A 72,089-nucleotide genomic window follows, 5' to 3' on the forward strand; every position below is an offset into this window, starting at 1 on the left:
CCATGCTTTGGATGAAAAGTCATATTTTTTTTCTCCTACTCTTCTTGCATTTTCTTCAGTGATGCATGTTTTTTTTTGAGGGGATATATATATATATATATATATATAGTCGTTTTTAACTAGTCCTCAGCCTTGTTTATAGAGAATGAATGTAGAACTAAGTTGTGTTTGCTGCAGTGCAATTCCATGCAGGATATATTAATCTACATTTCATATGCAGCCTGGATATTCACAGCTTTCACATTCTTAGACAAGCTTATGGATATACTGTATCTACATCCTGATTTCCTCTAATATTTTCTCTTCAATTCCCCTTGGTAACTCTTTGAGTTAGAGGATGTTATTATATTGTTGATCTCAGTTTGGTTGAATTTCTATCCAATTTAAATCGGGATCAAATGCAGTGTTTGAAGAGTAAGCAGAGTATGTGAACACAGAAAGCACTCTCTCTGGCACTGTCATATTGTGTGTAGATGAGCGTGCCTTCATTTAATTAAATGATCTTTTTTTTTATAAACAGAAACATTTATTTATGGCAGTGCCCTGTCTGCAAATGACACAATCTGCCGCTCTTGTTTCCCCACCATAATCATGAAATGCCAACCTTTGAGTCACATTAGCCTTGGGCATCCAATATAGGTGATCTTTTCAAAAAGCCAGGGCTTTCTTTCCTGTTTTCAAAGTCTTGTCTGGATGATTGCGTCTGTGTGTGTGCACACGGACAGGAAGGGTTAGTGTCAAAAGAAATGGGGGCTCTGAGAAACTAGATTAAGCATTTTTCATAATAGAACTCTCCTGTCTGGTGCTCAGTTTATTGCTTTCTTGATTGCTGGGCATTGTTTGGCAAAGGATGGGTCAGGAGAGTTGCTGGGCTTGTCTTTTCCACCAGGGAATCTTAAATAACAGCCCGAATTTCTCAGTGATGGGAGTGAATTAAAAGGTTATGCCACTCCTTCAGGCCACCTTCTGACCATGTAAGCACTGGACAACATTTCCAACAAGTGAAATTTTAGAACAAAAACAGATCGTCTCCTAAGGCACATATACTTGGATTTTAAAGAAAGATGCCGTGGTATTTTCTATCAAGAAGGTTAAACTCATAGGATTATATGAAAACACTCGTTTTACCCCTGCTAACCTGTTAAAGATTTCATTTTGCTTCATTTATCTTCTCTCTTACCCTATGCTAAACCATCCCTGGCTTCGATGAAAGAATCATGTCTCCATTCATTTCCTATCTTGCTGAATTGCCTTCACATTTCCTATCATCTGCACATAATCCTATTCTCTCCATTATTGTCTTAATACCAAGAACAGCACAAGATAATGGATAGGCACTGTAATAACAGCGTGGCCTGTAGGAGCCCCTCGAGGGAAATATCTTTGATGCTGGTGGAATATTAATGCATTCTAGGTCCCTGATCTTCCTCTTTCACTTCATCTTCTGTTTTCTAAACTACATAATGACTTTCATATACATGACAAAAGCATTCGAACAGAAAAAGCCTCATTGATGAGCAGCAGGGCTGTATGATATTAAGGAGTCCTATTCTTACTTCTTTGTACAATTTCTGACCACCATCTGAGACTGTATGTGCAGGTAATTTCCAATTTGAATAGATACTAGTGTAAAGAAGCATAATCATATTGTGTTAATGCAAATGCCCATCAAAAGCACTGCAGGAAAATAAATTAAAATATAATTCTTCAATAATGCATTTGTCCATAGGATGAATTTGGACAGATTAAAAACAAACACCTTGATATCACTTAGACAAGGGAGTGGATTGTTTCCAGAGAGGCTAATCATCAGCAGATTATGAATGGGAGAGTAAATCAAAGCTGTCTACATTACACTTTGTAGATTGAGTTATAGTTACAATTTGTTGTACATAATTTTTCAATAAAAGGGAAAGAATTGATTTTTTTCTAAGCATAAATACTGCAGCTTAGGAATATTCAGTAGCAAATAATAAAAATAGAATGTTAAGGGGAAATGACTCGGTAGCGTAGTGACCATAGCGTTTGATTGCTTTGGGTGAGGTAAGCATCCTCCCAAACCTGCAAGAAACACAACTTTGGAAACTCCACCTTTTCTTCTTTTCCATTTTGTTTATGCTTTTCCTTTTGTGCTAGTGGTCCTTACATTATCTGCAAAAATGTTTATGAGTAAGTTGAGATGCTCTTACAAAGGATGTGCATCAAAGCTATCTTGAAAAAGGATAAATAGAAAATGCCCCAGACATTTCCTTCAGCCTTCAAAAGACAGATCACAATGTTTAGATTTCTGTATGAAGCAAACTAAGAAAGTTGTTTGTGAAGGCCATTTCTTTTGTAGATGATTTTCCTTCTACTTAAATGACATCATAAGGGCTGATATCTGAACTTGTCTGTTGAATATACTATTTTTAGTAACTCTATAAAAAGTCCACTGGGTAGGGTTGTAAGGTTTTTTTGTTTTTTGTTTTTTGAGTCAGCAAACATTTATTAAGCATTTTTCTGTTCCAGGCACAATGTTAGGCAGCTGGTTGAAAAGATGATCTGTAAAGACATGTTTCTTCTGCTCTCAGGGAGCTCGCACTCTATTACATAATGAACAAGAGCTGCATTCATTTATTTATTGGGCAGAAAATACATTATGTGACAGGAACTACATCAGACACAGTGAAAGACAAGTTAAGCAAGACATTGTTCCTGCTCCCCAAGGCATTTTCAGTTGGTAAAAAAGGCACATACGTCCCCTATAGTCTTTTTTTTTTTTTTTTTTTTTTTTTTTGTTGAGACAGAGTCTCACTTTGTTGCCCAGGCTGGAGTGAGTGCCGTGGCGTCAGCTTAGCTCACAGCAACCTCAGGCTCCTCGGCTTAAGCGATCCTACTGCCTCAGCCTCCCGAGTAGCTGGGACTACAGGCATGCGCCACCATGCCCGGCTAATTTTTTCTATATAGATTTTTAGTTGTCCATATAATGTCTTTCTATTTTTAGTAGAGACGGGGTCTCGCTCAGGCTGGTCTCGAACTCCTGACCTTGAGCGATCCACCCGCCTCGGCCTCCCAGAGTGCTAGGATTACAGGCGTGAGCCACCACGCCCGGCCCCCTATAGTCTTTATATGAGTTTAAACATAAAATGTGTTATAAAGAGAGGTACAAAGAAAATTCTAGGAGTCCTGAAGATGGAAAGAATAACTTCAGCCTTGAGGAATTAATGGCAAAGAAAGGTTTGTTAAAAATATGACATTAGAAGGTTCTACAGAATTTAAACCAAAGACAAAATTGAAGGGGAAGTAGAAGATTTAGGTGAAGAATACAACAGGAATAAAAACATGAAATTCATGTTTCAGAAATTGATCTAAATGGATAAGGAAGTAGAATATAGTGGAGGATATAATTGTTTGATGCCAGATGGTAGAACATTAAAGATTTGGTATATTTTCAGCCAGTAAAGGGGAATCGTTGAAGGATTCTGTCCACGGGAGTGTGATTAGCAGATGATTGATCTGGCAGTGCAGTGTAGCTTGCAGAGAATGAAGGAGAGAGCCGAGCTGGGGTAACGGTTAGGAAGATTCCAAAACAAGGCAGGTGAGAAACCTAAAAACCTCAAACACAGTGATCTAGTAGAAGAGTTAAATGCAACAATGCCAAAATAACATCAATCAAATAAGATGCTTCACTATTTTATAATGAAAAAAGTGAATAAAAGAAAGGTCAACCAGGACCCTAGGAAAATGATATTAAAAATAATGGTTCTGGAATTTCCGTGTAAGTTTCTCTTGAAAGTATGAAAATCAGCATTGGGATGGATGGGGTTTAAGCCTTCAGAGAGCACTATGGCATATTTTCTCATGAGTAAGTTGTAAATATCTTGGCAAAAGGGACAAACATTCTTTGTTTCTTTTCCCAGGAGTGTTGGTTCTCAAAAAACTGTGTATTCATTCAGTTGACAAGGTTTCATCAAAACCTGGCTTGGCAGCCATGAAAGGGGCCCTATCTGCAGGGAGTAGACCACAGTTAATCTAAAATTTTCAGCTCCACGTAGAAAACTAGTGCCTATGTAAACCTATAGATTTATGGTCAGATACCTTTCTAACCATTTCAAATTCATGTAACAATAGTGTAGTAATTGCTATTAGTACCTTTAGGAGTGTGGAAGAGGTTAATGATAGATTGAGATAGTGAGACTTCTTTAAAACCCATCTTAAAGAAGAAAAATTATTTAACATGCAACTTCAAGTAACTGAACCCTCGAAATTGGAGTTCATCACTTTAAAATCCATTAGGGACAATATTATTGCATTTACTTGATATTTTTCCCTTTACACGTCCTGTCTTATGACCTAGATAGACATAATTTGTAATGTGAGTGATAATGGAACTAAATGCTTAAGACTATGCATCATATTTTTCAACCTGGCTTGATGGCAAAATGTTCAAAAAATATTTCATTTTCAATGCTAAATGCTTTAATTTTTAGATAATTTTGTCTCTCCCACTTCCACAGTGTCAGAGTGATAAGGAGGCCTGGCTGCTCCCTCTTGAGGTGAGAGGACACTCCATTCTCCTTGTTCCTTTCTCTTTCTCTGTTTCCGCTCCAGCCTGGAGAAGTAAAGCATGGCCTGATCCCACACCCTGTGAGAAAAGTTCTCTTTTTTTCCTCTTTCTCTTCCTCTCTCTCTTTTTGTGAGGCACAGCTTTCCCAGGGCAGCTGGCTTTGAAGGGCTCACTGTCCAAAGTTCATATGTTAAGCCTTGATTCTCATAATAATCCTGTGAAGCAGATACTATTATCATTATCCTCATTTTAAAGATGAAGAACCTGAGGTAAGTAGAGGTAAAGTCACTTGCCCAAGATTATACATTAATAACATTATGTTTGAAATAATTAATAAGCGACTGAACTTACATGATCCGATGGCTGTGGTCCTAGCTACAACACTATACTACTTCCTCTCACTGAGCCAAGGTATTTAGTTCATGACCCACCCTAAGGTCACAACCTGAAAGATGGTGAACAAGACTATATCCAGGGAGGATGACAGAGTTGATAAATGAGGTAATTTGAATCCATGTCATTTGGAAAGTGACTAAAGGAACTGATAGTATATACTCAGAAATGATTTGCACTTTGCTTCAAGTATTTGAAGTTTTTTTTTCTTTTTAGGTCAGGGGGTGAGAAGATACCTAGGCTTGTTTTTCATAACTTAGAAGGTAAGGCCAATTCTATATTCAAGAAAAGTCCATAGAAGGCAGCAAGTATTTATTTAGTATAACAAAGAATTTTATAATCATTAAACCTGTCTAAAAGGATAAGAAGTTCACTCATGAGGTAGTGAGTTTTCTTTTCATTCAATCAGTAATTACTTAGCATCAATCCAGATGTAAGGGACTTTTCTAGGATACATTCATGTGTGAGCAGAGCAGGAAAATCCTAGGCCCTCATGGAATCTCCATTCTAGCTGAATGAAACAGATAATAAATACAACTGAGTGTGTGTGTATAATGTAATGTAAACATAAATAAATAATGTTGCTACACTGTGATAAACACTATGAAGAAAAATAAAGAAACAGAAGGTGATATTGATTCAGGGGGACTGCTAATATATGGAGGGTTTAATGAAAACTTTTTGATAAGGTGACATTTGGGCAGAATCCTTTAAAAAGTGAGGGACAGAGGCTTGTGTTATTATGGAAGAAAATATTTCAGGCTACTGGAACAGCAAATACAAAGGCCATGGGGTGTATGTGCATGGTGGCTTTGAGGAATATCAAGTGGCGAGTAGCTGCATTTGAGTAGTCAAGAGGGAAAGTGGTAGAAAATGAGAAGTGAGAAGGGTGAGAAAGGAAGAAGTTTGAGCCGAGGAATGACTCGGTTTAACTTAACTCTTAAAAGAACCACGCTGCCTATTGTATAGAAAATTGTAGTGGCAGACTAATGAGGACTTTATTGTGCCACCAGAGGTGTGCAAAATAGCTTTGGATCATCATTTTTTAGGGACATGATCAAAAAGATTCATTGCCTCATGTCTTACAAATTAGAGCATTTCTAAGGTCTCTTCGGACTTTGCGATTTGGGATCCTATATTTCATTTCACATTTCAAATTCTTTCCAGTGCTAAAAGGTCATGTACATAATTTCTGATGGTGTCAGAGAAATAAACATAGCCTTAATGGCAGCTGAACAAAAGGAAGACTCTTAAAGATAAATTTTGTACATTGTAATCCAATGTATGTAAATTGACTTGAAATAATTGCTCACTAATATGTAATTCAAGAGTGATCAGATCTCTGGAAGCATTTGGATCCATCTCTTTAGTCATTATGACTAAGGCTGTGCCCCTACTCTCTACTGAATAAGAAAAAAAGCTATACTCTTTCAAGATTTTGTGTGAATTAAAAGTACATTTTAACTGAAAGTATTTTTTAGAGTTATCAGTAAAATGCATCAAACAAATTATATAAACTCTGATTTGGTCATTTTTAAATTTTATGTCTTCAAGTCCTTGTTCTTTAATTTCATATCTACACATCTATACCTAATTGCAGGTATTCAATAAATTTTATATAAATGTGACATGATGCCAGAAATTATTTGCAAATGTGTAGAGTTTGTAATTTTATGTTTTCAATTATTTTCATGTCCATTTGATCTTCAGAGTAATACTATACATTAGATATGGCAGCTAACAATACTCCCATTTTTTAGAAGGGGTTTTAGAAATTCCATCTTAAAATGATTTTTATGTTTTTAAATTTTTCCCATTATGAATATGTGAGCTATTTAAGATCAAGGGCCATATCTAGGTATTTCTAGCCTTCTCAGAGGTAGAGAACACGTATTAGAGATTAAATATTAAGTCTGTTTGATAGATGCCTAGGAAGTCTGAGTTTCTTTCCTGGTGCCAGCCTGTTTTCCCACGATATTAGAAACTCACTACCCACACTTGTTACTTCATGGTTTCCTGGCTGGGTCTCCTAGGACTCAGTAATAAATACACAAAGAAGAAAGAACAGTGAGTCTTTTCCTATCTGAGAAAGGGAAGATGGGTTAGCTTATAGGAGGAAATCTCTCAGGTCAGGAAGGAGTTTATTATAATAAAGGGTAGTTTGCTTATTCTAACAGTTGTGTAAACTCAATTGGGCATCCAAAGGCCACTGGTAAATTCAAATCATTTGCTGCTTCTGCTTCTTTCTTCTTTCTTTCTTCCTTCCTTCCTTCCTTCCTTCCCTCCTTCCCTCCTTCCCTCCTTCTCTTCTCTTTCTCCTTCTCCTTCTCCTTCTTTTTTTTTCTGTGTACAATGTTTAGGCAACACCAAAAGAGTACATGATATCATTTCTTCCTACAAAAGCTAACATTCAAATTAGGGAAAATAATCTGAGCCCATGAAAAGTGTGAATGCAATTTCAATAGAGTGGAGACAAAGAAGACAGAGTAGGCATGAGCTGTGTAAAGGTTGATAACTTATTCAAAATCTATTAAAAGGAAACAAATGACTAAGAAGCCTTCAGGATTAAGTACAGGCCTCTCAAAAATGAAAGTTGTCTGTGCATTTTGAAAGCAGAAGGAAATGAATAGGGAGACACTGAAGAAGAATATGAATATAGGAGCAAAAGAATTCCAAAACTGAAAAGGGGTTGGATCTAAATGACATCTTGCAGAAAAGGAGGGGTATGTTTTCCACTGAGAAGAGAAAGTAGACTACAAAGAAAGACATATATCTTACTTTTCCCAAATGACAATTGTCCCCTACCCCTTCAAAACACTTAAGGTGATCCTATGACATCATAACATAGTCATTCATTGCTGAAAGACTGGGAAACTTTCTGAGAAATGCATCATTAGGCAATTTTGTAGTTGTGTGAATATCATAGAATGTACCTACACAAACCTAGATGAGATAGCCTACAACACACCTGTTACTGTACTGAATACTGTAGGCAATTATAACACAATGGTGAGTATCTGTGTATCCAAACATATCTAAACATACAAAAGGTACAGTAAAAAGGTGGTATTATAATCCTGTGCAATCCGTCATTGACCAAAATGTTATTACGCAGTGCATGACTTTATATGAAATTACTCATTCCTTTGTCATGTGTATTCTCTTATGACTTTAAAGCACTTTCTAATTTTACAGGAAAACAATTCTATTCACAACCCATATTTCTCATGTGCATTATTGTACACACCCACAAATCTATATTAATGGGTGAATCTCTGCCATTTTACGATTTAGTGCAGTATATTCTGTTGAAATTTTTTTCAAGAGATATAACCTTATTTACTGAACTGAATAAATGTAACCTCTGTAGATAGCTCCAGCACATCCAAGTGTGACTTGGTTGAGGCAGACGATGAGAGGGAAAAGACCCACTAGATAAAAGCTTACTTCCCACTCATATTTTGCCTTCATCATTTTTCTTTCCTTAATGAATCTATGGAAACCCTGCTACATTCAGGAAAACTTTAAAAATACAGTATGTTTCTGGTAACCTTACTAAACTTGATAGTACTTTTAGCATATTTTCCTTTTAACTATTGCTGTAACACCTGAAGTTCATTGATATGCTATCTAGCTGACGGTTTTTGTGTCTGTATCACGATCACAACATCACAGCTCACACTTAATGAAGAACCTTATGAAAAAACAAAAGTTTAGATTATGGAATCCTTTTATCAGAGCCAGGAAAGAAGCTAATTGTGGATTATACTTTTTTCCTCCTAATATATACATAATATTGCTCAAATTAACAAGAAGACATGATGTTATATATATGCCAGCTAAATAGGAATGTGGTTTTGAAAGTTTGCCACCTTTCTCAGGCTGTCTTAAAATGACTTTCTGCTATTTCTGTAGGTAGGTCACACATTAACTCATTTTACTTTCAGATGCATAAAAAATTATGCATGAACAAATCTTCTAGGTTATAGATAATGTAACATAACAATTGAAAGATAGTGTATTTTAAATTGATAATGAAAAGTCTTTCTTTTCAACAAACTCTTCAACTGTCCTGTTTCACAATGCCGATAGAGGACAGTTCTAGACTAGAGAATATTCAGGTAAGTGAGTAAGTCTTTTTTGGCCTCCTATATTTTTCCAGTTAATATTCAGTCCATCAAGAAGTGTTTTTAAAACAGCTAGTTATCACCCACTACTGTGCTAGGTAATGGGAAATATATCTAGGGCACGTAGAATCTAGCTGAGAAGACTACTGAATAATTCAAAATGGTATATAACCAAATAGTTGGCAAGTGACACAAAAATCATGGATTTTCTAGAGTTGAGCAATTTTCTATTCCCTCTTCCCCATTAGGAGGGAGAAAAAACTGAAGTTCCTTCCATGAGCTGTGATGACCTTCCCAAAGTCACACCTAATCAGGGGTAGGTGTAGAACTAGAATCCATTGATTTGTTTAACCCATTGTAAAATGTTTATCTCCAAAATTCAAAGAAAGGACAAATAGGTGTTATCTGAGTTAGTTGGAAATAGAGATATAAGGGAGCAGAAAACTGAAATCAAGTACTTGTATTAAATGCTCCAAACTAGAAATGGTATTTATTCATGAATACCCTCCAAGTTTTTGTGATTATATGATGCATTGTATTTGACAATTAATATATTTATTATATATGCTGTATTCACAGTTGGAGTAGAAATGCACTTGTTGGTTTTCATCTGAATTTCTATGAAAATGAGTAAGAAAACAACTGTGTTGTTTTAGAGTGCTTTCACTTCTCATCTTATAAATTTACCTCTGTGTTTCTGTTTCTCTTAACTTTTGGAAAAATAATCTTTCATATCCGTTATCTATATTCTAAGGAAATTTATTCTCCTTCATTATGTCCTTTTATTTCTGTGTGTCATATTCAACTTTGGAATGATCAGATAGTCCTCTAATAATATTTTTATAATTTCTTATGCTTAACTTTAAATTTTCATATGGTACTATAATCCCAAAATTATTTTAATCTAAAATGCTCTTCATTGACATGTTTAATTTAATAACTACATGTTGATGCAGGCTTAACATGTTAATTGTTACATATTTAATTTAACAACCACCTTTAAATAAAAAAATAATTTCTACTACATGTTGTTTATCCTTTTCCAGCCACATGTGCATAACATTCTTAGTTCACTTTAAATCATAACTATCAGATTGGGATTTATTTAGCATAATACATACATATTCAAACTTATTATTGTCTACTTTGTCAAAATATATTTAAAGATCTCCCTATAAACTCTTTCATGTTCAGTTTTATAATATGATATTGTGATTAATAAAAAACTATAAATTTAGACAAACGCATAAACATATAACATTTGCTGATGTCTACTTTACATAGGAGTTTTCCATGAGCATTTTCACATGTAACGCTTTATAGACCCATGACTTCATTTAAATGGCTCCAGAAATATTTCTTCATGAATTAGCTAATCTGCTGATATCCATTGACGTATAATTTTTAGCTTTTCCTCAGATGTCATGCACACATACAGTTTTAAAGTCTCTGAGGTTAATTTGAAAACCAGGGTGCAGAACTAGTATTAGGAGGAGATGTCTGATCTTTAATGGCTGCTGTAAGCCATTCCCTTGCTGTTGCTCCATCCAGCCCAAGTGGACCCTCAATGCTGGTGCATTGGACTTGGTCTTGGACCTGAACCACTTTTCCAAAACCCTTGGGTGACACTTCCCTGTTCCTCTAGGTTCTAACCCTTAAATTTACCCTTTAAGATATTTTGCCTCTCTGAATCTTTGTTTGTTTCTCTAAGTATGCTTTAAATTCTCCCTTGAAGATCTCATCCAATTTAATTAGGTATTGTTTATTCTGGGTGGTATTCCACCAGAGTTTACCCCACACCCAGAGAGGAAGAGAATGGGATTCATCCAATATAAAGTTTAAAACCTGGAGTGTGATTGTGGTATCATTTTAGTGCCACTGAATGAGAAATTGGTATTGTCCTTTCCTTTTGCCTCTGTTTTGTTTACCTCACATAGAAAAAAAAAAAAAAAATCCAGTCCTGCAATATGTTACATGTAATAGCGACATTACACTCCGGGAGGAACTGGGAATTTGGAGTCAGGCGTTTCCATGCATAGGTCTTGCCTGAGTTCCCTGAAGGCCATGAATTATGAAGGTCATGAACTATTTTCTGGTTCTATCATCCCGAGCAAAGTAATTGATAAATAAAAAGTGCTCTGTAACAATTATTGTTCTTACTTGTTTACACAGCCAGATGCAAAAGAGAGAAAATCATTTTGCAAATAGTTCTGACACTCTCTTGCAACAGTAGCTAGAAAATGAGGTTATACAAATGCCAAAATAATGCACAAAAATCTGAATTTAGCTGAAGAACATAGTCCAACTAAAGAACATACTCAGTAGCCATTGTATCTGGTCTCTCTTCTCCCAAAATGTTACACATCTACACTAACTACTCTCAGACTTCACTGGGAATATTAACATCCAGTTTAAAATGTTTCTAAACTTTACATGATTGGATAACCCTTTTGGTAATTATGGTCAATTTAAAAAAAAATTATCCAGTGAGTCATGTTGATGTGTTATGATCTCAAATTTACTTCTTTTGTGAAGGTTCTTTCAGTGACTCAGATTCTATGAAATTATATGGGAAGAAACCACCATGTTGATAAAACTAAAAAAAAAAAAATTAAATGCTGTTTAAGTTTGTGCCTCAATTAAATAGTTTCATTTATTTTTGAGGGGAAAAAATACAAGTCTAACCAAAATATTACTATTTAGAAACAGCCACTAAAATTCAGTGCTTCATTAACATTTAGAAAGAAAACTGGAATTCTAAAAATTTTCAGGCAGGCAAAAGTGGGAAAGTTGTTTTCTAAAAAGCTAAATATTGTGTACTACACACTCTTCTTAAGAACCCAAACTTTTATCTTTCTATTTGGTGCCCTGCTGTTAGAGGTTTTAGATCCTCTTGTAAACAGGCACTTGTGTGTTTTGCCCTCAAACTCTTCAATTCTCGTTACTATTCTCTGCTTACACAAACCTGCAGTCTAACTTTTCTCCTGTTTCCTTCATGATGTCTTCTTACCAAAAAATGAACTTTTCCCCCCATCAGATAAGTACCAGCACTGAGACGGATTCAATTGTTTTATATTTGCCACTGTGTTCTGCCAAAATCTTCCTCACTTTACCATAAATTTCTCTGTTAGTTTTCAGAATAAAACACAGGAGTGGCGCACTCATCAATGACCTAGGCAGATAGTAGTTACAATATTATCATTTTTAAAGATAAAGATAATGACATAAAGTTGATCTGATATGTTGGTTTAAAATAATAGGAAATAACTTGAATTCACACATGATTTATTCCATATTACATGTTTCAAATTTCTCCCATTTGAGCACTAGTTGAGCCCCCATTTTATTTTGATCTTATTAATTTTTAGCAGGTATTGGCTGAATGAAACAATAATTTTTAAGCTCTAAGAAGAACACTCCTCCAGCAGTTAGGTTTCATGATGCATTCCTAAATTGCCCAATTGTAAAAGCAGATTGACAAAAAGAATATTACGTTGGAAGACAGAAAACAAACCTGCAGACCTACGAAGCGAATTACAAGACAAGCTTTCTGCATTCCCAAAGGCGAATGATGCCGGGGAATTTTTCTCAGATGAAAATTACCCTTAAATAATTCACATTACCTGCTTTTAAAGGACTGCAGCGTGGGTATAAAATAATAATTTTTGATGCTTCAAATTGTATTTTTATGTGTTATATTGTGACATAAAATGTTGTTTTCTAGCATATGGGATGGATTCATACTGTTTTTAAATATTAGCTTGAATGGAGAAATTTCTTTACTGATTTCTCACTTTATAATAATAAAACAGAAATTCTTCATAGCCAATGAAAGATGTTTGTCCTGATAATTTGTGTTATCATCACAAAATACATGACTTTCAAAATACTTATTTATGCCCTCATCTATTTATAAATAGATAGTGACATTTATCACTTTCTTTTAAGAATCAGTTTAAGAGCCAGCATAGCAATATACAAAAATCATTGAATGAGGCATCAGAAAATTGAGTTTCTACCCTAGATTCTTTGATTCATTAGAGAAACCAAAAGCAAGCTATTTAACATATTTCTTTCTCTGCTTTATCATCTGACATAGGAAATTGGATCAGATATTCCTAAATATTGTTTCAAATTTTAAAATAACGTGGCTCAAAGAGTATTCACCATCTCTCTATACATAAAAATAAATTGAATAATCTCAATTAGCTTTTCTATCATTTTATCTATCACCCCTTCTATCTCCCTAACCTCCAGATCCTATAATATTTTCCTAAGCATTGTATCTCAAACATTGCCCACTCCCAAATTTCTTTTGCCAGATTTTTCTTCCTGTGAAAAATGCCTTTTCAATTATTTCAAAAGGCAGAGGGTTGTATTTTGGACCAAATATCCAAGGAAATGTGATTAATTTCAATTTTGTGATTAATCCAAACATGCATCTTATGCAAACCATCTAATGCAATGAAGCAAGGATTTCTTGAGCTCTTTCCTTGAATCTCAAACTATACCTTACATTTTACACAAACCTCTACTTTAAAATACCATTACATGCATTTTATTGTATTCAAATATCTACTTTGACTTTTCTGCATAATGAAATTTCACAAATCCAGATGGCTTGAACTTTGAATGGTGATATAGATCCTTTAAATCTAGAAAATTCTAAATTGTAGAATACTATCATTTTCTAGTAGTTGTAGAATGATGAAAACAGTACTGGGCAGTTGGCTATTTTCTGAGCAATCAGGAGGAATATGTCAGTGGCATTGAGAAGAAAACTCATAAGCTACAAGAGCATTCTCCTCCATTCTACAGACTGAGAAATTGCTTCTGGTAACTAAGGAAGAGGCCCACTTAGCCCACTCAGCCCACTCACAAACTGTTTTCTTTTAATCAACTTTATTGAGGTATTATTTTACAACAATAAAATGTACTCATAATTTTGCAGTTTGATGAGTTTTGATGAAAATATATTCCCATGTATCTACTATCACAATCAAGACAAAGAATATTTCCATTGCCCCCAAATGCTCACTTATGCCTCTACCCAGTCAGTCTCTTCTTCCTATCCCTGACCCAGGCAGCCAGTGAGCTACTTTCCATATAACAGTTTAAATTTGTCTTTCCTAAAGTTTTGCATAAACAGAAAGAATCATAAAATATGTTCTTTTTGTGTCTCTAGAATCTTTTGGTCACCATAATGTTTTTGAGATTCATATGCTATTGTATATATTAGTAGTTCCTTCCTTTTAATGCTGTGTATAGATGTACCATTGTACAGATGTACTACAATTTGTTTATCCATTCAACTGATGGACATGTGAGTTGTTTCCAATGTTTACACTATAGTAAATAAAGCACCTATGAACATTCATATACAAATCTTTGTCTGAACATGTTTTCATTTCTCTTGGGTAAATACCTATGGGTAGAATTCCTTGTTCATATGATAAGTGCATTTTGAACTTTATAAGAGACTGAAGAACTATTTTCCAAAACAGAGTAGTGCCACTGTATTCCTACCAGCAGTAAATGAAAGTTACAATTGTTCCCTATCCTCACCGAGATTTGGTTTTATCCATTTTTTTCATGCAGTTATTCTGAGGGATGCAATTTTAATTTGCATTTCTCAAGACAGAGGATGTTGAGCATCTTATCATGTACTTACTGGCTCTTTGAACATCTTCCTTCGTAAATTGTTCAAATATTTTGTCCAGTTTTCGTTAGGATGTTTCCCCTCTTATCATTGAATTATAAGAATTCTCTGTATAGTCTGTACATAGACAACAGAAACTTAGTTAATATAAAAGCCTTCTTCCTTAAATAGCAAAAAAAAAAAAAAATATATGTATATATAGTACAAATATTCTACTTAGGTTTTTCTGAAAATGAGAAATATCAAATAGGAAGAATATTATTTTATTATCAAAATAATTCAGAGACATTTATGACCTCAGTTTTTCTTGAGTCATTTATAGTTCATGACGAAAAGTTACCATAACATTCTGTCTATAAGAAAGCATGCACCACAGAAATGGCCTTGGCTGTTGGTTCTCTGCCTTCTAACCTAGTGTCTGAGTACTCATTATGTATCTGTTGAATGGATGAATCCAAAGATCAGTCTTCCAACACTTACTTAACAATCTTTCAACAAATGTTTGATCTTCAGCTATGTGCCAAATGCTATTGTAGGCAATAGAGAACAGTGATATACATACATTTATATATATATATATATATATATATTTGCCATCATGGAGCTTATATTCTAGTAATGATAGTGTGTAACAAATATTCTAGTGAGGGAGGAAACAAAGTGGGAGGTGGTAGGTGCTTTGAAGAAAAATTTTAGAAGTTAACAGAAAGAGAAAGTGTTAAGGATGGGTGGGGAAGAAGATTAAAAAGTAGCTTAGTCAGGGAAGTTGTCTGTTTCTATAAATGTGAAATCTGGGCAGAGAGACCTAGAGATGGAGACACCAACAGAGGCTCCTCAGGAAGAAGCCTTCCAGATGGAGGCAGTAGCAGGTGGTGAGGCCCTGATGCAGAGGTGCTTTCGTAGGTTCACAAATAGCAAGGGGCCTGTGTGGCTGGGTCCCCTGGTAGGAAACGAGTCAGAGGTACGGAGGGCTTTTTTGGCCTTGGTAATGACATTTTTCCCCTGAGTGAGGTGGGAAGCCATTAGACAATTTTGAGCTGAGGACAGAGATTAGCTGACAAAAAGAATGATATGATATGATTCAGTTTTAATGGGGGCCTCAATTTCCAGTTATATCAATTTGAGGGCTCATTTTTTAAAAAAAAAAGAGTACTTAAAAATCTTACTTTTCAAAAGTATCAGGAAAATGTATGGCCTTGTGTCCACATTGCTTAGACCTGGACACTCTTAGATGCTTGGGAATGCCCTGTGCCGGGAAAATCACCTGGAGGCTTAAGTTTAATTACTTTCACAATAAATCTGCCCCTGAATCTCACTTGACTATAATAGGTTCACACTTATGTAGTTTTAAGAATAATTTGTAGGGAAGTCAAGGGTGCACAAGGAATCCCGGAAAGAGGCTATTGCAATAATCTAGGTAAGAGATGATGAGGATGGTAGCAATAGATATGGTGAAAAGTGGCTGGAAGTTGGATGTGTATCCATCCAAGGTAGAGTTGAAAGGATTTGCTGATGGATAGAATATAGAACGTGGAAGAAAAGGATAAGTCAAGGATGACACTGAGGTTTGGACCTGAGTGACTAGAAAATGGAGCTGCTGTTTACTTAGCAGGAAAGTAAAAAAATAAAAATTAATAAACTACATACAGTAGTAGGTCTGCCAGGTAGCACTAAAAACTCACTTGGTGTTGATGGTCATGAATTTTAAGTGAGAATAATCAATATAATTGTGTCTTTTTTTCCCACTAATATTCAGCTTTCCCTAGTGTATGTTCAGAGTTGGCAAATAGTTTCATTTAACCAGGTTTGGGATATTTCTACATAACTATGAAGATGGGATAGAGGGGAAAGGGGGCTCAAATAACAAAAAAGGAAAATAATTGTCAACCCTATCAATAACGTGAACACTTTTTTATGGAGAAAGGCAAAAAAACCTGGATTTAATAAGAATATTTTAAAGACAGGGAGAAGACATGGCTCCAGTACTCATGCATTTGTGCATGATTTGCCATAGATAAACCTTAGATTATTTTTACTCATGATATTTCCTGAAGCTGGTATGGCTTGGAGGATTTAGTGCACAGAAATTCTACATCAGTGGTGGTCAGAATAGAGGACACTGGAATCAGTCACCGCCATTTGTTAATTCACTCTTTCTACATGGGTGGAGCATCTGCTCTGTGCCAGGAGTTTCGTTATGCCTCTGTACAGGAAGATCCTGCCCTTGAGAATTCCTGGGCCAATAGAAGGGACAGATCCTTTTACATGTAATCTCAATCTAATGGAATGGCCGGAACCGAAATAAGTACAAAGCGTTCTGGAGATGTAAAAGAGAGTGTGCCTGAGACTGCTTAGAAGTCAGGAGAGCACACTCAAGGGAAGCAGGTGTTTGAAATGGATCATAAGAGTAGTGGGAGTTTTTCAGCCACAGCACATGGGGCAAGCACTCCTCGGGAGAGCACTACTGGCCAGCTCAGGGGCAGAGGAGCCCTGGAACACTTGGCAATGGAGAATAGAGACAGACAGCTAATGAATGTGGAGGGAATGAAGAAAACTAGGGAAGAAAAGTGTCAGGGGATGAGGTTGAAAGGAACAGAGGACCAGTTGGGACAGGTCTGCAAGACCCTGGGATGGATCTTATGAAGCAGGCAAAGAATATAATTTTTAAGAAGCCGTGTGTGTGTGTGTGAGTGTGTGTGCATGTGGAGGAAACAAACGGAATAAAAACAGGTTCTTGCTTCCCCCTCTATTATCTTTTCATTTTAATTTTCCCATCCACTTCATTTAAGATGGAAAACTTGTTTAACACTAAAATGCTGAAGATGCCTCTCTCTGATTATGGATTGAGAAGGAGACTCAAATTCTTTCTTTTTTCCGTGCACTGTGTTTGGAGAAACACTGCTGCCCACTGCGCAGCCCACACTGTCTGGTCAATGTCTGTTGGTGCGTGATGGAATATAGGAATTTCAAGCCTATGCAGCAGAGGTAGCTATTAACAATCTAGAAATCGTTGAGGCAAGCGCTGATTGTGACAGCCATGCGATCCTCTGCATATTATTCTGTCCCTGTTTCCCAGGAACTGGAGATTTCTCTTTCTTTAAAGAGGGAGCCTGTGAAAGCTCCCCGGTCTTCTAAGAATCATGTCCATGATGGCATTTGTTTCAGTCAAGGTAAAGAAACCACTGCTCAGGCCTCCAGAAGTGTTCGTTACACTCTCTGGTAGGTCCTAATCTATGTCCAACTTCATACGTTATTCTTCAATAACAACTTTCTATCTCAGGAGAATGGAACACGGAAAGGCTGACTGGTATCAATGACCAGGTAATTGAACCATCAGCAACTCTCTGTTTTACATGATGATGGCTTAGAGAATACTTGATAGTTAGCAAATTTGCTTTTGCTAGAAAAAAATCGAAGTGATTCATAAAATTATATTCAGAGGGGTCATGCATAGAGGCCAATGTCGTTTAGATTCCCTGTTTTCCCTCTCTCAGGTATATTAGCAAAGGTTGTTGACAAAGAGTGAACACTTAAACCTAAAAGGAAATTTAATATGAAGCTGTCTTAGGTGCAAAGTTACAATAGCTGAGTAATATCTAGTGAAGTCATAGGCCTTTTAATGGAGTCTTCTTTATTGAAAAGAATAAAATATTTCCCTCTAAGAATGTATATGTGGCATGAATACTTATTTTGTGGTGCATTTAGGTCACACCAGAAATTACTGTTTTATTCTGAAAATGAAAACCAAATGAATCTCAGCTGGCCATTTGTGTAAAAAGAAAACAAAGCATCGTTTTTTTGTGTGGTTTTTTTTTTTTTTTATCCTTTTAATGGAGAGCACCCACCATCAATTTGTCTGCAGACTACATGAAATAGTTTATTACTTGTATGCTTCTGAGAGCAGATGAGTGAAAATAAGATTTGATAACTCAACTTTATGTGAACCAATCTGCCTTGGCTGGACAAAGGGAAGCAGAGTTTTATAGGATTTTCCATGGGCTGCTACTGACTGGAGTCACTTAGGAGTGCATTCTGACCTGTAATAATTTATGAAATTTATTGCTACTTAAGCTTGTCTGGACAATTTTGGGCCGTTAGAAGGGTAAATAATTTATTTGAAGATGATAGCAAGGTCATCTTAAATACTTCATCAGAAGAAAAGCAGATGTGATTACATCATGCTCTCTGACCAAAGAGCACACTCCCTGTAGGTGAGGCAGAGGACTCCTCCAAAGTAGGGCTGCAGAACCATAGCAGATTAGTATAAGTGATGCAATTTGAGTTGAGTGGAGCAAGTTACACCATTAACCAAATGATATCAACGACTCCGCTAGAGTACAGCCTTCCTCTGATGGGTCACATTAACTTGAAATCGTCTGTCAGGATGAAATTAGACTTGGTCTGCATCAAACCTCAGCCTTCCCCATGACAATGCTTAGGCTAAACTCACAATGCGTATGGTGAAGAACAAAACCTGGGAGTGGAATGAGAAAAAATCCATAGCAAAACTGGTGGAAGTTTTCTTCTGACAGGCAGAAAACACACTGAGAATCAGAATCAAGGTTTCTGTCAACTGGGAGGTGAGACAGGAACGGCTTTAGAGATTCTGAGGCATGATGGGGTACCAGCCTTTTCATTTTTAAAATGAAAAGTAGAAAGCGGTAGCTGGGAAGGCAGGTGTAGTCTTTAGCAGCCCCCCAGACACCACAAGTAATTATAAGCTGCTTTCAGCAAATACTGGTGATGGTAGGCTTTATTTCTTTTGAAGGTAACTACATCTTTTGACATATCTTAAATCATGAGAAGAGTTTATGTTCTAGCACTTTTTTCTATATCTCAGCAGTTCCCTAATGCCAGCTCTAGATACGAAGACACCGATGGCTCAGTAAAAGCAAGATTTACTTTTGGTAGCAAGGTGTGGATTGTTCTCCTGCTTCATAGATAAGATTTAATGTTTTATCCTTGAAATTTTTCTTTTTACTTTTATTAAAGTTATATGCTAAGTTATAATTTTCATCATGTTAATCATAACCCTTTCTCACACTGCACTTCACATATCATCACATTTCTTGAAGAGTGAAAACCCAGAAACTACAAAAATCATACAATTCGAATCTAATTTCACTTCTGTATATATTGACAATATATCAAGCTTTAGTTTTAATTTAAACTAAAAATCAGGAAACTGTCTCTGGGTTCTAGAAATAATTTTTTAGAGATTGAAACAAATATTTTCACATTTGATTAAGAAATGCAGGCACTTGGCCGGGCGCGGTGGCTCACGCCTGTAATCCTAGCACTCTGGGAGCCCGAGGTGGGCGGATTGTTTGAGCTCAGGAGTTCGAGACCAGCCTGAGCAAGAGCGAGACCCCATCTCTACTAAAAAAAAAAAAATAGAAAGAAATTATATGGACAGCTAAAAATATATATAGAAAAAATTAGCCGGGCATGGTGGTGCATGCCTGTAGTCCCAGCTACTCGGGAGGCTGAGACAGGAGGATCGCTTGAGCTCAGGAGTTTGAGGTTGCTGTGAGCTAGGCTGACGCCACGGCACTCACTCTAGCCTGGGCAACAGAGTGAGACTCTGTCTCAAAAAAAAAAAAAAAAAAAAAAAAGAAATGCAGGCACAAAGAATCAGTTAATCTTGCTTGAAACTATACTGTGTCACTTAACATGCATAATTAAATTTGTATTAATTTTAATTCATTTATTCAAAGAGAATTTATTGGGCTCCTACTATGTGCTTGGTACTCAGCTTAGGCACTGAAACATAAATACACACACACACACACACACACACACAACAATCCCTTCAAGAAATGTATAGTTTTTAATAGGGTTATAAGATAGAAGCATAATTAATTTTGAGGCAAAGTAGATAGTGATGTGTTTTAAGCAAATAGAGGTAAATTGAAATAGGAATCCAGACAGAGAATATTTGCAACCAGAGAAATCTTCATAGGCGATGTAAGTTTGAGTTGGACTTTGAAGGAAGGATAAAGGCAAAGCCATTCCAGGTAAAGGGACAAACAAGCAAAGACACAGGGGTGGGAAATTACAGGAAGAGTGAGAACTCAGACTGATTCTAAAACTTGACTTTTTTCTTTAAAAGCATACTCTTCCTTTCATAACAGTTATGAAATTAGGATAAGGATAGCTTGTATACCATCAACTGGCTCAGGTGGGTAAGTTGGCCAGATCAGAGACAACTGGATTTAGAATTACTAAGGATTTTATTGCACATTCGTTTAACAGGAAAGGCTTTTTTTGACATTAACATTTTGTATAACAAGAACTGCCACCACCACCAACAAATGCAATTTGTGCAATAGATTAGAATAAATAAATCAAAGCTATGAGCATTTGTATTCCCACCAGGAAGGCAAAAATGACCACTGATAACCTTTAAAGACAAGTTAGTAATGTAAAATGTGAGCAATAACTAGATGGTATCCAATTAGAATGTTTTAAAGCTAAGGGGAAATCTGACTGCCTAGGATGAGGAAATGGAATTAATTACTTCACTCGCCAAATCTTACGGAAAAGTCTCAAAGAAAGATGTTTGTGTAATATCAGTATAACACAGGGAATTAGGTGGCAATAGGGTTTGGTTCACTTCATTGTTTTTGCTTATCAAAAAATGCCCTGAATTTAGAGACCAAAGTTGACAGGTATATTTGTCCATGTGCTCCTTGCTAAAGTTAGGAAAGCCAATTTTAACTTTCTCTCCCATTTCTGTGACTCTTCTCCCCTTGCAAATCTCTTTTTGTTCCCCTGTCTCCCCACCTCTCCTCAAATATCCAAACTCATTTTTCAAGGTCTTCACTATCACAAAGGAAATTGGGTAAAGAATTATTTTCATTTAATGCGTCCCAGTACTCTTTCTAGGAATATTTGCATTTTGTGTTATAACAATAACTGCTTAAACATACAGAGATATAGTGGTATTTTTTGGAACTTTAACCATTAATGAGAGCTTTCCTGGAGTCGACCCTAGGCTTTCAGATTATCCTCACAGGTAGCGCCTTGCCCATTTGATGGATGAGGCCAATCATTCTAAGCCGTGGCAATAATTTTAAAAATGACTGTTGAGCACAGGTAAAATATCAATCCAGTAGAGTTTTTTTCATCATCATCTGCAAGGAAAATTCTGTATTTTCCATAGAACAAGTCACTATCTGTCCTACACTTTATTCCTTTGAGGCTTCCATTAATAACAGCCTTCTCTAGGAAAACAAAAATTAGGTACTTCCAACTCCTCAAGTGCATCCTCTCATTGGATTTTTTTTTATTTCAGCTTATTATGGGGGTACAAAAGTTTAGGTTATGTATATTGCCCATGCCCCCTCGCCCCGAGTCAGAGCTTCAAGCGTGTCCATTCCCCAGACAGTGCGCATCGCACTTATCATGTAGGTGTACACCCATCCCCTCCCCCCAACCCCCACATCTGCCTGCAAGTGCGAAAATCTGTTGCTTGGAGCAGTTTCTGAGCTACGTTGTTGTCGGCAGCCTAAGAGGATGGAGCTGTCTCAGCAGAGATGATAACAGCATCGTCATTACTGATGATGACACAATATTCCATCCACTGTGCAGTTTGAGGTAATCACTCTTGCTTCAATTCAAGGATCTTTTGATAAAATATTTGTGTCATTATCTACGGGAATTTCAGCTTTGAAATTAAAGTTTGGGCATCAGGCTTAGTTAGAATGTGTAGAACATTTATTCTATAGGTGATTAAAGAGAAGTAAAATAAGAAGGGAATGGAGCTGACTCTTGATGCCAGACAATTATGTCCTTGCTCACAGTGAAACTAGATAATGTGAGGGTTACAAATACAGATGGTAGCATTAGATTTGAGTTCTCACTGCCACTTACTAGCTGCTGACAGTCAATAAATAGGGCTGCTGTGATGATTAAATTAGATAATACACATCAGAAAGTAAAATATCTGGCACATAGTAGGCATTCAATACATGGAGTTTTATTGCAATGTTCTTTTGCATTTTGTAAATTGCTTTTTATGCAATGTTTCTTAACATGTTTTGGAAAAGAATCCTCTTTGAGAATCTAATGAAAGCTCTGGACTCTTGCACCTCAAAAATAGCCAAATATCCAAAATTTGACATCTTTCATTGGAATGTACCAAATGTGATGGTTAATTTTGTGTGTTAACTTGGTTGGATTATGGTACCCAGTTGTTTGGTAACCAGTCTGTAGGTTGTTGTGAGGGATTTTTTTTTTTTAGATATGATTAAGATTTCAAGCAGGAGACTTTGAGTAAAGCAGATTTCCCCCATAATGTACTTCATTCAATCATTTGGAGGCCTTAAGAGAAAAGACTGAGGTCTCTAAAGGTGAAGACATTCTGCCTCCAGATTGTCTTTGAACTCAAGACTGAAACATTAACTCCTGCCATAATTTCCAGTCTATCAGACTTTATAGTTTGGATGTGCCAGGCCCCACAATCGCATGAGCTAATTCCTTAATATAAATATATACACAGAGAGAAAGATAGAAATAGATACATAGAGAGATGTATCTATATCTATATCTATCTATCTATAGAACTGAACTGAGAAGCAAGACCAATAGGAGAGAGAGAGAGAATAATCTATTTCTGTGTAGTATCTCTCTCTCTCTTCCCCCGCCCTATTGGTTCTGTTTCTCTGGAGAACCTTGACTAATACGTACCAGGACTCTCTAGTGAGTTTGTGGACCCTTCCCTCTCAACCCCGCTTGGAATCCTCTGGAGAAGACATTTTGAAAATAACTTGCTTCAATTACTTCAAGGTTAAAACTTCCATCTCTCACAGAATGATTCTATCACTCTTCTAGTGGTAGCTTATCAGGATATAGAAAGAGGCCCATTCTGTGTTAGAGTACAAAGTAGACACTTCCTGTGGATATTGAAATAAATGCTTCCCATCTTACTGTAATTCAATTCCAAAGGTAGTTAGAAAAGTCAACGATGTACTTGGAAGCACTTAATGGCAAGGATCAAAATCCCTTGAACTGCTGGTTGGGACAAGGTTCTCTTTGTGCTGCCACCTAAGGTCCACCAGTGTCCGGAGAATTAGTGTGCTGACTTTAACCATTTCAGATGTACAGGTGAGTAGGTCTTGTCAGAGTCTTGCAAGGAAGTCTAAGAGAAAAAATTATAAAAATAAACTATTCCCTATGATGCATACAAATTTCAAGGATTGTCTGTTCATTCTTTTAAACTATTATGTGGAATTTTGTAGATAATCAGGAAGAAATATTTATAAATCCTTAGGAGCAACTCTGCATGAGACTCTCTAAAAGCTTCAATAACGAAGGAAGAAAAAGAATAAAAAAAATTGGTAATTAACTATAGATGAAATTGCTGAACACTACCACCTGGAAGTTAGCTTTCCTTGATATTTGTGCCAAGAATCTATAAAACCCATCCAGTCTCTGGTGCAGGTATTTTACTCAGAAGGATCTGTTTTCACCACCCTAGATAAGTGGCAAATGAATGACTAAGTCATTGGTAAGACTACTTTTACAGTTCTTTGAAAAGACTATTCTACTGAAACTCATTATGCAGAAAAGAGTAATCTTACAGGCAAGGAGAAGAGAACCAGCCCCACATGCACAATTCTTTCCCTTATTGTCTATCATTGCCTCTGACTTACTACATGACCAATTTGTGACAATTTCTTATCTGCAAAGTGGAAATAATATCTGCTTTTTCTTGCAGAAGCATTGTGGGGATAAATGAGATAAATCATTTGAAGTGCTTTGGGCTCCACTGATGATAAGTGCTATGTTATTTCAAAGCATTTTTGTTTACTTCACAAGTGACTTGTCACCATTGTTAATCTGTGTAAAGCACTTTGAATTCCTTAGAGAAAGCCATGGTATTGAGTGAAATTTTAATACAAGTGGATAATATGCACCACATATAATCTATTCTGTTAGAGGCCCCATTTCTATTATGAAGGGAAAACAGTGCATGTTGTAGCATAGCTGATAATAAGAAATGTCAGGGCACTCTTGGTCTTTGAACTTGCTTTCTGATAAGGCCTTCCAAACTAGTCCAAGAAGCTTACTTATGTTAGTGACAGATGATATGAATGTGAAGGTCTACATCACATTGGTCCTTAAAACTCCCCATCTTAACTTACTAGTCTATTCAAAAATTAATTTACTTATCAAACATTTACTGAGCATTTACTATTTGTCACTGGACAAGATTATAGAGATACAAAAATGGTCAAAGTGAGAAAATTCCTAAGTGAACAATAAAATTACATATAAAGAAAAGTAGGACATGGCAATCTAATCAGGTAAATTAGAAACACTAGTGTGACGTTATGATCTAAAAATGATCTTTTAATTTAAGTTTAATGCTACTAAAGTTTCCCAGTAGTAGAAGTAGCAGTAATACTAGAACTTTACCTGCTGTCAATTTTAAGGACACCTTCAGGATCAAGATTTTGGACTCTCATACTGTTCTCCACTACAGAAAATCAGAACTGCTTGGTTTTCTATACAGCTAACACCATGCCTCACATAAGGAGAAAATTAGAATGAACCTGGACATCTTGTTTTTGCCATTCATTAAGAATGCTTTCAAGGGCAACAGAGGCAGTGTCATAAAGGACAAAAGAACAAAATTGAAAAGAGCTCCAGATGGCCATGTTGAAAGGGTTTGATTATGTAATAAAAATTATAGTAATATTATAGTTAATTGGAACAAATTATATTTATGAAAGACCAGGAATTATTTTTGATATTCAAATGTTATATGCATTGTATTTAATCCAGTCCTTCATTTAACCTGTATTTATTAAGTGCCTACTATGGCCAGTCACTAGAGCTGGCATTCTAGTGGAGGGAGAAAGATAAATGAATAAATAAGCACAATATTGGATGTTAATGGTGCTGAGTACTACAGAAAGAAATGAATCAGGAAAAAAGGCTAACAAATGCCAGAGAGAAGCTGCAAAGAGGAAGAGAACCAGGGGTTGTCTGTGAATGTTGGAGATGAGGTCAGAAATGTCCAGGAAATACAACCACGTGGAGCCCTTTTAGGCTGTTTGGCTTTCCCCTGGCTAACACAAGCAAAGGCATGGAGGCAAGATACAGCATGGTGTCGGCAGGGACTTCAGTAACTTGGTAGTGCTATAGTATTAAAATCAAGGCAAAGCTGGAAATGAAAGATAAAGTAGGGCTGAATCGATGGAGAAATATGCCACATTAAGTATTCTAGATTTTATCCTTTAGTCAAGAGAATGTAAGCTTTAAGGGGAAAGGCAGAATTGTCAGATTTGCATCTTAGAAAGGTCATTTATATGGAGCATAGATTTGAGTAGAACAAAACTGGAGACAGGGAGGCCAGGTGAAAATATTTCTTCTCCTTCAGCTTCTTCATCTTTATTTGGTAATTTGCAAAATGCAAACATATGCTACTTATAAAAAGAGAAGTAAAATAGAAAAGAATATAGAAAGGCAAAGCTAATCTCCCCGTCTCCATTCATTCCCATCCCCCTGAGTTAACTAGTGTTACCCACAGCCTGGTGTGTACCCTGCGGAGCATATATAGTTCTTACAGTTTCTTTGTGTTTGTGAGGATGCTTAGCTGTTCAGCAGGCCATTGGCTATGAGACTGGAGCTTCTAGGAAGGTAAACCTGGATATGTGGGGTGTCACCCACATACGAGGCAAGCAGCATGCAAAGGTTGGAGGTCCATCAGGGAAAGGGAGGACAAGGAGTTTAGAGTGGAAATCCTGACAACACGGGATTAAAACACTGAGGATGTGCCTTTACACTGAGAATGTGCTGAATAAATATCCTGAGGGAGGTTGGTGGATTTGAATAAAAAATTAAAAAGGGAGACTTTATTAGACTATAATAAATCCTCTTGTGGTTTTGTGCACATTGTGTACATAGAATGCAATTCCTCTTCAGCCAGGACTTCAGAGACACTCATACCAGCAGACCAGCATCCAGAAAAATAAGTGAAGGACAATTTACTGTTAATTCAATATTACACAAATGGGAAGACATTTGTATGTGCTACTAGAAAAAAAAAACAAGAATAAAGGAGAGGATTATTTATTGATTCATTTCCAAATGTTAGAGAAATTACAAGGTTTACAGGATATATTAAAGAAAGGTAAACATTGAGAAAGCAGTCACCTCAGTTTGTGAAGGAGTAAGAAAATCTCCCAGAAAAAATAAGATAGAATTTGGAAGATGAAGAGAAGGACATTGTGGCTTTTTAATAGCTAACCTGCAAAAATAATCATAAAAATCAAATTAAAGTAGTGCATATCTTGGCAGTTACAAATATTGCTTTATCTCAGTTTTATTTAAGTGGAAATGACCAGCATCCTGGAGCCTTCAGAATGAGACTAGAGTCCACATGCTTTTTTAATTTGAAATCTGGAAGCACTTCCTATTGTCACAATGAGCAGACAATAGTTTGAGTGTTTGGGTGTTTTCCCATGCAAAAAAATCTGCATTCTTCACAACATATTTGATGTAACTAAAATTTTCTAACATATAATATCAGATACTATACTAGGTACTGGGGATAGTCAGATAATTAAAATATTGTTTTTCTCTTGAAGAATTCACATTCTCCAAGTAAATCTCCACCTCAATCACTGACAATACACTGTCATAAACATGGTGTAGGAAATTTATAAAAATAAAACAATTTTACTGAAAGACATAAAATACCTGTATAAATGGAGATGGTATTCTTTGTTCCATACTAAAACATTCATTATTATAGGAAAAAATTCTAACAAAATCAAATCTACTATGTCTTTTTAAAGATTAGAAAAATTTTGAACTATTTTTTTTTTTTTTTTAAAACAGGTTATTGCTATGCTGCTCAGGCTTGTCTTGAATTCAATTCTCCCACCTCCACCTCCCAAATAGCTAGGACCACAGGTTCACACCGCCACCCCTAGCCAAAAATTTTAAACTTTTTATCTCTTCTCTTTTCGCAGAAATGAAGCCTTTGTCAAGAGAAAATAACCTCCTTACATTTGATCTAAATACTTCTTATATGAGAAGTATAAAATTTGAGTCCAATTAGCCAAAGATACATAGTATGTCCTCATGCAGGAGATGGGATCTCAGTTTATTTAGTCAAATTTGGTGACATATACAGAAATGTGCTTAATTGTTAAGTATCTTGGTTAGAGTTATCTATAATGGGCTTATTCCATAGGCTGACTTCATTTGAAATGCTGATTACCTTAGCAGATTTTTAATTTTTCTGTATAGATTTATCATATTTCAGCACACATGATTTGAGCCATAGTTCCTTGAAATCTGCGCAGTGGTGAGCCATTTAATTGTGAAAGTACTATTTCTGTACTGTTTTTCACAGAAATCTACTAGGTCTAACAAACTGAGGCTTTTCTCCCTTAGAGATAATTCCTGTAAAGGGGCTGAGTGTAGCAACACATCACACTGGGTCTGATGGAAACAAAGGTTGGATGCCTTTGCGTTATTAGCTCTGTTCAAAAAGGACCAATTGGGTGACTCAATTCAGCTTAGGGAGAAATATGCCAAAATTTAGGAACAGAACTTTCCATCATGAGGACTAGGTACTTAAAAACATCCTTAGTCTTTTGCTTTTCCGCCTCCTCTCCCAAATAAAGTGTAAAGGCATTTTCAAAATGACATAGGCCTTTGAGATTATGGTACAGTAAATATGGTTAAAGAAATATGTACTGTTTCAATTGCTTATTTACTTTACTCCAAAAAAAAGTGACTTTGGGGAATACTAATCTATGCCCCTCTTAATTAATGGTGTCAGTCCCATGGCTAAAGTGACTGCCACAACTTATGTGTTAATATCTTTGTACCCATTTTTTTTTAATGCTTCACACTCTGGAGGTCTTTTTCTTTATTTCTTTTTTCTTATTTTTTATATTAACATTTACTCAGAAGAAAAGGTGTGAGGGATAAAATGGAACTTGAGAAGGAGAATCATTGTAGAGGAGTAACTGAAGAGGGGAACCAGGGCAAAGAATAGCTTAACCTTGAAGGTGATGCAGCCTAAATATGAGTGTGAGAATAGCGAATGGGATGTTACAGACTTCCAAGAATGGAGAAGTAAGGCAAGTATATAGCACACTGAAAAATAAAGCAAACTGTCTGCTCGTATACAACAATCGAATTAAACCAGAAGTAATGACAGAAAGATAGCTGGAAAATCCCCAAATACTTAGAGTTTAAATAATACACTTCTAAATAATGCAAAAGTCAAACAAGAAATCTCAAGAGAAATTAAAAAATATTTTGAACAAAATTAAAATGAAAATACAACTTATCAATATTAGTTTGATGCAGCAAAAAAGAATACTTAGAGGGAAATGTATAGCATTAAATGCATACATTAGGAAAAAAGAAAGCTCTAAAACCAACAATCTAAGCATCTACTTTAGGAAACTAGGAAAAGAAGAGTAAATATAATACAAAGTAAGCACAAGAAAATAAATAACAAAAATTAGAACAGAAAGAAATAAAATTGAAAACAGAAAACCAATAGAGAATATAAATAAAACCAAGGCTGTCCATTTTTAATGGGGTTGTTTGATTTTTCTTGCTGATTTGCTTGAGTATTTTGTAGATTCTGGTTATTAGCCCTTTGTTGCATGTAAAGCATGCAAATATTTTCTCCCCCTCTGTGGGTTGTCTATTTGCTCTGTTGATTGTTTCCTTCACTGTGCAGAAGCTTTTTAATTCAATCAAGTCCCATTTATTTTTGTTGCTATTGTGATTGCCCTTGGGGTCTTCATAAATTCTTTGCTGAGGCTGATATCTAGAAGAGTTTTCCAACTTTTTCTTCTATAATTCTTATAGTTTCATGTATTCGGTTTAAGTCTTGAATTAATTTTAGTGAGTGGTGAAAGATATGGAGCCTGTTTCAATCTTCTACATGTGGCTATCCAATTATCCTAGCACCATTTATTGGATAGGGATTCTTTTACCCAGTGTGTATTGTTGTCTACTTTGTCAAAGATCAGATGCCAATGTGATGGCCATCTGGTTTTATATCTGGGTTCTCTGTTCTGTCCCATTGGCCTATGTCTCTATTTTTGTGCCAGTGCCATGCTGTTTTGGTTACTATAGCCTTCTAGTATAGCTTAAATTCTGATAGAGTGATGCCTCCAGATTTGTTCCTTTTTCTTAAGGTTGCTATGGCTATTTGGACTCTTTTCTGATTCCAAATGTGCATAGAATCAGTCTTTCTAGATCTGAAAAAAAAGGACATTGGTATTTTGATGGGGATTGCATTGAATATGTAAATCACTTTGGGTAGCATGAACTTTTTAACAATGTTGATTCTGCCAATCCATAAGCATGATATGTTTTTTCATTTGTTTACATCATCTACAATTTCCTTCCTCTGTGATTCATAGTTCTCTCTGTAGAGATCTTTCACTTCCTTGGTTAAATATATTCCTAGGTATTTTATTTTCTTTGTAGCTATTGTGAAAGATATTGAGTCTTTGATATGATTCGATTCTCAGCTTGACAATTGTTGGTGTACAGGAATGCTACTGATCTGTGGACATTGATTTTGTAACCTGAGACTTGCTGAATTTATTTATCAATTGCAGGAGTCTCTTGGCAGAATCTTTGGGGTTTTCTAGATACAAGATCATATCATCAGCAAAAAATGATACTTTGATCTCCTCTTCCCTGATTTGGATACCCATTACTTCTTTCTTTTGCCTGATTGCTCTGGCTAGGACTTCCAGCACTATTTTGAATAGAAGTGGTGACAGTGGGCATCCTTGTCTTGTTCCAGTTCTGTGGGAATGCTTTCAATTTTTTCCCATTCAGTATGATGATGTAGGCTATGGGTTTGTCGCATATGGCTTTTATCATTTTTAGGTATGTTCAATCAATGCCTATTTTTTTTAAGAGTTTTTATCATAAAATGGTGCTGAATTTTGTCAAATGTTTTTTCTGCATCTACTGAAATGATCATATGATCTTTGTTCTTGCTTCTGTTTATGTGAGGAATTATATTTATAGATATATGTATGTTGAATCATCTTTGCATCCCTGGGATGAAGCCCACTTTGTCGTGGAGGATTATTTTTTTTATGTGCTGCTGAATTTGGTTTGCTAGAATTTTATTGAGAATCTTTCTATTTATATTCATGACGGATATTGGTCTATAGTTTTTTTGTTATGTCCTTTCCTGGCTTTGTAATCATGGTGATACTGGCTTTCTATAATGAGTTCAGAAGGATTCCTTCCTTCTTGATGTTATAAAATAATTTCTGCAGTATGGGTACCAACTGTTCCTTGTAGGTCTGATAAAATTTGGCTGTGAAACCATCTGGTCTTGGGCTTTTTTGTTGTTGTTGTTGGAAGATTTTTTTTACTGCTGCTTCGATTTTGTTGCTTGTAATTGGTCTGTTCAGGAGTGGTACTTTTTCCTGATTGAGCTTTGTGAGGTTGTGTGTTTCCAGGAATTTGTCCATTTCCTAAACATTTTTGAGTATGTGCATAGGGATTTTTATGGTATTCACAGATATTTTGTATTTCTGTGGTATCAGTTGTAATATTTCCTTTTTCATTTCTGATTGATGTCAAAAAATACTCAACATGATTAATCACCAGAGAAATGTAAATCAAAACCAGAATGAGATATTACCTAACCCCAGTGAGAATGGGTTTTTATCAAAAAGTCCCCAAACAGTAGATGCTAGCATGGATGTGGAGAGAAAGGAACATTTATACACTCTTTGTGGTACTGTAAACTAGTGCAACCCCTAAGCAAAATAGTATGAATATTTCTCAAAGAATTAAAAGTAGACCTACCATCTGATCCAGCAATCCTACTACTGGGTATTTACCCAAAGGACAAAAAGTCATTTTATCAAAAAGACACCTGCACTCGAATGTTTATTGCAGCACAATTCACAATTGCAAAGATGTAGAATCAACCCAATTGACCACCAATTCATGAGTGGATTAATAAAATGTGGTATAGGTATATCATGGAGTATTATTTGGCCATAAAAATGTATTAATACCTTTGCAATAATCTGGATGGAACTGGAGACCATCCTCCTAAGTGAGTATCATAAGAATGGAAAAACAAACATCACATGTACTCACTATTAAATTGAAACTAACTGGTCAGCACTCGTGTACAGATGGAAGTAAAACTCAATGGAAATCAAGTATGTGGGAGAGTGGAGGAGGGGATGGGTGAAATAATACCTAATGGATACAATGTACATTATCTGGGTGATGGGCACACTCATAACTTTGACTCAAGCAGTATGAAAGAAATCCATGTAATCAAAACATTTATATCCCTGTAATATTCTGAAATTAAAAAATAAAATAAATACATAAAAATAAATAAAACCAAGGCTGGTGCTTTGAAAATGTTAATAAAATTTATAAGCCTTTAGTCAGTCTAACTAAGAAAAAGAGAAGGAGAGGATATAAATTACTAATATCAGAAATGAGAGAGGGGACATAACTACAGATCACATGGATATTAAAATATAATGGAGGACTACTATGAATAATTCTATGACCACAACTTTGATAACTTTGATGAAATAGATCAATTCCTTGAAAGATACAGTCTGCCAAAACACAAAGAAGAAGAATTAGACCATTTGAACAGACCTATAGCTACTAAAGAAATTGAATCCAAAATTAATAACCCTCCCAAAGAGAAAAACCAGGCCCAAATGTATTCATTGATTAATTCTATTGAACATTTAAGGAAGAAATTATACCAATTCTCTAAAATATCTTCTGAAAGGTAGAAGAACAGGAAATACACTCTAACTCATTCTTTGAGGCCAGCATTGCCCTAATACCAAAACCAGATAAACACATTATAAGAAAACTAGAGAGAGTAATATCTCTCATGAACACAGATACATAAATCCTCAACAAATTATTAGCAAATTAAATTCAACAAAGGATAAACAGGAAATATATACCATGATCAAGTAGGAATTATCACAGGTATGCAAGTTTGGTTCAACATTTGATCAATCAATATAACCCATCACATCAACAGACTAAAGAAGAAAAATCATATGAGCATATTAATAGATGCAAAAAAAAGCATTTGACAAAATCCAACACCTGTTCATAATAAAAACCCTCATCAAACTAGGAATAGAAAACTTTTTCAACTTGATAAGAAAATATACAAAAAACCTATAACTGATGACATATTTAGTGGTGAGAAACTGGATGTTTTCCCATTAAGGTCAGAAACAAGCCACAGATATCCTCTGTTATGTTTTGAAAGTGTTCCCCAAATTTCATGTGTTGGAAATTAATCCCTAAATTAAATTGATTAGAGGTAGGACCTTTGGGAGAAAATTAGGATTATACAAAGTCATCAGAGTAGAGGCTCCCATGATGGAATTGGAGGCTTAACAAGAAAAGTAAGAGAGACCTGAGGTGACACACACATTCTTGCCACGTGATGCCTTCCACTATGTGATAAAGCAGCAAGAAGCTCTCACCAAAAGTAGAGCAGATGCTAGCACAACGTTCTTGTACTTCCTATCCTTCAGAACTGTGAGCCCAAATAAACTTCTTTCCTTTATAAATTACCTAGTCTGTGGTATTCTGCAATAGGAACAGAAAACAAACTAAGACATTAGCTCTCACCACTCCTATTAAATATTGTATTGGAAGTCCTAGCTAATGCAATAAGACAAGGCAAGACAAGAAAAGAAAAGGTATACATATTGGGAAGGAAGAAATAACACTGTCTTTGCTCACAGAGAACATGGTTTTCCACATAGAAAATCTGGAAGAGCAGACAAAAATTCCTAGAACAAATAAGTGATTATAGTAATGTTTCAGGGTTGAAGATTAATATACAAAACTCAATCTCTTTTTTATATACCAGCAATGAAAACAAGTGAAATTTGAAATGAAAAAGATATTTACATTAGCACCCCCAAAATGAAATACTTAAGTATAAATCTACAAAAAAGAATAAGATGTAAATGAGGAACAATACAAAACTTTTTAAAAATAAATCAAAGAACTAAATAGAGATATTTTCCATCTTCATGAATAGAAAGAATCAGTATTGTCAAGTATCAGTTCTTCTCAACTTGATCTATAGTCAATGCAATCCTAATCAAAATCCCAGCAAGTTATTTTGTGGATATTAACAAACTGAATCAAAAGTTTATATGGAAAGGCAAAAGACCTATAATTGCCAGCACAATATTGAAGAAGAACAAAGTTGGAGGACCAACATTGCCTTACTTCAAGACATACTATAAAGCTACGGTAATTAAGACAGTGTGGTATTGGTTAAAGAACAGGCAAATAAATCAATTGAAAAGAATAGAGATCCCAGAAACAGACCCATATAAATATAGTCAACTAATCTTTTACAAAGGAGAAAAGAATGTAATGGGCAAAAGATAGTCTTTTCAACAAATGGTGCTGGAATAATGGGATATCCTCATGCACAAAAATAAAAAACAAAAAAAGAATCCAGACACAAACTTATACCCAAAATTAACTCAAAAAGATCATAGACCTAAAAGTAAAGCACAAAACTACAAAACTCCTACAGGAAAACATAGGAGAAATCCTAGATGACCTTGGGTATGGTTATGACTTTTTAGGTGCACCACCAAACACATGATTCATGAAAGAAATAATTGATAAGCTGTACTTCACTAAAATGAAAAACATTCAAGAGAATGAGAAAACAAGCCATAGACTGGGAGAAAATATTTTCAAAAGGCATATCTGATAGAGAACTGTTATCCAAAATATACAAAGAACTATTAAAATTCAACAGTAAAAAACAAATAACCTGTTTATGTGACAAAAAATCTGAACAGACACCTCACCAAAGAATATATACAGATGGCAAAAAAGCATATGAAAAGGTGCTTAACATCATTTGTGATTAGAGAATTGCTAATGAAAACAACAATGAGATACCACTGCACACCTATTGGAGTGGTGAAAATACAGAACACTGACAACACCAAATGCTGGTGAGAATGTGGATCAACAGGAACTCTCATTCACTGCTGGGGTAATGTACAATGATACAGCGACTTGGCAACAGAGTTCAGCAGTTTCTGACAAAACTAAACATACGCTTACCATAAAATCAAATAATCACACTCCTTGGGATTTGCCAAAATGTGATGAAAATGTATACATACACTAGAACCTGCACACAGATGTTTCTAACAGCTTTATTCATAATTGGAAGTGACCACAATGTCCTTTCATAGGTGAATGGATAAACTGTGGTACACCCAGACAATGGAATATTACTCAGCAATAAAAAGAAATGAACTATCAAGATGTGAAAAGACTTGGAGGAACCTTAAATTCATATCATTAAGTGAAAGGAGCCAATCTGAAAAGGCTACATACTGCATGATTTCAGATCTATGACATTCTGGAAAATGCAAAATTGTTTAGTGTAAAAAGATCAGTGGTTGCCAGGCATTTGAGAGGGGAGAGAGGGGTGAATAGGTGGAACACAGAGTACTTTTAGGGCAGTGAAACTATTCTGTGTGATACCATAATGGTGGATACATGCCATTGTATATTTGGTCAAACTTATATAATGTACAACACCAAGAGTGAACTCGAATGTAAACTGTGGACTTTGGGTGATAATGATATGTTAGCATAGGTTCATCGATTGTAACAAAGGTGCCACTCTGGTGCAGGATGTTGGTAGTGGGAGAAGCCGTGCTTGTGTGAAGGTAAGGGGTATATGGGAACTCTCTCTACTTTCTGTGAAATCTTGCTGTGAACCTAAAACTGGTCTAAAAAATAGATTCTATTTTTTTTAAAGTGAGCTGTTTGTATGGGAAAATATCATATATAAACATAAGGAGTGAAATTTGAAGGTACTTATGAAAGGGTTGGGATCTATATAAATACTGCGTTCATACAAAATCTAATTTCCTGGGTTTGTAACAGACGACTCTGGGTCGGAGGTAGAAAACAACTGATTAAAGAGGAATCTAGTGAGCTAAAATGTTTTTTACAGCCAATGAGATTGTTGTTTATTCTTATGCTGTCCTCTTAGGGCAAGGGTGTCCCAGCTATTTTTTTTTTTTAATTAACAACTAGTTATTTTCATAGAGACCCAGCACAACACCCTAAAATATCCTACTATTCTAATTTTGCAAAAGAAATTCAGAGATTGTGCTAAACTTGATAGAAGGCAGAATAGCCTTGATTTAGCTAAGATTTCAACGTTCACAGGCAGCTTTTCCAAAAGGCTTTTAACTTGGCTTTTCTAGTAAACCTGAGAAAAGGGCCACTTAGTGCTTGGTGAATATTCCCTTATGCCTTAAGCTGATTCCTGCTTTGCCTATCCTCAGAGTGTGGTCAAAAGGCAAACTTTCCCACTGCCTTTTCTTTAGCAGTTTTGCAAATGGTGTCAGTGCTGAGAGTTGCTTATTTTTGGAGTGAGTGTTAATGATTTTAGATTTTTTCTGTATACACTGTTCCAGCAGTGAGCAGACTCTTAACAAATCTCCAAAATAAACTCATTTACTAAGGCTTTCTCATATTTGTCATTTTGAAAGACTGAATAAACATCAGTAAAAGAAGCAATCCAAGTTCTCATGCCAAATATGTATATGTCCAAGGCTAGGATTTCTTCATGTTTGAATGTGGATATGGAGCCTAGAGTGCTAGGTATTTTTAATTTTCTTTTTAACTTATTTTTTGCTTTTCTTCCTTCAAACGCTCCAGTTCTGATGGGCCTTAAAGGTGGGGCTGCTTGCCACTACAGGAAGATCTGCTCTAGCAGACTGAAGGCTGGGCTATGTTCTATTTTATTTGGAAGAAGACTTGATTTCATACCAGAGAATTCCTAATTGTGGCTCAGAGAATCCTTTCCAGATGGCTGTAGGTTGGTCCAAAACACAAAAGGACCCAATTGGTCTAAAGCCTGGATGAGAGTCCCAGAGAGAATTGGATAAAGGTTGGAGGGGATTATTTCTGTTGCTGGAACTGCATCTATAGTATCTATAGAACTAGGCTAAACTGAGCAAGAGAAGAGGAGAACAGAATGTATCTTTGGTTCCCTCTCCCTTCTTTCCTCCCTTATTTTAAGGAAAAGCAATATAAGGATGTGAACTCTCATTTTTCCCTGTAACATTTTATTAGTCAAGGTACATGGTCGGTCACCTAGTTCAGAGCTGCTTCCCTATCACCCTCATCTCATCTATGTGCTTTTCTATATTTCTTCCTTCTCTCTCTACTCTTCAGAATCCATGATTTCTCTCTCTTTTCATTGTTCTCTCATTTCAGTCTTTTACTTCATTTTCTTTGTGTGAAACCCAAACACTTTCAGAGGCCAGACAAGCAATAAAACTATGTTAAGTGGAAGGGCAGTGAATCAGAGCTGTGGAGACTCACCACGCTGAACTGCGCGACCCATCTGAAGGTATTCAAATATAATGTGAATTTATTGACAGCAGACAAAATCAGCGTGCCAGGTTCCACCCACTGGTCATCACTTTGCAACTTCTGCTCTGTTGATTCCATCTTTCCTTTTTTTATTCTTCTATCTTTCTAAAAAGTGTACAGGATAAAGGTGGAGCTTATACTCTTTAAATTCTGGCTTTGCCCCTTACTCCTTGAAGTGGGCAAATGAATCTCTCTGTACGTCTCCTCATCAGAAAAGGGATGATAATGATACTTATCCCTAGAATTCTTATGAAAAATACATAACTTAATACTTAAAAAGCTCTGAAAATAGTATCTATAACACAAATGTACTATGTAAGGGTATTTTAAAATAAACATTACATTTTATAATGGCCAGGGAGTCTGCTCAAATCTTTTCTGAATTTCACTTCTCTGCCCACCTCTCTCCCTCCCCCACTTCTGTGCTCCTGGGGGAAATGCATACAAGGAATCCATATATGCAAGGAAACAAACAAGGTGCAGATTACCATTTGACAAGGCCAGTTGCTGATTCACCAATGATGGGCTATCTGGTTGAAGCACACTGTGTATGCTTGAGCCTAAAGAGTTTCCTGACTATCCTTAAGTCCAAGTTTGAATTGTGGCATCTTATCGTGTTCCGATTTTAGGGCTTGCAAGAAACCTAGTGTTATCTTTGTGTCGTCATATATTTCCATTACAATTTGCAAAAGTACAAACACTTTAGCCACAGCCAACTTTTCCCTACTGCACCTCATACCACTTATCCTCTACCCACAACACGTTTCCCCAGGCACAAGGAGGCGTTGATGTCTCTGTGGCCAGGTTTTGGGATTTGACTACAGGAAAATTGAGGGAACATTTAGTTTGGATTTGTGGAGATATATTTATGAGGCGTGTAGTCAGTCACCTTCCTGCATGGTTCAATTATTGCTAACTGTCCCAGTGGAGAAGTGAGTGCTTTTAGCTTTTCAATTGAATTTTTAAAATTTAATTGACAAATAAAATTGTATATATTTATCATGTATAAAATGATATTTTAAAAAATATACACATTGTGGAATTGCTGAATTGAGCCAATTAAATTCCAATTTTAAATGCTTACATGAGTATTTAAGATTAGTCATTGCACAAGAATATTTCAAATGCCCTGAAATCTTACAGCTCCTATATGAAAGAACTTGAAAAAGATTTTTTAAGTTGGTAACAGTCCTAAAAAATGTGTATGACATTCCAAATAAATGGCTGTGAATTTAATATATTATATAATACATATATATATAAATATAAAGTTTTTTAAAAGATGTGTGAATCCTCTGTCCTTTTCTGTTTCAGGACCAGTCTAATTATGATATAATACTACATTATTTTGTTGCTCAAATTGTACCACATAGCATTTAGTTGTTATGTCTCCTGAATGTCCTCTTGTGTGTCAGTTTCTTATTAGCGTTGCCTTGTTTTACATGACTTTGATAGTTTTGAGGGGTACTAGTCAGGTGTTTTATAAAGTGTCCCTCGATTTTGATGTATCTGCTGTTTTTCTCATGATTAGTCTAGGATTATGGGTTTTTGGAAGATTGGCACAGAGGTGAAGTTCTACTCATCACATCATATTACCAGGTACTTATCATGTATAAAATCTGGTTAACCTTCATCCATTTGTTGAGGTAGGGTTTGCTAGGTTTCTTCACTGTAATATTACTACTTTTTCCTTATCCATTTATTATTCTTTGAAAGGAAATCACCAAGTCTTGCCCATTCACAGAAGAGGAGGATAGGAGAGATTAAGTTTTGTCTCTTGATGCAACTTAATTATTTCAGCTAATTAAGCTTAATTATTTATAATTCTTGTGTAAGGAAGATTTGCCATTATTTATATATGAATAGACTCATGAATGTTTATTTTATACTACATTATTTATTTTGTTTCTCAAATTGTTCCAGCTTTTGCCATTGGGAACTCTTCCAATTGGCTTGTGTCTTTTTGATACATTCCCATCCTTCTGGGTATTTTTCTGAGTACTTCTTTACTTTCTACCACTACAAGATATTCTAGGTTCATTTTGTGTTTTTCTTGTCCCAATCCTAGAATCAACCATTTCTTCAAGGAACCCTGGTTTCTTTGAGTAAAATGGTATTTAGAAACCAAGATCTGGGTGCTGTGTGTGTCCATTGCTACTGGGATACTAGGGTATCATTGCTTCTAGAACCTCTCAACCAACAGAGCTAAGGAATGCATGTACATATATTAACTTCTGTATATACACACATCTATGGTTGTTCTTGTAGCTATCTGTCATATCTATAGTAAGCTAATAATAAGTCCACACAGATGTCCCCGACTCTGATCCAGTATCATGGAGTTTATTTTAGCCTTCCCCTTTTGCTTATTTGTGACTTTATTCTCCAACAGTGAGAAATCTGACAGCTACCATCCATTTTCCTTTTATTTATTTATTAATATCCAAGCTCAGTATACATGTTAGCCTTTCAGAGGGCTAATTTGTACCTCCATGAGAAAAAAATATATAAACTAGATTACAGTGATTATGTAGAGTTCCTTTTTGACCTTAGCTCTACATGTTCTTTACTTTTGGTTTTAATTTAAATTTAAAGTTTAGCTCTACAGTCAAAACATTGTTTTCCAAAGTTGTGGAGGTCAGCTCCCTTTATCTCCACCTCCTTCAGTGCAGTTATGTGATATATTTGTTAACAGTTTGATTAATTTTCTCTTCAACATCTTTGTTGATAGCTTTTTTTTTCTTAGTTTGCATGTAATATGTTCATTCTTTATGATGTACAATTCAATGGGTTTTGACAAATGCATAGAGTCACGTGTTCATCACCCAGCTCTACTCCATCTTTAACTCAGTAAGGTAAGTTCAGGTCCTTATCTTAACTCAAAAGTCTATTTTATTTATATTTTCAAAGAACCAACTTTTTGTTTCATTGATCCTTTGTACTATTATTTGTTTTGTTTTGTTTTCCATTTCATTTAGTTCTCTCTGGCCTTACTCATTTCTTTTCTTCTGCTGGCTTTGGGTTTGGTTTGCTCTCCTTTTCTAGTTCCTTGAGACATGTCATTAGATTGCTAATTTGTGATCTTCTGTTTTTTGATGTAGACATTTAAGACTATGAATTTTTCCCTTGGACTGCTTTTGCTGAATCCCATAGATTTTGGTAGCCTGTGTCCCCTTCTCCATTCAGTTTGAGGAATCTTTTGATTTCCATCTTAATTTCATTATCAACCCAATAATCATTAAGCAGCAAGTTGATAAATTTCCATGATTTTGTGTAGAATTGAATGTTTCTCTTGGAGTTGAATTCTAGTTTTATTCCACTGTGGTCTGGGAATATACATGGTTTGATTTCTATTTTTTTTTTTTTAATTTGTTGAGACAAGTTTTGTGGCCTAAGGTATGATGACTCTTGGAGAATGTCCCATGTGCTGATGAGAAGAATGTGTATTCAGTAGTTTTGGGGTAAGGTGTCCTGTAAACGTCTGTTAATTCATTTGTTTTGGAGTCCCATTTGAGTCGAGTATTTCTTTATTTATTTTCTGGTTGTATGATCTGTCCATTTCTGACAGTGGGGTTTTGAAGTTCTCAGCAATTACAATGGTGCTTTTATTACTTTGTTTAGATCTAGGAGGGTTTGCTTTATGGATCTAGGTGCACCTGTATTGGGTGCATAAATATTTAGGATTATTATGTCTTCTTGATGAGTTGCTCCTTTTACCATTATATAATGACCATCTTTGTCTTTCTTTACTATTGTTGATTTCAAGTTTATGTTATCTGATATGAGAATGGCTATACCTGCTTTCTTTTGGTTTCCTTTTGCATGGAATATTTTTTTCCATCCTTTCACCTTCAGTCTATATGAGTCTTTGTGGGTTAGATGTGTTTCCTGGAGACAGCTGATACCTGGGTTGTATATTTTTCATCCATTCAGCCAGCCTATGTCTCTTGATTGAGTCATTCAGACCATTCACATTGATTGATAGAATTGATATGTGGGATACTGTTATGTTCATCCCAGTGTGTAGTACCTTGTTGATTTTTTTTTAATCTCTTGAGCTATTGTTTTATATAAGCTCTGAGCTTTTTCCTTGGTTTTACACTGGTGGTTGTCTATTATTCTGATCCATGTATAATGCAGTTCTGAGTATTTCCTGCAGTTCAGGTCTGGTCTTCATAAATTCCCTCAGGGTTTGCTTGTCTGGAAAAGTCTTTATTTCTCCTTCGTATATGAAACTTGGTTTTGCTGGATACAAAATTCTAGGCTGGCAGCTGTTCTATTTAAGAAGACTAAAGATAGGGCCCCAGTCCCTTCTGGCTTATAAGGTCTTAGTTGGGAAGTCTGTAGCCACCCTGATGGGTTTTCCTTTGTAAGTTACTTGATGTTTTTGCCTCATGTCTTGCAGGAGTTCTTCCTTTGTATTGACTTTGGGCAGTCTGATGACTATGTGTCTTGGTGATTATCTCTTTATGATGAATCTCCCAGGTGTTCATTGAGCTTCTTGTACCTGGATTTCTAAATTTCTAGCAAGACCAGGGAAGTTTTCCTCAATTATTCCCTCAAATATGTTTTCCAGCCCTTGTGCATTTTCTTCTTCACCCTCCCAGATGTCTATGATTCTTATATTTGGCTGTTTCACATAATTTCCTATTTCCTGTAGGCTTTTTTTCATTCCTCTTAAGTCTCTGGTCTTTATTTTTAATGGACTGAGTTAATATGACAGAGTTGTCTTCAAGCTCTGAGATTCTTTCTTCTGCCTGTTCTAGTCTATTCCTAAAACTTTCCATTCTGTTTTGTATTTCCTTAAATGAATGTTTCATTTCCAGAAGTTTTATTTATTTATTTTTTAGTATGTCAATCTGTTTAGTGAAGTTTTCATTCATTTCCTGAACTATTTTTTCTGGTTTCTTTGTGTTAGTTTTCCATTTTCTCTTGGATTTCATTGAGCTTCCTTATTATCCTTATTTGGAATTCTTTATATCATGTCAATATTTTCATTTTGGTTGGTATCCATTGCTATTGAGCTGGTATGCCCTTTTGGGGGTGTCCTTTCACTCTGATTTTTCATATTTCTGGAGTTCTTTCACTGATTCCTTCTCATCTGGAGCATCTGTTGCTTCTTATTTTTGGATTTTCTTTGTTTAGACTCATAAAAGTGTGACTGTAGCATATGTTAGGTAAAGACATTTGGCTGTGTTTATGGGTGCTTTGATGGTGATCTAGGTTCTGGACAGATGCCTTGGGTGTATATGACCTTAGTCGTGGTTTTCTCAGTTGCCAGTTGTTTGTAGGCTCTAGCAGTGGTGAACTATGTGAGTGGGGAGATTCCCTCTCTCTCTTTTATAAGAGAGGATAGAGGTCTTTAAAATCCTGTCTTTTTCCCCACCCCTGTGGTCTTCTGAACAGCATGACCTGAAACCCCTGGTCCTAATGGGGGTATGCACTCAGCAGCCCTTACTGTGAAAGCAAATGCATAAGGGCTGTTGGGTAGTCAGGGGCAGAAGTGGTCCTCGTTGAGATAGTTTCATGAGTAAAATACGAAAGAAAAAATCAAGGACATATCTTTTATTTATTTATTTTTTTTTTGAGACAGAGTGTCGCTTTGTTGCCCTGGCTAGAGTGAGTGCCGTGGCGTCAGCCTAGCTCACAGCAACCTCAAACTCCTGGGCTTAAGCAATCCTACTGCCTCAGCCTCCCGAGTAGCTGGGACTACAGGCATGCGCCACCGTGCCCGGCTAATTTTTTCTATATATATTTTAGTTGGCCAGATAATTTCTTTCTATTTTTTTAGTAGAGACGGGGTCTCGCTCTTGCTCAGGCTGGTCTCGAACTCCTGACCTCGAGCGATCCACCCGCCTCGGCCTCCCGGAGTGCTAGGATTACAGACGTGAGCCACCACGCCCGGCAAGGACATATCTTTTAAGCACACATTTAATATTGTGTGCACTTTTTCTATCTTTATACTGTCTATTTTCCTATGATAAGTATAATATATTTATTATATTAGGATCAATATTAGATTCCAAATTGTTTCTACAATTATAATTTAGGTTCCCTCATTTATAGCCATTGTAACTATTAAAGTTTGAAAATTCAAAAAAATTCCACTTTACAAAAAATCCCATTACTATGGCATCTCATTATTATCTGTATAAACTAAACATTTTAGTAGTATTGTCTTTACCAATTCTTTTAGTATATAATTCCCATGTAAATTCAGCATATTTTCCTGCTAATAATATTTTTCTAATTGTTTAATTTTGTCTTGGCTTCCATAACATGTTTTGAATGTGAATAATTATCACCCTTCATTTAGTTTGTTCCCTTGGAGATACAGAATACATTGTTGTAACACCTTATAAATTTCTTTTTAAATTGATAGAGTTTGTCCCTTCCTGGATTTTTATGGAGATTAACAGAAGATGCTTGAAAACATTTTCTGAAAGCCGACCTGGAACACAAAGCTCTCAGATCTCCACATTTAAGTATTTTGCTTTGCATTCAAGGTTGTCAACATGATGTGTGGGCTTCTGCTTTTGCAATTATTTTAAATGTATTTATTAAATCCTTTGGGAAATTGTTCTCCAGTTCTTACATTTCCTTATGTATCCCTTCTTTTATTTAGCCAAGGTGCTAAAAGTATGTTTCTTTTGAAAAATATACTTGCTTTTCATTAAGAAATGAAAAAAGATAAGGAGTGCAGAGAGGCTGGAAGAAATAGAAAGTAGTGCTCAGAGAAGGGAGAAACTATTATTGTTACCCAAACCTTCAGTTTTAAATGAAGGCTTGAATGTCAGAAGAAAGAAATTAGTATTTTAGCTCAAAGTAAAATTTAAGGCAGGATTTTAACTTAGAAAAATATATTTAGGCATTTATTTACATACTTGTTTTCTAGTTTCAAAATTAAATTGAAGAAAATGTTTCCAAATCTTTTATTAGAAGATGAGATTTGTCTGTAGTTTAATAACTTCAATCAAGTATATTCTGAATGAAACGAAATGTGTGCATTTTTTTCTTAATTGTCAAATTAAGGGCATCATCACTGTGATTAAAGGCTTTTAATTGAGCTATTGTCAAAAATATAAACAAAGAATGGCAAATATCTAGCACAAACAGTACTACTCTCTTATAACAGTCCTATGGCAGACATCACTAGTCAATTATGGTGCCCTTTCCCACTATGTCAGCAGAAGTTAAATTCTTCTCATCACAGTCCTGTTAGGCATTCAATGCCAAACATGTAAAGGCAAAGTAAAAGTTAAATGTATTTTCCATTGATTGCATAACTGTAAACACAACTGCCTAAGGTATCAAATGCATGTGAAATATTCTCCTTACGTGCATGCAATTGTTTAGGTTGCATTATTTCTTGACTCACCCCAATAAATCTCTTCTTAATGTCATGCAAGTTCCCAGGCTGTGTCACAATCGATGTTATGTCTACATAGATAATACTATAAATTAACACATTGACTGCCACACTAGGAAAAAAAATTCTTTCCTGGGGCCACAGTGTTTTATTAAAACAAAACGATCCTTTCTAATTTGTTACTTTTTATTGTTTTCTATGCATGAGTTATATGCAACACAATCCACATTTTTAGAATTAAATTGTCAATATTAATTGTAACAATAAGAATATCAACAAGTAAGATTATCATGAACCAACTGCAGGGGTTCACTTCACAAGGCCTCAAGCTCAAAACTAGCCTGAGTTAAATACAACTCACATGGCAGTCAACGTGTTAACAAAAAATTTATTACTTAAGAATATTGAAAACTTGAAAAATCAGCTATGGATACATTATTTCCATATAAAGGACAGGCTTACCACAATGGACATGGAGATTAAGTGATAAAATCACTTAACAAAATATTCAAATACATAACATCTATTTTAATGAAACTCAGAGAATATGAGGATTATGAGTGGAATTAATACAGCAAAATAATGAGCAGGATTTACATTTACTGGGAGCTATATAAAAAACAACAAATCAATCTACGCTAAGTTCATTTAGCTTCAGTTTTACACCTCCTAGGACAGGAATTGTGTAGCCTACAAAACAATTTATATTTTATCTGTACCATCTAATTAATTAAATGGCCCCAGAATACCAGACTCACAAATCTCGTTAATAGCTGAATACTGAAATAAAGGCTGTTCACCCCTACTAGAATAATATTTGCATATCCCCACCTGTGATGGGTAATAAGTACCTGCCACAAATCAGAATTATGAATTTTGTACGCCTAACAAAACCGCAGGGGAAATTATACCTCAGACATTCCATAATAATTGCAGCTAAGCTGTTTAGTGCCATCCACTTATTCTGCCTGAAGTGTTTAAAGCAGCAACAGTTGTAAATGAATTCAGGCACATATTCAAGGGAATGTTTTTTATTTTTTTCAAAAAGTTTTTCTGTCTTGCCATATGTAATTATCTTTATGGAAGTATTCAGCTGCAAGTTATAACACATTCACATTTAAAGAAGCAAATTAGAAGAAAAGTAGAGAGTGTTCCTTCAATCAGCCTATTAGGTGTGTATTAGAATTCTGCTGTTGAAACGTTAGAATAGCTTAAGACAGGTTTTGAGGTATTGGCACTCTAAAACTTAGGTTGACTAGTTGGGGTGTAATTCTAATCATGCAGTCTATAAATTGGTAAAATGATATTCAGAGTAAATAGTCCAGGAAATTGTGGCATTATTATGGAGCAAATGCTGGACTAGTAACCCTAGGTTTCAAGATTACACAGTGTGGCCCATCTCTACAATGACTTGTCTGAGCTGCAGGATTGGGTTGTGGAATCCATAGGCTCCTGGGAGGAATTTAGCCCAAGACCACCACAATCCTGGACTGTTGGCTGGGAGCAATGGGAGTTGCAAAGGGAATATTTCTTCTTACTGCTAAGCTGCTACAGGGGAAGTGCCATGGCAGTGCCCAGCATAGAGTATCACACTACAGGAAATAATAAATGCCATAGTATTAATTGTTAATAATAATGACCATGTTCTAGTTAAATGTAGTATCTGATCAAATGAGAAATAAGTGCAATAGAGGCAAGATGTAATCTGTTTAGGAGGTATGGAAGTTACTTAATTTTGATGTCAGTGAGGTGTATTGGAGAGAGAAGTTAACTAAATACTAGAAGACCCAATGTCAACTCTTGTCAAAGATTGGCCTTGAGAACTTGAACAAGTCAATTTCTCCGAGTTTCTCTTCCTTCACCTACAAAATGCTATAAAAAAATAGTCTCATCTAACTAACTGACCAACACAATTACCTACTGCTTGGGATGATTGTGTGTCCTAGTAGCTACATTTGTCTAGCATCACAATATAAGTGATTGTTACTATTTTATTTTCCCCATTAGGGATTTGTCTGATTGGCTGCCTGCTTGAAGTAAGCCTCTCTATTGAAGAGACTTTACTGCAAAGGGAAGAAGGGGCATAGGAGGGATATGTGAAAGAAATTCAATCTTTCAAAGACAAAGAATCTCTTCCTATCTACTTTGTATGTATAGTTGTGTGTGTGGGTGGGTATGCTTAGCCTGAGTGTGTACAAAAAAAAAAAAAATCAACCTCATTTTCTAGAAAAGGGCTTTACAAATAATTAGGATTTATATATTTTCAAAAGAGTGGGCAGGGTGCAATGAGTCACCAAGAGGTGATTAAGTTAGGTTGTTTGAGGCTCCCTAAGGTGACAGGATGGTCTGTAGGCTTTAGAAAGAAAGCTTATATAGCCTATTACCATGATGAAGTGAAATTTAAAATTACATTTTGTATTTGTAAAGGACTAACAGGCAAGGTCCCTATGGATTGTCAAATACTACATAAAATGCTATAAAAACTAGACCATAATCTCTCACGAACTTACACATTAGCCTCAGGCAGTAAAGATGGTTTTTATTGGAACCAGATTTTGTGAGGGGAAAAAAAAAGTTATGCACAGTTTATCCTGGCTTTTCAGGCACTTTGCTTCTTCCTTGAGTTAACATGACGTATTCCAAGTGATTAAATAAACTTGTCTAAGAGCTCTTCTCATGCACTTGAAAGGACGCCAAGTAAAGAAGGATTTACTCTGAAGAGAGGTCTTAATTCTATCACTGAAAAGTGTCCCTGTTTTATTCCAGTCATTACGACAGAAACCAAGAAAGGCAAGAAAAATTAAAGTTTTTGAAAAAGCTTCTTGTAGAGACCTGCTTGTACTCCATGTACTATTTTACTTACCACCTTGTACCTTTGAAGATCAAAAGTAGTACACGTGGAAAGAATTCAGGAGATGGAGATATGATTGTCAGTGCCATGAGTACACACGACCCAGGAAAATTATAGTTTGGATTTTAGTTTTTTAGTTCATTTATTATCACTGAGGTACTGAGCAAGGCTGGTCAAACATTTTGATGGACTGGTAATTTTTTTCATTCTTAAGAGGATCTAACTTTGGACAGCTTATAGTCAGATTTACAATATGTCACAGATTTATAACAATCTCTAAATTCAACAGTCAAACAGTGAGCATATTGGTGTCTTTGGTTTTGTGCTTCCTGCAAGAGTTAGGAATTTGTAGTAGCCTAGAAGTCAGGTCTAAGCTTTTATGTGGAGACAAACTATTGGCTATTTATATATGGTTGTTTTACCTCTTAACTTAATATCTATAATTTTGGCTATTTCTAGAGCTAGCTCGAGCAGAAATTCAAAGTTCTGATCTCCCCTAATCTTTAGCTTGTGCCAGCTGAAGACTAACTCTCCGTAGCTTACATAGTTGAATTGTAGAAAGTCACGGCTAGCCTGAGTCTTGAGAATTCCAAGTAAGTGGCCCATGTCTAATTACATGCTTTAGCATCTCCTCAAAATATGATACGGTAAAAAGCACATATGAACTTTGCTGTTGAACTGACCTTTATCCTAATCCTACACCCATCACTTACTAGTTGTATGACTTTAGGTAGGCAAATTAACTCCTCGGAGCTTCAAGGGGTTTTTTGTTGTTGTTGTTGTTGTTGTTTTTCATCTATAAGATGACACTGTCTCAAATTATTGTTGGGAAGATTAAATAAGATCTTAGGTATATCTAGGGTTAAGTTATCCTACTGGAACATGGATGCAGGCTACCCCAGAACTCTAACCTTTAAGAGCTAAACAGCAAAAGAGGAGCTCCTCAAAGTCTGAGCCATGATAGTCACAAAAAGTAGTTTAAAAGGAAGGATAAGTTAAGTTTTCATTGCTATAGAGAGATCTAATAAATAAAAACTAAAGTAAAACTATCCTTTCCCCAACTTTATACCCTTTCTTACCATTGTTTTTGTTCTCTCTTCCTCTAGCATCTTCCTTCACTTTCCTAAACTGTTCTCATCAAGGTCACCAGTGAATTTTTTGTTGATAACACCAAATATCACTTTATGGTATTCATTTTATTAGACTTAAGCCTAGTACAGTTTGGAGAGTTGGAAAGGAAGCATTGTAGGCAGAAAGCTCAGGTTTAGAGTGAGAGTTTGAATGGTGAATCATCATCTTAGTAAATGCCTGAACTTGGAAAAGCTCTTTCACTATTCTGAGCTCATTGCCTTCCCTAATCTGAGAAAAAAACAGACAAATAGACTTACAAAATTCTGTTAATAACTAAGATCTGACAGCAATACACAGAAGTATCTACAGATGCTCCTCAACTTATGATGGGGCTGCATCCTGATAAAGTCATCATAAGTTGAAAATATAGTAAGTCGAAAATGCATTAAGTACACCTAACCTACTGAACAACATAGCTTAGCCCAGCCTACCTTAGACATGCTCAGAACACTTGCATTAGACTGCAGTTGGGCAAAATCATTTGGCAACACAGAACACTGTAGTGTAGGGTACTGGTTGCTTACCCTCTTGATCGCGTGGCTGACTGGGAGCTGTGGCTTACTGCTACTAGCTCTCCATCATGAAAGAGTATTATACCTCCTATCACTAGTCCAGGAAAAGAACAAAATTCAAGTACAGTTTCTACTAAACGTGTCTAACTTTAACGCTATCATAAAATTGAAAAATTAAGTCAAACCATTATAGGTTGAGTACCATCTGCTTGGAATGTGATAGGTGCCCAGTGACAGTTATTTTGCTTTCCTTTTCCCCTGACACAAAATGGCACCAACATAGCAGCCACCATCGTTTTCTTCTACCTCCTTATTATGCAAGGTTCTCTAAGTTAGGAAACATATTTTAACTACCTGTACATCCACAATGCCTAGCATAGTGTCAAAAATATAGTGCATATTCAATAAATTCTTATTGGTTGAATGGCGATGAAAAAACCATTTAATGATACAGAAGCAATGTTTGATGATCGTGACACCACATTCCTCTTAGTGGACATTCTTTCTTGAGGGCCTATTGGAGAGAAGTTTATGAAAGATATTTTTAGATGTATCACAGGAGGTCTATGATAATAAACCAAGTAGAGCCTGCTCTCTGTATCTGTGGGTTCCACATTTGTGGATTCAATTAACTGTGAATTGAAAATATTTGGGAAAAAAATAAAAATAATAATACACAATAAAAAATAATACAAATAAAAATACAACTAGTTGCATAGCATTTAATTGTATTAGGTATTATAAGTAATCTAGAGATTTTTAAAGTACATGAGAGGATGTGCATAGATGATATGCAAATACTGTGCCATTTTGTATAAGGAACTTGAGCATTGCCATTGCAGATTTTAATATTTTCAGGGTCCTGGAACAAATCCCCTGAAGATAAGAAGGGATGACTGTATAGTGAAAATATTACACAATAATAATCAATAACATATCTTAAGCTTTTATTATGAACAACTTATGATAGGTGCTTTATTGAATTACCTTAGTTAATCATCACACATTTAAAAAACGTTTATGTCCATGTGACAGAAGAAATTATTGCTTACACAATTAGGTAATTGGTCAAGACTATACCACTGAGAGGAGAGTTGGGTTTTACTTTTTTTTTTTTTTTGAGACAGAGTCTTGCTTTGCTGCCCGGGCTAGAGTGAGTGCCATGGCATCAGCCTAGCTCATAGCAACCTCAAACTCCTGGGCTTAATCGATCCTACTGCCTCAGCCTCCCCAGTAGCTGGGACTACAGGCATGCGCCACCATGCCCGGCTAATTTTTTCTATATATATTTTAGTTGGCCAGATAATTTCTTTCTATTTTTCGTAGAGACGGGGGGCGGGGGGGGGGGGGTGTCTCGCTCTTGCTCAGGCTGGTCTTGAACTCCTGACCTCGAGCGATCCACCCGCCTCGGCCTCCCAGAGTGCTAGGATTACAGACGTGAGCCACCGCGCCCGGCGGAGAGTTGGGTTTTAGAACTAGATCTACCTGCTTTCCACAGGCCATGGTCTTAGCCACTACACTACGTGCCTGGCTCCCTACCAAACACAAGTTCTGAATACGTGACCTACCCTCTGTGTTCTTGGTTACTGCCAGCCTTTCCAGGCTTTCCACGTGCTCCTTCTCCCTTTCTTTTCCAGCCAGACTAAGCCATTTTTGTTCTTTGAACATCCCATGATCTTTCTCACCATTAGGCCTTTCCACGAAGTTTCCTAAGCTCCTCCCATTAAATCCCCTGTACTTGAGTTGTCTTGAGTATGTTTCTTCTCCTTACAACCAAACTACTCCTGCTTGTTACCCTTTTGATGGGAGGCAGTGTGGCGTTGGTTTGGATGGAGCATGAGCCTGAAGCCAGACGAAACTTACTTATAATATGCTGGACTCTGGGCAACTTAGCCTTTTGGATGAGGTAATAAAAATTATGTACTTACAAGATCATTTTAATGACTGAGATAAAGCATGCAAAGCACTGAATAAATAGCATTAATTACTAAAATGATGAATACTTTTATTCTAGTCTCAAAATTTCTTATTAAAATCATAATATAAAAGTCTTACAAACCTTTTAATGTTCCTTTCAGTTATACAAAACATAAATGCTTATTAATATATTTCCTTAGATATTGCATCTTCAAGAGAGAAGCAAGACATGAGAATCAGTAGTGGAACTTGGTATGTAAATGAGGAGACCTGTTTAGAGGTTGCTAGGGGAAAAGGCCACACATGAAACATTGATTTATCTGTTTGCAAAAGAGCAGAGAAACAAGGCAATAACTTTTGAGATTAAAATCAAAATAAATACCAAATCGTATTTGAACATGATTTTGAACTGAGACTGCAATAATTTTCAACTCTTCCAGTTTTTATTCAGGTCTAATTCAAATCTGGTAACACATTTCACTCATTGCTCTTTAAATTAGCGACAAATTGCATGTATTTTATGTATTTAAACATACATACGATGTATGCTATTATGATTTGGAGAATATTATGAATTCACAATGGAGATTCTTCTTAAACTGCAAAAAAAATATTTTTTTCTATTCCCCAAACATATAGTTTATGAACTGTGACTATCTTAACAAATGCTGGAGTTCTCCCATAATTGTCTTAGGTGATTTGCTTACCCAAGGTTTTCATATGCATATGACTGAACCAGAGATTACCAAGGCCAGGCCATATTTAAGCAAAAAAACTTCATAATCAATTGGGCTGTGCATCTTCTATTTAGATGTCTTTGATTTCTACAACAGGTTTTCTAATACATATTCTCATGGCTATGTTAAAGACTGGTTCAGCAAAAACCGAAGTATATAAAAGGTGGTTCTTATATCTGTGTGTAGGCTAAGTAGGTCTTTGGAAGGTTAATCTAATTTTAGAAAATCTGTTCATCACATCTCTACAAAATGCTGCTTCTTTTCTCTTGTCTGTATCTTCCGAGATTCATTTTCAATGATGTCATTTCCATTCTCAAAGATAGTTAGTATTTCTTTAAGATTTACAAAATTAAGTAATTGGCAAAATTCCTTGTCTTGGCATTAAAAGAACCCAGATTACCCTGAAAAATATATAAAAGAACAATAGAAGTGGACATTCAGGAGACACATCGTGTAATGCATCCTTGGCTACTAGGATCATCACCTTGCATAATTAATTTCTCCTTTTTGAGCCTTGTTTTCTTAACTGTAGGATGAAGGAGTTAAATTGTAGGACTTCTAAGGTCTACCACAGGGCTAGAAGTCCCATATGTCTCTGACTTAATCCTTCTAGACTTATTTTCAATGAGTCCTCTAGATGTTTCATGAGTTCTAGCTAAATCAGACTACATGCTAATCTGTGCACATGCCCATCTCTTTTCTGTCTTCTGTTCTCTTGGCATTACTGATCTCTTTCTACAAAAGGTTCTCTCTCATTTCTATCAGTTTAAATTCTTCCAGTTCTTCAAGATTCCATCCATACTACTCTCATCATCAAACCCTCCCTGACACCTTCCAGGCCATGATGGTCTAATATCTGAAATTTTGCTTGAAACTCTTTTATTATGCCATATACAAAATTTTATTGCATTGTTTCTTATTTTATCTTATCTATCAGACTTGGAACAAAGGCATTCTCTTACTGACTTCTGCATTTTTTCTGGAGCACCTAACAGTGCCTGTAACATAGTAGGCACTCAATAAAATGTCTAGGAAATGAGAAGTCTGGTCTACTATTCTGACACATTATAAATAGCAGAATGATCTGTTAAAGAAAAATCTTTTTGCCTTTTATTCAGATTCCATTTTGTGTGTTATTTTTCATTGTTCAAAGATGCAATTTAATACTTTTTTTTTAATTATACTTCATGAGTATTAGCTCTCCCCTGACAGTAAGACAGGCAGAAAGATGATGCTGGTTGGCTCTTTCTTTCCTCCAAGCCATTATGCAGAGAATAAGCTCTGAGTGATGAGGTCATACCCCTGTGTCTAACAAAGAAACAAGTTGCTTCTTAGAATTAAACATCTCAGACCATTTAACAATTTCTGCTTGATTAAAATGTGCACAATTTTCCATTACTTAATTTTTTTTAATTAAAATTTTTGGATTAAACTATCTAAGAAATTTTTATATGTCCTTCCTTTCCTTCAAAAACATCTTTTCATCATAAATGAACCTACATTTAATTTAATGGAATTTAAATGGTCCCTTCCCAATGATAAATGCTTTCTACATCGTTGTTAAAACAAAGGCAACCCAGATTTTCTACGATCCCTTCACTCTCATTATTATGATGGAAGCTCCATCGATCCAATGGATTTTGGCAGGTAAAGGGATCTAGTTGAATCATCTCAAAGCCCTGGAGTTTTGGGCCTCTGGCTATCATGGCTAAGCAGCTACAAGTATGCAAAAATCGGTGCTTTGTTTGCCCTGAATCCCTGAGCCATCTGCACCACACAGAAAGCACTGTGAACTCAGTCATTCAAAATGAATATTTAACAGTTCATTTTTGACATGTATTTTTTTAATTTTAATTTTTTTTTTTTTTTTTTTAGTTTTTATTTGTAGCTTCTGAGATCTCTCTATCCCAGCTGTCCTGTGTCTCATTGTTTAGGCATCATTCTGTATTCACCTTAGTAAAACCATAGATTGTAGATTACCAAATAGGAATCCTCTTTTAACCTGAATGATTTTCATGGTAAATAATCAGGACAGTCCCAAATCCCTTCAAGAATTGCTAATTTGTGTTTAATAAAAAATATTGGAGCTGGAATAAATATATAGCAGGTATTTAATACTGTCTTGTTGTTTTTATTGGTCTCTTGCTTTAAACCACTTATTTTTTCAGATCCTTGTAGCCATGTGATAAGAGTTGATTAATGTCTTTTCATAGATTGTTTCATAAATGTGTATATTGAACAGTAACAATTCCAAACCATTCTCAACATGGTAGCATGCATGAACTTTCTATACAGGTCCTCCAGGTTGAAGACATTTGTGACAATGTACTAATTATAGTGTGGTATGTAATACTTATAAGCAATTTTTTCTAAGATCAATGGCTGTTTCTGGTCTCAAAGCCAAAAAATTCTTAAGAACTAGTCTGTATTGTGAAAATTAAGGATAGTGCAATCTTTTCAGACTGACGCATTAAAACCCAGACTTTAGAGCCCTAAACCCTCCCAAACCTAGTAAAAGACCAATAGGTAAGTGTCAGTGAAAGAGGGAGATCTATCCATACTTTTGAATATCATACATGACTCTTCACAATCTAGTCTTGTCTAATAATAAAGAGTTTAATCTTGTAGCTAGAACCTGTTGAAAACTTACTTTCATCCAGGATTTTTCACCCTTACTCTAATTGATATTTTGGGCTGGATAATTTTTGCTCTATGGCCTTGTGGCTTGTGCATTGTAGGATGTTTAGCAGCATCCTTGGCCTCTACCCGTTAGATTCCAGGTACTTATAGCACCACCTTTCCAACTTATGAGGAAAAAAAATAAATGTCTTCAGACATTGCCAAATATTCCCTAGGGGGCAAAGTTTCTCCCACATCTCTACATTAGAACCACAAGTAATAGCCATTTTTTTTTTTAACACATATATATCTAGAACTCACTAAATGTTTATCACTGTGTGTCCTAGTCCATTTTATGCTGCTGTAGCAGGGAACTAGAGTTTGGATAACTTATAATGAACAGAAAGTTATTTGGCTCACAGTTCTGGAGGCTGGGAAGTTCAAGAGTGTAACGTTGGAGTCTGGCAAGCGCTTTTGTACTGCATCATTCCATGGCAGAAGGTGGACGGGCAAGAGAGCACATGAGCATGCAAGAAAAGAAGGGAACCAAACTCATCCTTTTATCAGGAGCCTACTTCCTCAAAAACAGCACTATTCCATTTATAACGGCAGAGCTCTCATGACCTAATCACCTCTTAAAGGTCCCACCTTTCAACATTGTTGCATTGGGAATTAAGTTTTCAACATAGAAAGTTTGGGGAACACATTCAAACGACAGCACTATGCTAGGTGCTGGGTATGAGATGTAAGAAACCTGGGAAGAATGATCTCTTTTCTTGAAAATGAAGTTAATAAAGAATAAATGAGTAACAGAGAAGAACTCTAGTTTTTCTAGCTTAGGTCATGTACTTCTTGGGCCAAACACTGTGGCCAGGGAATAGGGTATTATGATTGGGTCAATAGGTATCAAATGTCAATCATTTGGATTATTCAGCTAAAGAAGAGGGTAGGAGCAGAGGTCAAGATAGGAGACATACATTGACATGACTATCAGGGGTATCTCTGTGAGATAGAAAGGTGCCATAATTGTGCCCACCACAACTGCCTACTGTGTGCTATGCTATGTGCTGGGGACACAGTGTCAAATAAAACAATGTCCCTGAGAAATCTGATCCAACAGAGCTGACCACTCCCTCTTCAGGGCTAGAAGTAGTTTGCATCTGTTACTGTTACTAGTTGTCATTTATCTTCCTCAGAAGACTGTTAGACCGTGAAAACCTTGAAATTTGAAGACTCCTGACAGCTTCCTCTAGCACTATGCCTGGCATATACATGTGATTCCAGGAATGTTCCTTGGCTAAATGTTGAAAGAATGAAAGAACAGATGCTGGTTTGATTAAATGAATGAATGAATGTCTTCCTTTCTTACTGAGACAACTATAGGTTAACTTTCTCCTTTCCTAAAGCAGCTCTATTGGAGAAATGAATCTGGCCCATACAGAGGGTGATGGAAGGGCATCAGATCTACGATGACATGTTTCAATTTCAGCTTATACTGCCCTTACTCCTTTGGGGTAAGTCTATCTTCCTGGCTGTGGAATTTTTATTGAATTTCTGATATGTGAATGAATCACCATATAAAATGTAAGCTCCCTCTTGAATAAAATTATACAAACAAAATACTCCTGGAAAAATGAGGCAAATAAGTCTCTTCAGTGGTAGCTATTTATAAGAACCCCGTCCACCTTTAAAATGCTCTTATTTCAACAGCCTTAAGTGTTTTTACTTGGAATTTTAGTGAGAAAGACATATGATCTGTGAGAAGTGGCACTTTATCTTGGTTGGCGATGAAAACATTAAAAAACTTATGATGACTAAAACTGTTTTAAATGACCATATAAAATGTTTTCAGATTTCTTTTATGCTTTTATGGGGGGAGGAATCGCACACATGAGGAGCATGAGGTGAGTATGACTATGATTAAAATCAAGAAGACCATTGCTAGTTTTAACACATGATGACAATACTGTACACCACAGTGGCACATAAAATGATATCATCCATAAATCCTTTGCCCTTTCTGATGCTTCTAAGAAAACACATGAAATCATTTTGACTGATTAACAAGGCTATGCTCTGCAGGAATGGCTGACCCTGAAGTTATTGGTATTACCTAAAGTATCTGAGGCCATAAATCAGGAGCAGTTTGCATTATTAGGAGCAAGATATTTCCTAGGAAGAAAGAGAAAGACAACAATTATTTAGGGTTATTTGTGGTGTGTTTCCATTTTATCACGGTTTGGATAATATCAGAAAATCTGCGATATTCAATTCTTGCATACCGGGTTACTGAAAATAAAACAAGGCATCTCAGATCCAGAGGAAGGCAAACAGCTCACAATAAAGTAGGTTTTACCTATTGGAAAGTCTGTTTATAGTCACTTAGCTAGAACAGGTAGGACCAAACAAGGCTATTGATTCTCTATGCTTCCTATTTTCACATATTGGTTGCCAAAATCCCTCATACCCTTGAGTTAAAATAGTCAACTCTTGATTATGGGTCTGTGGTGTGCTGGTGTACTGATAGAGAATGGAGAAAAATTAAATAATTTCTGAATTAAACATGGCAAAAATAAAACAGTACATTTGTCAAAATGAAATAACTAAAAATTGGTAAAAATTCTACACATTAGATGGTGTCTATTGTTTGGAACCCCATAACAATCTACAGACTTGTATTATATTAATTGGAAGGCACGAAGGCCCATTGTTACCAACGACCGTATATGTATCTCTCCAGAATATTTCTTATCACTCTACTGAGACAGAAGAAAACACCACGTACTGAGTGACATAAGAAGAAGCTGCGGCTTGCAGGTTCCAACACCACAATTTATGTGATCTTTAGCATTATTAAATTATCATACAGGCAACATTTTGGATAACATCTGTAGCTGAAAAACATGTTAATAAATATTATATGCAAGTACTAAAAAAATCTATTTGGAATTATTTTACTTTATTATTAGGCATTTTCTTGGTTGTAAACAACAGAAATGGACTCAGATTGTTTTAATTAAAATATTAGATTTTTGGCTTTGCCTGAATTGGACTCCAGGCTATATATCTTCATTTACCATTTTACCTATATTCTTTATTTTTAATCAGGTTTCTAAGCCAGCTGGTTTGATTTGACAGAGAGAGTACCTTCCATTCAATAAAAATAATAATATCTGTATTTCCTAGGGTTTCTGAAAGAATCAAATAGTGGTATGAAAGCACTTTGTAAACTGCAGGACATTGAACATGTATAGGAGATCTATGTTTTCTTACTTCAGATTTAATAGTCTTAATATACCTTGGAGGTTCTAAAACAAATGGATTTTGGAAGGATACTAGATGAGCTCAGAAAATCAAAGGAAAAGAGAATAACTGCACACCAGGAAGTGGAGGGATCAAGGTGGCTATGGGGACATAAACTGAAGGAGTGATTAGAACTTTACAAGAACTAAAAAAAAAAAGAAGAAGAAGTTTACAGGAACTAAGCTCTGACAAATGTAGAGAAGTGACCTCCCTCTATGTAATTTAAAAATTATATATATATATTATGTGTGTGTATATCCCTATCAATAAAAGAATATGAAGAAGCTCAAAAAATTCTCATTCTTTTACTACCACCTGGGGGTTCTTGGGGAACATAAAAATTTTAAATATTTAATATTTTGATTGATTTTGATGTGTAATATCACAGATTTTGCCAATTTTCACTACCCCTGCTTTGCTGGTGTTCTAAGCAGATGCTTAGTCTGTCACCAGGCACTGTTGATCCTATTCCAGGCGTCCAGATTCTTATTTCTCTGCCTTCATGTTTCAAATATGCTACAGAGGGGATCCAGATAGTCCATATTGGGTCAGTTATCTGTCCTGGCACATCAAGGAGTAGAGCGTCAAGTAGCATAGGCATGGCTGCTGAGGACCCACCCTGTACACCAAGGCCATTTCCAAAGCAGAGTATTTCACTGTAAGCTGGAATCTGGAACTTCGTCCCCACCTTCTTTTTTGTTTATCTACTTTATGCTTCATCTGTGAAGCATATGAGGCTACTCATGGTCTTACCCACAACTACCTTCTTCCTCGTTACTCCCAGTTAATGGAGAGTTCTTTGTATTATGGCTTCTTACTTAAAACTGAAATCACAAAGTATGTAACAATGCCACGAATGAAGTGGCAACTGTATTACAACACATTCATTCTGCTATAAGGTTAATGTAAAAGTTTATTGAAACAAATTCATAGAAGCAAAAGGAAAAAGTTTCAGCCAGAAGATACAAGATACCAGGAGATTTTTTCATCTCTAAAATGGGTGTGACTTCTATTGTTAATTCAGGACATCTGTTCTCACAAAAGGGAATCTTGAGACGGCACTTCAGATGTACTCAAAAGTGAGCCCTGTCAGCTTTTTCAGAGACATCTGTAATTTTCTCCTCATTTTGTGGGAAAAATCTAGCAGTATCTGTTGTCAATGCCTCTGATGTGGCAGCATGAGAATTCTTCACTCCTTCCTCAGTGTTCTTTCACACATCAACCTTATCTGCTATGTACTATCTCCTGCTTGTTTCTGACAACCCTTCTCCCACTATTGCTGCTGCATTAGCACTCTTGAAAGACCAAAGATAGCAGAGACCTCTTTGGAGCCTTCAATGCCCAGGTGGCTGTTTTGTGCACATGAGAGAAAAAAAAAAAAACAAGACATTTCTTTCTCCTTTTCAGTATTGCATATTTCCATGTGAATATGAGAATAAGGCTGCTTGTGTCTTGTTACCTTCTTACTTATACTCTGCCACCTGCCCCGTCCATTCTTTTATACATGAACTGTAGAAAGCTAGATCAGGAGACCAAATGTGTGCATACAAATAGCTCTCCTTCCAGTGGCCATTGTCATATATCCATGTCATGAGAGGAACTTTCAGAGCTATCTTGCACCCCTGAGAGAGAAGATAAGCTTATATGCTGAGGATGACAGATTAGAAAGAGGGAAACAATCTCAGTTTTTAAAGACATTAATGACGTTTAGAATTCACCAAGCCTAAAACTTCCTACTCATGGACTTATTTGTTTCAGAGATAATACATATCTTTTGTTTTGTAAAGTCATTCAGATGCCATATTTTGTTAAATAAAACTGAAAACACAGTAAGTTATAGTCACATAGGAAATACGCACCATGCAGATAGGAATTTGGAAATTTTATTTATTAATTTCTTTTTCTCTTCTATGCTTCTATGCTTTCATCTCAGCAGAATCAACTTGTCATTGGATAATTTATCATCCTCTGTCTAATCATCTCTAGCTTTTTTGATACAGTTTTAATTTTAGTTAAAGACAGGTATATGTACTTCATATACACACACACACACACACACATATATATATACATACACACACACACCTCCCCCTTCAGCTAAGTGTTTCTTTAAAATTTTTCATAGGTACATTTAAGACTTTTTATGTTTAGTGTATTAAAATATTTGGAGAGAAACAGTGAAGGCACTATTTAAGCAAATTTCATTTTGTCTCCCAAAGCCATAACAAGTAGATTAAATTATTTTTATATACTGTAGTTCTTCTTTAATTGGAATAGTTTCTGAGGTGATTTTTCTCTTCACTCTTCCATGGAGAGCAAGATATTGACTATAGCGAAGATGCAACTATATCATTATAATCTAATTTTATGATTTAATAAAGGAGAATTTTAAAACAATTTTAAAATCTTCTCTTTCAAGATGGCAGAGTGAACATATGTTTCTCTTCCTTCTCTCTGTTGATGTAACTTCAAATAAAACAAAATACACATTAACCAAAAACCAAAGGGGAGTGGGAGAAGAGTACATCAATCTATTTACTTTATAGACCTATTCCTTCTGGAAAAACAAACAAAAACCATATTAGGGATTGGTGACCAATAAAGCAGAAATCAGAAGGATAAAGTCAAGGATACTTCTGAAAATTTCAGCCAAGGATGAAACAGATTTTCTCTGCAGAAACTCAGTAGGGTTTGAAAGTTGGAAATTCTATGTCTACAAAGAGTAGGAATGAGATATAATTAAAGACTACAGAAGAATCAGTTGAACTCTCAATCTCTTTCTTATGTCTGCACCTAGATTCCCTGGCAAATAAGAATTTAATCCACACGAAGAAAAGAAAAGTGGCAAAAAATTTAAGTAAGGTTCTTCAAATAAACTGAACTACCTCCTTGAGGGAAAACTAGGGTAGCCAGTGTAAGAGATGGCACCCCAGCATTAAACAGTGCATATTCTGTCATTTAGGGATCTGCAAACTTAACCACCAGCTGGTCATACTTTGCCTACTCATACTAAGCAAAGTCTGCCAAGCCCTAAGCAGTGTTCATCGTCAGATTTGCTATAGTCTCATAATTAAATGGATAGCAAGCCTCTCTAGACATTAGCAAAAATTCTTAGTGCCGAGGATAAACATCCAAATACCTATTTTAAAGAAAGAGAAAGGGGGGGGGAAGAACCTCCTCATAGGAAAAAGATATTTTTGGAATAGAAAAATACTTGAAAAATTCTGATTAATGTCCTTAGAGAAATTTGGAACATATTGCTCTAATAAAATGAGAACAGACTTACTTGAAAAGGAAAAAATATCAAATACAAATATGAAAGCACAAGTCAATTTGAATACTTTAATAGATATTTATATAAATTTTATTTACACATATAAATTGAAGGAAATCTGGAAAATAGTTCAGAAGTATGAAAAGACAGACTAAATGAAATATAAGTTAAAAGACACAGATAACCTTGTGGATCCAATACTAATAGGTATTCCAGAAAAGCACTGAAAGTTCCAGAATTTTTGCTGAGTTACTGGACTAGAAAACTAGCTGGAGTGGAAGGATTGGGGAAGAATAATTGGATACATTAAATAAAATAGGAGATCAACTGAAAATATAATAAAATATAATAAAAGAATTTTGTGGAATATAAAAACCCCTTGAATTTCACTGTAGGATTGTTCTCCATGAGTGGCAAAGTGGGTATGTATTAAATTCTGGGAGGAGAAAATATAATCCTAGCATATTACTTAGCTCTTTAGTAATAATTGTCACATAGACATAATATAAATGCAGTTTATTAGTTTTTAACTTTTAGAAGTCATCTATAAGGTTTCACTACTCTAGGAAACCATCGTATTAGGACTACCATCTTCAATTGGAACATAGAAATTTGCAAATCACCTGCCGTGTTACTTATGTTGTCATAAAGAAAATAAGAAATTGAAATTATCTACTTTTAGCACTATTGGAGAACTATATAGACACAAAAATATCTAAAGGAACTACATCCCAAGGACAAAATATTTCAAAGTAAGCAGAGATTGGCTGCCACTTTCCTCTCCACATGGTCTGCCGAGGCTAGGTCCAGGCAGGCTGAAAATCAGGCCTGCCAAAGGCAGAGACACTTTTCTGGGGTAAAGAGAAACAAGAGATTTAATGATAGTGTGGGGCGGATGACATATTAGAACTATAGGATCCCCAAACACAAAACTAATTCTCTGTGCTTGCTGATTTTTTTTTTCCCATAGGATTTTTGTTGAATATTTGGCTGTGGCAGCGTGGGAGATAAGAGTCAGGGATGGAAAGCAATAAGAGCTCTCTGTAGTCTCACAGTTCTTAGATCTTCAAGAGGGAAGAGACTGCAAGGCAGGAAGAAAAGATCTTCCTCTGAAAATATTTGAAACAAGAGGTAAATTGAAACTAAAACTGCAACCTAGTCCCAACCCAGTTCAACCACCTGGACTAAAGTGGTCGTTTTCTTATACCATTTGCTGGTTGCTTAGTTCCCATCTGGGGAGCAATCTTCACTTTCTAAGGATCTTTTAAATACTATGGCTAGTTAACAATGGTCAATTAAGAGATATTTAAAGAAGCAAGACAAAGTAAACACTAATCAATAGAAAAAGCAATCATAGAAATAGCTTCAGATGTTGGAATTTATAAACAAGGACATTAAAATAGCTGTCAAATATGTTAGAGGAATACATAAAAATGGGCAAAAAGTAGAGAAATGAAAATGGAATCTAAAAAGGGAACAAAATAGGCATTTTAGAATTAGAAGATACAAAATTTGAAATTAAAAATTAATTGGGTGGTTTAATTTCTGAGAAAATGGAGTACACATATATAATACTTTTCCATAATATTCTTCCTAAGTACGACTAAAAAGCCTAGATATTATGTAGAAAAAATAAACAGAAGAAGACTCAGATAGGTGGATAAAAGAGGGTAGCCTGGCTTAGAGACCTCAGGCCCTTATGAATAACACAGTGGTGAGTGTCTTAGTTTTTGTTCAGCCTCTGATATTCCAAAGTCGGAGCTGCAGAAGTCAGCATCTCAGAAACGCAATAGGTGCAGACAAAGAAAGCCCCAGCAAAGCTTGCTCTTTCTAGCCAGAGGACAAGAAAAGGGACAGACTAGCAAGATAATAATTAACCTACTCCAGCCAAAACCACAGAAAAAACTCACCACCAGTCTCTACGGTGAGCTGGCCCTTTCACTCCTACCCAGTATTAACAAAGAACCCCTTTACCCCTAGCATGTCAACTAAGGCTCAGTAGGGAACCTGGACTTCTTGGCCCATTGGGCAGTAATAAGGTGGTTCCCCATCCTGCCCCCACTGTCAGAGAAAGCCAGATAAAACAGAAGTTTTAAATAAGATCTAGAATCTTATAAACACAAAATGTGCAGGTCTCAATAAAAAATCACTCCTCATATCAAAACCAAGTACATCTCAAACTGAATGAAAAGATATTCATAGATGCTATTAATAACAGCAAAATAACAAAAATCTTTGAATCATCTGATAAAAATTTGAAAGCAGCCATGATTTTAAAAAAAAAAAAAGCATCAATGAGTAATCATGAAACAAAGGAAAAAATACAAAGCCCCAGCAAAGAAAGTCCAGCAAACCAAATGGAAATTTTATAACTGGTAAACACAATAAACAAAATACAAAGCTCAGTATATAGGCTCAACAGCAAAATGGAGGGGAAAGAGGAAAGAATTAGAGAAATAAAGGTATAATAATAGAAATTACCTAATTCAACAACAGAGGAAACCAACTGGAAAAAATGAACAGAGCTTCAAGGACCTGTGGGACTATGACAAAATATCTAAGTTTTGTGTCTTTGTAGTCCTAAGAGAAGAGGAAAAAGAGGTCAGAGATGAAAAAGTACTTGAAGAAATAATGGCTGAAAACTTTTCACATTTGATAAGAGACATAGACCCATAGGTTCAAGATGATAAATGAATTCCAAACAGGATGAACCCAAAGATACCTGTCAAGACAGGTCATAAAGTTCCAAAACCTGAAGACAAAGACAGTATCTTCAAAGCAACCACAGAAAAATGACACCTTACCTATTGGGGAAAAATAATTTGAATAACAATGGATTCCCCTCAAAAATCATGGAACCCACAAGGAAAAGGCACAATACTTTTCAAATGCTGAAAGAAAAGACCCTCAACCCAGAAACCTTATACCCATTAAATACATTCTTTAGGAATAAAATGGAAATCAAGATATTCCTAGATGAAGGAAAATCAAGAGCATTTGTTACTGTCAGATCTACCCTAAAAACCAGATAAAATAAGTTCTCTAAAGAGAAAGAAAACAACTTAAAAAAAAAGGAATGTTGCAATATCAGGAAAGTAAAAAGAACACTGTAAGCAAAAATATGGGTAAATACTTTAGACTTTCTCTTCAATTTTCTAAATTATGCTTCATAGTTGAAGCAAAAATTATAACACTGTCTGATGTGGCTCTAACTATATGTAGAGGAAATATTTTAAACAATTACAATATGAACAGCAAAATGTAAAGGAATGTAAAGGGAGATAAGTTTGTTATACTTTGCTCAAACTAGTATGATGATGCCACCTGTAGCTCATGATATATTATGTAGATATAATATAAAATAGCCACTAAGAAACATATATGAGAGATACACTCAGAAAACACTATTGATAAAATAGAATTCTGAAAAACATAATACCATAACCCACAAGAAGGCAGAAACTACATACTGACATGGCATCCCTGGTGAATTCCACCATACATTTAAAAAATAAATTTCCACACTTGCAAAATTCTTTCTGACAATGGAGGCCAGCATGAACCTGATACCAAATCTGAACAAAGACATATAGAAGAAGAAAATTACAGAACAATTTCTTTCATGACCATGGTCACAAAAATTCTAACTATATCAGCCAATGTCAGTGCTACATAAAATGGATAAATCAATCTGAATAAGAGGCGCTTTCTGTTCATGCAAGATAAGTTAGGAATTTAGAGAAATCAATAAATACAATTCACTAAAAATAAAAGAAAAAATATTATCTTAATTGATACAAGAAAATAGTAATATTCACCACTCATTTAAATAAAGCAAAATTTATTTAATTTGAATTTAAAATATCTACTAAAAATTCTATAGCAGCCAGCAGATTTAATGATAAAACATTGAGAATGATCCCACCAAAGGTCATAAATATGACAGATATTTCCACTATCACCACTTATGCTCACCATTATACTGGAGGTCTTAGCCAATGTTTTGAGGAATGGAAAAGAAATAAAAGACACAAATATTGGGGGAAAAAAGAAGTTTCTTGATTTTCAGACAATATGACTGTATAGAAAGAAAATCTAAGGAAATCTACAAACAACTAGAATTTAGCAAGTTCACAAGTAGGAGACAAATATACAAAAATCCATTAAATTTCTTTATGCTAGCAGCAATTAGACAATGAAATAAATACATAACATCAGCAATAGCATGAAAATTATCAAATTTCTAAGAATAAATTTATCAAAAGGTATATGATATCTTTATCCTGAGTCTTAGAAAACATTGGTGAGGAAATTGATCCATGGAGTCAAAGCAACTCAGCATGCTTTATCTATAGAAATTGAAAGCTGCTTCTAAACTTTACATGAAAATGCAAAAGAACTAGAAAAATCAAAATAAACAAACAAAAATTCAGAATATTAGCATTACTGATTTTGACAACAAAAGGTAAAATATAAATGGAAGATATGATAGAAATGGATATAATAAAAATGGAAGTGCATAAGAAAAGGAAGGAGGGAATGCTACTTTTTGAATCATACCAAATGTTGTGTGAATACTCAACAAGACCAGAGAAGAAATAAACTTTCAATTATGTTGTTTGAGGGTAAAGATATGACCAGTGGAGAAACCAATAATAATTATAAAATTATATAGGTAGGTGGTAAATTAGAAAAGTCAGGCTAGTATATATGAATTAATTTCTCATCTATTATGAGAGAAAACCAATAGACATCTCTAAAGCTGGGGGGAATAAAAAGGAGGTGGGGCTGGGCATGGTAGCTCACACCTGTAATCTCAGCACTTAGGGAGGCCTAGGTGGGATGATCTCTTGAGGCCAGGAGTTGGATACCAGTGTGGGTAACATAGTGAGACGCTGTTTGTACAAAAACTTTCTAAAGGCTGGGCGCGGTGGCTCATGCCTGTAATCCTAGCACTCTGGGAGGCCGAGGCGAGTGGATCGCTCGAGGTCAGGAGTTCGAGACCAGCAAGAGCGAGACCCCATCTCTACTAAAAATAGAAAGAAATTAGCTGGCCAACTAAAATATATATAGAAAAAAAAATTAGCCGGGCATGGTGGAGCATGCCTGTAGTCCCAGCTACTCGGGAGGCTGAGGCAGTAGGATTGCTTAAGCCCAGGAGTTTGAGGTTGCTGTGAGCTAGGCTGAGGCCATGGCACTCACTCTAGCCCGGGCAACAAAGTGAGCCTATGTCTCAAAAAAAAAAAAAAAAAAAAAAAAAAAAAACTTTCTAAAAAATTAGTCAGGCATCGTGGTGTGCCCCTGTGGCCCCAGCTACTTGTGAGGCTGAGACAAGGAAGATCACTTGAGTCCAGCAGGTTGAGGTTGAGGTTGCAGTGAGCTATGATAGCAACAGTACACTCTAGCCTAAGTGACAGAGCGGCACCCTCCCTCTCTCAAAAAAAAAAAAAGAGTTGGGGGAGACGGGGCAAGCAGGAAAATCTCAAATGATAATGGTGAAGGGGAATTGCTCTGGACGTCAGGACTAGAAGTGGAGAGAGGTGAGATAAGAGATTGCTGCTTTTTATTATATCACTTTAATCCTTTGTATATCTTGCTATGATAAAACTTTTAAAAATGTATTAATTCATAAATTAAAAAACAAAGCACTTAAATTTAAAATATGATAACCAAGTGGAGAATGTGCATTAAGATGAGTTCTGTTATGAAGTTAAAAAGGCCACAGCCAATGAAATCAAACAGGGATACAGGGGGAAATGAACTTTGATATTCAGGAACTGTTGCATGGCTTATGTTTTTAATTTCTTCTTTTATCAGGAGAATTACTATATTGTTTCAATAAAAATGACATATATGTGCTAAAAATTAATAGAAAGTTACAGAGAAAAAAGCAAAATATTTCTTCTAATTACATCTTTCTCCATTGCAAGCATTACCCTTAGCCAACAGCTCTATTAACTGTAACTATGAGGCTGAATGGAGGAGTGGCCAGGTAGAGAAACAAAGAGAAAAAGAGGTACAACATGGCACCAAACTATAACTTTTAACAAAAGAATTAAATTTTATGTATTTGAATTTTATAAAAACTACCTCAAAAGAAATAAGAAAAAAGATTGCTTAACTTCAAAATATATTTCATCACCCCAAAAGATTTTTTTTTTTTTTTTGCAGTAGAGCCCTCTAACCCTAAGAAATTGTGAAAAACGTTGCATTTGTCATTTTTAACTACATGTTTCAACCTTAGGCAGTATCAATTGATCTTTATTATAAGAGATGAAGATATTAACACTTTGTACTTGTTCCCAACTTCCATCTCCACCTCTCAAATTTTCCATTAGTATTAGTAATTTCTATAAGTATTCTATAATATTTGATATGGGTTAAATTTGTATATTATAATTTTATTGTTCAGCTTACATATACCTTTATGTGGTAACAATAATTATTGCAGGAAATAATCTCAGTTTTCATTCCACTTCTTTTACAGTGTATTCTCCATTCTGAAGTTATTATTTTAACTCTTGAGTTTTGGGTAGTTTTCATAAGAAGTGTTTATCAGATCTATAAGAAAATATGGGAGTTCTGATTTTTTTTTTTTTTTTAATAAGAAGCATATTCAAGAATACTTTTTGTCGCTATTTTATGTGACTGAAATCTTGTCTGAGTCTAACATTTTGGGTCACACATCCCTCCAGACTTTTTAGAAGTTGCTCCCTTGTCGTCAGACATTGAATGTGACTTTGAAGAAGTCTGAAGCCAGCCTAAACTTTTTCCTGCTTGAATTTCATGTGCCATTACATGCCAGAATAATTGAAGACTACTTCGTCTTTGGATTTCAGTGACAATTAGAACTTGTCTTAGGTGGAAGGTTTTTTAGTCAAGGATTTGTCTTTGCAAAGGAGATATTTCTGCAGTATTCCTATCAGTTTTCTGTCCACCCTTTACATACCCATTTACTTTTTTTCTTGCATCAAAATTAGACCATCTGTATGTACAAACTTTGTGGAATACCATCCTTCATAGCACTAATCACAATAAATAAAGTGGGGGCCACTGATCCTGACTATAGAAATAAATATTAGCGGAGAATTGTGCAAATAGAGCATAATAGAGTACACTACTTCTAGGGAACACCAAAGACTTAGAAATAAACACCAATCAGTGGCTGCACTCATCTGTTACAACCTCTTAAAAGTACAACGTCTGTGGCATTGTATCTGGGATACACAGGAGGCTTGTCTAATTTTGAGATATACTGTTGCCTCTGACCATCATTTAGCAGTTAAGAGAATTTCAACAATGAATTAAGGCTCATCTGTTGAGATTTCTTAAGGAGCAAAAACACAAGTCTCTCACAATATATCGGATGGTTTGTTTAACCATTTATTTAAAGCATTGAAATTAATGGGGCTAGTCTTTTGTTTTAGGAAACTTCTTTAATGTTTATGATTTAACATCCTAGCCTACATTGACCAGGCATTTGCTGACATAAATTTAGTGCAAAATTGCCAGTTATTTTAATTTATGAATTGCTAGTACTAGCAGAATGTGTAGCACAGCTGTTACTCAATATTAGGAGGACATTTTTAACATAATTTTTCTACATGATTAAAGACTATCGTAGAAGCAGAAACTTAAAAATCAGTTTTACAAACTATTTTGCATCCTCATTGTTAGACTATGATATTTGAAAAAAAGGCAATAGGAAGGTATAAAATATGACTTGATCCTTAACTTCTCTTCTTAAAAGCAATATTGCATTCTAAGACACTGGGAATCTTTTCCTTTTTGAAAGATTTGCTGTAGATTCAGTGCAAAACCAAAAATATATTACACACCAACTCTATCTTGGGCACTAGACTGGACACTGGTATCACAGAATTTATTTATTTGAATTCATAGATGAATTCACATTGGAATTTGTTTATTTGGAAGGGGATTGCAATTGATATTTAAGTGAATTAATAAAATCCCAGAAGATATTTAGACATGAAATGTGAATCTAGTACAATCTCTTTATTTTACTAAATGGAAATATTTTTCTCCATGCTATAGAAAGCCTAATACAATTTTTTAAAATAAGGCAAAAGCAATGACTTAGAGAGTCCTTTCTTCAATAAGTAAAAAACAAAAAATTAATTGGACTTGCAATATGGTAGTAATCTAACTCCCTATCCCAATTTTTTTTCACTTTATGTTTAAGTTTCTACATCTGTAGCTTATAATAGCGTTTATCGGAAGCTTGATGCAACTGATGTTTTAGCAAGTAATCCCAGCGTTGTTCCCTGTAGGACAGGCTGATGATAGCAAGCACTGATTTTATGCAATGTGTTATATCAGATAGACTGTCATCTACTTTTGCAGGTTTGGGAACAAACCAGATTTGAGTTCACTATCTTCATTTATCAGGATTTTCTTAGAAAAGCCTGTTCCAGTAATGAGTTGAGGACATGATTCCCACTGCTCTGATGTTTTATGTTTGTTTTTGTTTAAAAGAGAAAGATAGAGTGTACTTTCTAGAATTCTGAAAGAACTAAAATGTGGTAGTTTCCTCCAGGGCCTCAACTCTGTTCTTTGTAGTTTGAGTAAAAAGAAGGATCCTGGCTCTACCACTGGGAAATACATATATTTTGTTTCTGCATGAAGCTTTCTTGTTGGCAGATAAGCCTAAGTAGATCAGTCCCATCTGAACTGCCAGCCTGGCAAGGTCTGGGAAAAGCAGCCCTGCTTTGCAAGACAATAAAGTGGTGGCTAAAGGTGATAAGCTCTTGGCAAAACACCAAATTTGACATATTCTTATATCCATGTTTTCCATAAGCTCCTTCAGATATTTTAAGGATAAAGTAAACGGTTTTGTTCAGCTGTATCATTGTCCATAAAGTCTCTTGACCCTGTTTCTAGGATAGTATAAATTCTTCTAAATTTTTTTAATCCCAAAAGAAGTTAAGAGCTACCATTTATACTAATCCCTTTCCCCCTACCTTTCAGTGTTACGTTTCCAAGATGCTATTCTCAGCTAAAATTAACTTGGGGGATAAAGAAAGAGCTAGCAATGTACATTCATCCATCTATTCTTTGCTCTTCTAACAAATATTTCTTGACCGCCTACTATCACCAGACACATTCAATATAAATGGATTGAGATATTTTCCCTGCCCTCAGGTAGCTCACAGCCCAGTCTCTAACAGGGTACATGAAACTAACTCCAAGAAATAGGCACCAAAAGAATGCTTTTTAAAAGTACTCTTTCCCTTGACTCCGTACTCTTTATGGTAAGAAGGCCCAAAAGAGTGTCACCTTTTGAAATGACTAAGAAGAGGATATGGGAACTTGTCCAAGTGCTATAAGATACTGTACACTTTATAGTTCTGGTATATTCTGAATAAGGAATGAGGATGTACAAAAGTTAATTCAGCTTGCAGTACTGTCTAACTGGCTCAGATGTGATTGCCGCTTACCCACCGGGAAGCACCTATGAGAATGAGGTTCCCCACAAAAGACTATGCACATCCTCAATTCCAAACTTGTTTTAAAGTCAAGAAAACAGTTACCTTGGTCAGTGCTGTCAGGTACATACTCCTTCCCTGTGCTCAGGCAGAAACTCAGAAAACCATTCAACAGCTTAATTAAACCCTCCCAGGAGAGCACGTCCAAACTGGGCAATTTCTAGACGGTGAGATTTCCTTCCCTGTTGTGTTCTGACTCACATCAATGTCTTAGGCTACTTCAGTAGTAGAAGAATGAAAATTTGGTACTTTTGGCCCCCATTTAAGTGTTTCAGGCAGACAGCAAAGGAAGGTAGCTATTTTTAAAAAATCATTCCCAGAACATGCAAGAAAGAAATTTTCACTTCTCAAAAGTCTAAAAGGAAGTCTGCTAACACGGGGTTTTTGAAAGAGAAAGAAACAAAATCAATGAGAAGAAAAAATTCTGAGATTTCTGTTGAATGAAATGTTCTGATTAACGCTAAAAATGTAATCCACTATACTGTAACATTTCAGGCTGAAGGGTGATTTCACCAGAGAGATTTCTAAAGCACGGAGTGAGTGAGGCAATCACTTTTTTTTTTTTAATTTTCTAAATATGAAAAGAAATTTTAATCTGGAAGTTTATTATCTCTCTAGAATTTCACAACACAACAGAAGCAGACTTGTGCCTTAGATTGCTGAGATGTAGTTACAACCTCAGTGAAATTTCATCATCTTCCCAAACTGCACATGTGACCTCCAACATCATGAATTCAGACCAGCCCACGTTTGCATGAAGCTCCTTAACTTAGCAATTCCAGTGCTGCTCTTTGTTTTGTTTTGCTGTCAAGCATTCTACCATAGTGTCTTCTTCACTGAAGTATTTCCACACTACATTTCCCAGGACAAAGCTATTTTGTATGCACAGAAACTTGCTTCAGGACTTTAAACTATTTCCTATTCTACAGTGGTTAATTTTTCATTTATGTGGCACCTCACTGAAGAGTAGTCGACACAGTTAACAATACATTGTGCAACAATAAATATTTTACTGGATATATAATCTCCACAATTTAAAAGTTTTATTTTCTGTGTGGATCTGTATAAAGCGAGAATTGTTAACATTTTGTGGATGCACATTTTTAATAATACACTCTATAATCACTATCAAACAAATGACCTGCTCTTTAATAGGCGCTCCAGACATTAGCTGCCATTTCTGCTAAACTCAGTAAACTCAGTAAACTCTAATAAAGGTGTTTTATGAGCAGAGGTTTATTTTTTTAGGAAGATATATTACATAGATTTCATCAGCACATAAAAATGTTATCTTGGGAACACTGGAAGATTCATATATTTCTAAATTACAGCACATTCCTGTCACTTTCACATGAGATCATTCTAATTTTTTAAAAAATATCATAGTTTAGATTGGGTCATGTTTCACACTTTATTCCATTTGAATTAATGACGTTATTTACTTGGAACTTGATTGTATACTTGCCTCACATTCTACAAGGTAGTTCATAAGAGGCAGCAACATAATAAAGAAGGAAAATGTTATTTACTCTCTTTCCCAATTCTCAGGAGCTTGGTGTAAATTCTGCCCAATAAAATGTGTTTAGTTTGTTTCTGTATTCCTTTAAGGCTCAATATACAGAGGCAGGCAGTAGGAGTGCTCACAGTCACAGCCTTTGTAGGATTTTAC

This window comes from Eulemur rufifrons, chromosome 8, assembly GCF_041146395.1.
Source record: "Eulemur rufifrons isolate Redbay chromosome 8, OSU_ERuf_1, whole genome shotgun sequence".
NCBI lineage: Eukaryota > Metazoa > Chordata > Mammalia > Primates > Lemuridae > Eulemur > Eulemur rufifrons.